Raw genomic sequence first — 70751 nt, 5'->3', positions numbered from 1 at the left:
CTTGAAATTTCACACGGGCAGCTTCATCGTCAAGATGGCTAAGGAAGTCAAGCAGTTACATGAGAAAGTAAGAGACTTTAAAGAGAACGTGCATATATCGCGGTCAAGCAAACAAGTATAGAAAACTTGCATCTTTTAAGGAAGGCGGTCATTCCTTTGAGGTAAAAATGATTTCCAACCCGTCGTCAAGCCAAGTTATCTCTCTCTTTTCTTTTCTTTTTTTTTTTTTTTTTTTTTTTTTTTTGTATGATCTCATCATATATCTATTTTACAAGCCACTTGTGTGCTATGTGTTGTGTGCAGGTTTTAAAACCTTGCTCCTACACTCAGTTTTCTCATTGAGTAAATCGTTCTTTTCAAGTTTTGGAACGCATTAATGATAATGCAAACGTCTCTGAGAATGTGGTGTTTCTGTTACCGTCAATGTAGTGGATCTATTATTATATCATGAAGAATCAAGAGCTTGATGAAGATAGCCTTGAGGACCACTCTTCTCTGACCGAGGAAGAATGAGACTAGAAACATATTGAATATTTATTTGAAGATTTTAATATTTTCTCTTCAAATAAATACTCTTTTATTATTAGAAAAAGCTTCTGGTTATTTTGAAGATTTTTTTTTCTAGAAAAAACAGTGATAGAAAATAAAAATAAAAAATGAAAAGAATAATAAAGGGTCCCAAGCAACCAAGTTGAAAACTCAAATTTCCTAGTTAATTGATTGCCCCTGTGCTTTACAATCAATGTATTAAATTATGCATAAGACACTCACTAACATGATCCAACTAAAAAACTAACGTTATAAGAAAAAACATATTTTTTTTATTGAAAACATTAAAATGATCACTTGCTATAATCAATCATCCCTTTCTTTCTCTATTTACTGGTCCACATTTGAAGAAAATAGTAAAAAAAAAAGTGAAAAATCGAAAAGTGAAAAAACCGAGTTTCCCGATTGGACAAGCATATGAGAAGGTCCTGCGTGGATTAGGTTCATGAAGGAAAGTAATCCATTGATCATGTAAGATTTTACATGATGGATTCGGATCCACATGGACCGATCCAGACAAGTATTTGCCCGGGCACATAAGACCATCCGGTTGTCCTTTAGACCTTGGTTCGCATGACAATGTGGCCCAATTAGGAGTGTCTAGAGGAGAAAGCTAGAGCAAGTGGGGCTAGAATCCATCCAATCTAGACATTCTTGGACTTTCTTGCTTGTATGCTAGCTAGGGTTTCGACGTCGACAATGACGAATTTCGCATATTCTCACTTGCTTTTTCTTCTTCTTCTTCTTCTTTTTCTTTTTTGGACCTTTATTGGATACATCAGTGTTGGGAATCATCATTACACGAGCGATGTGGATGAGGAGATGACAGTAATTTTGGTCAGTCAATTCGTTCCATCGACAGATGAAAGCATTCGCTTTCCTTTACATTTTATGTAAGAAAGTAATTTACATTGGTCGTGTACCTTATATAAATTCTTTTCTTTTTTCAATTAATTAGTGATGCATGAAAAACGAGTTGCTGAATTGCTAATGTGAGGTCGGTTCATCTCCTAGATAAGGACAGCAAGCAAAGTGGAATATTCGAAACTCATCATTGCTAAACGAGTGAATCGCCCAATTACAACAAACATAGTCATGCCATGAAAACTTGTAAAACGTTCAATTGGCATTGATTCGGATTATGTGCTCAAAATACTCGGATGACCTTACACTCACCTTTGAAGTGGTTAAAAATAGAGAAATGCTGCATTATTATTAAAATTAAGCTATAGAATCCATGTGCTAAATCATATGGCAGATTATTATTAGACAGTAAATATGACCCACTTGTTTAATTGACCGTTTTAATCTGTCGCATCATTTGACTACTTTAATATACGACATTTGTGATCCGATATTAACATACCTAGCATTTCTTTTGAAAAATATTCAGTGAAATCTTGCGACCTCTCAATCGACGAGAGGCTGAGCACAGGCCTCCGGTTTCGGACACTCGTCTCCGTTTTTGTCGCCACGCTGCTGGCTCTTGCCAAAATTCAGTGTAGACGTAGACAACTTGGTATGTGAAGGAGAGTTGTCCAAGCTGAAGGGCCCATCTGAATGGGCAATTGGCAGTGTCTAGGGGTGAAAGCTAGGGCAAGTGGGGCTAGAATCCATCTAACCTAGATATTCTTGGGCTTTCTTGCTTGTATAGAAGCTAGGGTTTCAAAGTCGACACTATGTTCCAAAAAAAAAGAGTCGACAATGACTAGTTTCGCATATTCTCACTTGCTTCTTCAATCTCTTTTTCTTGTTTTATGAATTACATTTGGTACGCGGTGTTGTAAATTGTCGTTATGGGTGCATGATGACACTAATTTTGGTCACCAAATTCATTCCATCAGTAGATAAAAATATACATTTTCACGACCTTATACATGAAAATATTTTACACAGACGAAGCACTTTATGCAAGGCCTTTTTTTTCTTCCAATGAATTAGGGATGCACGAAAAACAAGTCGCTAAATTGCTAATGTGAGGTGGATCAGTCTCCTAGATAAGAAAGGGAAGCAAAGTGGAATATTCCAAACTCATCATTGCTAAACCAGCGAACTGGCCAGCTACGGCAAACATAGTCGTACAGAAAAACCTTGCAAAATGTTCGATTGACCTCGTTTTCGGATGGCCTCACACTCACCTTTGAAGTGGCTACCAACGAGAAGCGCTATACCTATTAAAATAAATTCATAGAATCTATCCTAAAACCATATGGCGAATTGTTTTATGACCCAATTGTTTAATTGATCATTTTCAGTCTACTGTATGACAAATTTGTTTTAACATACAGCTTTTGTGAACTAATATTAGCATACCTAGCATTGCATTTGAAAAATATTCAGGGAAATCCTCCGACCTCTCAATCGACAAGAGGCCAAGCCCGGGCCTCCTGTTTCGGACACTCGTCTCAGATTTTGTCGCGACGCTGCCGCCTCTTGCCAAGCCACACTTGCAGACAATTTGGTATGAAGGTCTGTCCAAGCTGAAGGGGCCCATATGAATGGTCCAGGGCAGGCTCTCCTTGTTCCTTTAGTTATCTCCACAGTTCCTGTGCCGCCCTTCCAACCCCAGATCCAAGGCGACAGGGACTTCTTTGACAACGTTGTTTTCATTTCCTGGTCCCAAAAATGAGGATGTTTCGTCCCAATAGGAAAAATATCAGTGAGTAAAAACAAAAGACTTCTTGCCTCTTCCTTTGCCCTTTCCGTTTCCCATTTAGGCAAGGGCGGCGTTGCCCTTTAATCTTGGTAGGAAGAAATGGGATTTTTTAATGAGTTGTCAAGCGCTTGGTTTTGTGCAATAGTTCCCGTGTTCATGTCACATTGCTGCCTGCTCGTATTAAATTTGAAGGCTATGTCCATCCACCCCATTTGTTGAGCCTTACTCGATGCATGTTGACAGGGCGATTTGCATTTAACAATGGACATTAATTTAATTGCAAGATTCAGATATCTCACGTTACTAAAAAAATGATGGACGAGGGAAAATGCGGCCCTTATGAGAGTGCTAACTTGATCTCCAACCAATACGTGCTTCCAGATCACTTCATTGCAAGAAAAGAATGATGCTCAACCAAAGTATTCATAAATCTCCCATGATTATGCATGATATAATCGCTTTCGCAGTGAGTGAAGCATTGTCATAGTACACGGAGGTTGCGTCTTATACTCATGGCCGAAGATTAATCGGGCCGATGGCTCCAATACTCCATGTCATTGCCAAAGAAAAGAATGATTGGTGTGGAAAAAAACCAAAAGAACTTATAGGTCAGTTTCTGTAACAACCTCATCTCTTGTCTCACATCGCCTAGGGAGGGAGGTCTTGGTCAGCTTATAAGGTTTTGATCCCTCTAACCTGTGTAACGCGTTTTAAAGCCGTGAGGGAAAAGACCGTGGCTGGGATGGCGGTACGTCCGCGCCAGGGCCTCCCAACCGCGTGTGGGACCACAACTTAAATGTTATTCTGATGCTATTCTGTTAATTGTTCTGATGCCCGTGGGGCCATACCTCTCTTGTCCCACATCGCCTAGGGAGGAAGGTCTTGGTTAGCTTATAAGGCTTGGGTCATTCTAATCTGTATAACGCGTTTTAAAGCCGTGAGGGAAAAGACCGTGGCTGGGATGGCGATTCGTCCGCGCCAGGGCGGGTGATCCAAAGTGGACAATATTACACAGTGGGGCCCATATTACACAGTAGGGCCCGGGATGTTACAAATGGTATCAGAGCCAACTCCCGACCGCGTGTGGGACCACGGCAGAATGCTTTGTTCGACGCCCGTGGGGCCATAGAAGGACTCTATTCTGTTAAGAGGTGGAGAGTGTAACAACCTCCTCTCTTGTCCCACATCGCTTAGGGAGGGAGGTCTTGGTCAACTTATAAGGCTTTGATCCCTCTAACCTGTGTAACGCGTTTTAAAGCCGTGAGGAAAAAGACTGTGGCTGGGATGGCGGTACGTCTGCGCCAGGGCGGGTGACCCAAAGCGGACAATATTACACAGTGGGGCCCGGATGTTACAGTTTCCATATCAACAACGGGTCAAGGAAAACTAACGTGCACAGAAGCCTTGTACACTATTTCACGTAACTTGGCGTAGCCCACATGTTAAATGTGAAGTCAATTTTGAAGGAATAATTGGACCGCCGACAAGCCATTTATCATTACAATGGGTGTCATGTGGAAGTACAAGGATGTGTGCAGTCGAGCCATTGCGGATCTTTAGTTCTAGGGTTTCTTCGAATTTGAAAGTTGTCTCTTAGCAGATGCCACACCAAGACTCAATCCAATTAGTCTGCAACAACAACTAATTTCTTCATATCCCCTGTTATTTATGCTAAAATCTTGCATTCATTCAGACTTTGCTAATCGATAGGCCCATAGGCACCATCATATATACTGTAGAAATCACACTTGGAAAGGTTGAGGAGATGAAATTTCGCCTTATTTTAGATAGCTTGTTATTTTGGGATGCCATATATCATGTAACACCTAATCTCTCACACAAACTGGAAAGAAGATGATTGAATGATACACAATTAAGTCCTTACCCAAAAAAAATGATACACAATTAAGTAATAATTAACCCTCACGCAATCATGAGTATTCCTTTTAAAAAAAAATAACGGAAAAGGCCCATTATAAAGGGAGAATTACATCCCTCCTAAAATAAATAAATAAATAAAGATTATTGGAATTGTGGCAAATTTCCCCCTAACGTTTCAATTTTTGCAATTTACCCCTTAACAGCAATGTGAACCTAGCGTTGACTCCAGCCAAAAATTCTTTTTCACAAATCTAATTAGGTGACTATACGTGACTAAATATGGAAGGCAAATCAGTCATATATCATCTATATTAGTGAGAAACATTATTAGGTGACTGTACGTGACCATTAAGGATCATCTAAGGTTCAAGATTTTTGCTAATAAGTAAATTGAATCTTGAGGCTCGTCCAGACGTCACTATTCGAGATCAGCATTTACCTTTTCTACAGTCTGCATACTGAGAAAGAAGAAAGAAAAAAATAAGATTAAATTTACATTCAATTAGCCTTAATTTATCCCTCGACAAGACAGCGCCATTACTTTATTTGTATGATGAATAGACCACTAATTTGCTATAGGAGACCCATCAGTTTTCAATGTGCGCAATGTCCAGAGAAACAAATCCGATGACGTTACTCAAGAAAAAAGAAATCCATAGGCTAATTTGACTGCCAATTTTATAGGGTGGATATTGGTCCGACATTAACAAAAATGATATTCGAGTATATCATAAATAAAGAAAATAAATATCCAACACAGATAATATATAGATTACATTGGACGTAAGCACGTTGTCACCTTAAATTTATTATCATGACATCGTCGAATCCTTATGTGGTACTAGGATCACAATCTAATGCTACGATTGTTTGGATTTATGGGAGAGGTGGTCCATGTATTACTTATTAGATGTTTGATATTTTGATGCGGCCGTGGCTGTTACACTAGTTAATATCGAGTTCTTTTCTCCTACAGCATCCATAGTGTTAATAAATTAACTATTGATCGCGAGACTCGTCAAAAGAAGATTAGGATCTTCTAAGGCTCCATTTATTTTGTGAAGATTAAATGATTTGAAAAAATATTAATCAGTTGTATTGCATGTAAAAATAAACAAATAAAAAAAATTATTGTTCATAAAAATGTTTAGAAAAAATATTTAGACAAAATTTATTAATGATAATTAAAAAATTATTAACTAATTATTTTAAGCAATGCAAGTGATCATTTTTTGGAAAATATTTTTTAAATTATTCATTTTTAGCGAAATAATCGCACTCTAAGATTAGGAACTAATTGACCATGTATTCAGGTGTCCCTTTAGACATATGAAACAACATACCCCGTTGGATTAAGTCAAACAGGAGAAACGGACAATTGGTTAGTCGAGTATCAAATTATTCTCTAATTAGTTGGTTGAACATTTTCATGGAAAAGTTACCAAGCTATTGAATGCCTTTTATTTATTTTTGAATTTGGTTTAGGCAAACTAACTATCGAGCGTTGAAAATTACTTTTTTTAACAGGTAAGTAACTAGATTCTTCTAAAAAAAAATAAGTATATCACTTGAGGAAATTACTTAACTACAAATAAATGTGTGTTTCCTTTTTCTATATGAAAAATTATCAACCATGTAAGTAGGTATTCACGATAAAAAGTTACCACATGGAGAATTAGTAACACTGATAGGTTAAGATTTTCAATTGGCCAGAGAAACAATGAACAAGTTACTTTGCATAATTAATCGATACACTTACCTTTTTTTTTTCTATATCATCACTGACTATGTCTGGAGTCACTAGCTATTTCTTGATAGAATGTTTTGAAAAGTTACAAATCCATAGGAAGAGTTACAAATTAGGTGGAGTTGTTGCAATTTATAGATTTGGTGAAAGTTACCAGCACTTTTCATATAGTAAAATAAGTATCAACATGCCAATAGATTATTAAGTAATGCTTATCGTAGTACCTTTTCATATTGGAGAAGTATATTACTATCACTAGCTTGTAAGTTTTCCATGCTACTTGATTGCACTTACCAGCTACACCTGTCTTCAATTTTTAATTTAATTTACAAAATCTAGAAGAATTCTAAAAAAAAAAAAGTCATAGGAGTTCGGAAGAACTTTGAAAGCTCGTTTTCAAGACGATAAGTAACTTGCAAACGATATGTAATCAGTATTCCACATTGTTAGAAACTATTCATTGGATCGATACATTAAGTGATTACACTGGACAATTTTTTTACCTATTTAGTAGTATTTTGCATGGAAAATTTAAGCGTTATGGATTATGCAACCAGGTAATTTTTGGAGAAATTATCCAATCAGTCATACACGTGTTGTACGAATGTCAATTCAATTTTAAACTTTTCAATTTTGTCAATTTATTCCTAAATCTTTACCCTAAATTCTAATGTGATCCTTTCAGGGGATTTTTGCAAGAAATTGTTGACATAGTGATGTGTCACATAGAATAGTTGGCAATGATTAGACCACGTCAGCAATTCCTACGAAAATTAGTCAAAATAACTACATTGGAAGTTCAAATAAAAGTTTAGGACTAAATTAACAAAATTAAAAAGTATAAGACCAAAATGACATATGCATAATAAGTTTAAGATTGATTAAACAATTTTCTTGGTAATTTTCTTATGTGAATAGCCTTCCGCCTATATTTCTCCGTGCCATTATTAATTTATATAAAAGTAAAACTCTTCGCGTTTAGAAGGTAATGAAGTCACCAGTTTTACCGACCAAAAAAACAAAACAAAACAAAACAGAGGTCACCAGTTCCATATGATTAGGAACCGCTCATGAGAAAATATAACATTCGACCTCACTATATAGCTTAGTTGCTTCTTCGCATTAATTTTCATCTGGAAAAGTAAGCGGCCTAAATCTTGGCGAGGGACTGCATGCCCTCGATTGGTAGTGGCCCCTGGCCACTACTAGCCCATGAGAATTGGCCGAACCCCATGGCAATGGCGGCGAGCGGTGGCATTACCACCGCAGAGGGCCCTGCTAGTCCTCATGCATTTTTGAGTTTTATTTTCCTTGTTTTCTGCTCTTTTGAGATTTTTTCTGACGCCATGCCCACTTGGCACCAAATCAGTGTCATATGACCTCAAAAAATATTTAGAAAGTCATATCGGCGTTTTTGTCAATTAAATTAGACAAGGCTAATAGAATTAGTTGATTATATAAATTAAGAATTTTAAGGCTTGATTGCATTCTCATTACAAGTTTCAAAATTTTGATTGGACCTATCTCATTTCATGTATTGGTAGCCAGTAATTTCTCCATGGGGTGAGTTTATCTTATTATAGAAAAGTAAAAGTTGTATGTTGTTATTTAGTTATTCATGTGACTAGTAAGTTTTCCATATAAAAGTAAATACTAATTTATGGAGTATTTTAAGCACACAAATGTATAGTTTCTTTTTTTACATAATCCACATGCACCGCCATTGATTTAGATTACTAGTCAATCTTTCTAAACACAACCACCCCATGTCAACGGTGATGAAGTTGGGATGTGTGCTGTTGGTTATACGGGTTATATGCCATTGGGAAAACTCCTAATGCATTTTGAATAGCACAAGACATTATATGCGAACTAATATGTGTATTTGTGTGTGCAGACAAAATATTCTCTACATAAGCAAGTTCATATACAGATGAAGTTAAAAACAAGACATCTATCCTCGTGAAAGCTTGCTTAGTTTGTAAATGGAGAACGGGCAACTAAGTTGAAATTATTAGAATTGCACGGGTCTTTGGATTTTGGTGAACAAATGAGGGACGTTGGATCGAGAAGGTGCTTGGATGGACAAATAGAAGGGGAACAACTTGATTACAGATGTGCATTAACATGCTTGGAAGGACCTAAGTGTAGCAGGTGAGCAGATTGAGATTTAATAAAACCTTCAAGTATGGATGGAACATGTAATAGAGGAAGTTCATGATATAGTGTGTGGGGAAAATACTCCAAGCGCTTGGAAATGAAGATCCAGCACTCAATGGATATGATTCGAATTCAAGTTGGATCTTTGGAGCTATTTCAAGCCTTGAAATCCACAAAGAAACATTCTTGAGATCTCTAGATGGGGTTTACCATTTTTGGCTAAGTAGAGAAAGTGCCGTGGGAGTTAGCAAAAGCAATTTGGTCTATTCCGGATAAAGTTCATTAACTAGCTTCAGGTGAACATTAATAGCCTTTGAAATGGCTAATTTGACTTATTTGAAGGCTCCAACAGGTTGAGAAAACTAAGAGGGCTATTCAAATGCATCAAAGTGAGAGTTAAAGGTGACCAAAGGGATCATTTTTTGAGAAAACCCTTGTGATTGTGATCCTATTTATCAGAGAGGGTGTTGGTATTATCATTGTAAAGAGTGTATGAGCATAGAGTGAAGTGTATGATCATGCAAAGAGAGCTAAAGTCCCTCATGGAGATGCAACTTCATCTGTAAACGCTGTCAAACATTTTAAGGATTGCGCTAGTAGATTCCAACCTTATTATTGGACTGTTAGAGTTGGAAGAGCGGAGTAGGCCGAATGAAAAGGCCAAATCACTAGTCACTTATTTGTGTAAATTTCACTAAGAAAGTCCTTAGTATATTTATCATTAGTGATATTCAAATACAATTAGTAAATTTTTCCATGTCATTGACTCACGAAGTAACCATTGTTGACGACTTCCACGCAAGCGCAGCAACTTCTCTAACAGATCTAATAACTACAGGTCTCAGTCGATAATTCCGACGTGTGGCATGATTGACTTCTGGTGGAAGACTAGAAAAGGTAACTTGTGCTCTTTAAAGCGATGTTTTGTCTGTGATTCTTTACTGGTCGGGCAAGCGATCGCGAAACGGTAACAAGAGAGAGGTACTCATTCAATTCGACAAGATAACAAGCTTTTCAGATAGAGATCTCAGTTCTGCTTTTCACGAATGGTGTAGAGCCCACAAGTCCAATGTAAAGTCTGCCCGAACTCCCGCAATTAGATGGAACAGAGTTAAAGTTATGTAATAACATTAAAAAAAAACAACAACAACAACAACTTGTGACGTTTAAAAATGTGTCATCTTAAAGTTAAACACCACATTCACAATTGACGGTTGGCCAGTCCATCCGACAGATTGGCCGGTAAATTTTCTACCGCAAGACGTTGAGAATCGCATCAAAGTTTCTCTTTTGAAATGACTTGTTCCTAAAGATTTGTTCAATTTTTTTTGTTCGCTGAGCATCGTGCTTGTCGGTGTCAATCTCGTTGTGCCAAATTATCCTTGCCATCCGAATATGTCAGTCGTCATGTTTGTTACACTGTTCCTTATTCACAAGGTCCTATAATGATGCAAAATCTCTAACTTTAAGATGTTGAATTTCGCCTTGATTAAGTTGTGATTCTCAGATTTTGGCAGACTTTCAATTAGGTTATTCAGTTTGTCCTTGCTGCATGCATATAAACGAGAAATAAAAGAATATCATGTTATGAAATTATCGTCAAGGAAAAAGCACTGGCAGAAAAATGGGGTAGCGCTGTTTTCACGATGCCTTTTTATTCAAATGGACTCGATATTTCCGTCCAATTAACAAGCTAAAATCCGGATCTCCATCATGTAGTAGGAAAAACAATCAAATGATGTTGTATCCCCTTTCAATGTTCATTCTTTTATTACATTTACCCTTCAAAGAAAAGCATATCCTTTTTACCTTAACCGTCTTCTCTTTCCCATCAGTTATAGCTTTATCTAACCTCTTCATGACAAACTATGCCCAAAAAATCAAGGCTTACGTAATGATTGTAGTTCTCCCAATCAATCAATTCCTACTAAAAAAATCAACCGTCAAGTGGGGTGGTGGAACCGATGCAATGAAGGACAATAATAGTGAATTCGATATGTCTTTCGGTGGACGCGATTTGAGCTGAAAACATGTTGAAAACATGTCTATATCCAGTGGAGATCCATATCCCAATGGTGCCTCTCAAAATAAGAAGGAACATTCCAATCTATATTGAAAATCTTGAAAGAAACCCATCTCGATATAAACATTTTCGAAAAAAAATTATCTCACATTTATGTAAATTCAACTATATCACTGAATAAAGTCATTCACGTGGATCTACTAGGGTTTGAATAGCTTAATCTAGGGGAATCGAGTCAGTTCAAAGTAAGGGCTGCGTCTCAATCCCTTAGGATGCGGAAATAGCCAGTGGAGATCCATATTCCAAAGATGCCTCTTAAAATAAGGAGAAACATCCAAATCTTGTTTTGAAAATCTTGAAAGAAACCCATCTCGATATAAACATTTCCGAAAAGAAATTATCCCACATTTAAGTAAATTCAAGTATATCACCAAGGAAAGTCATTCGCGTGGATCCACTGGGTTTTGAATAGCTAAATCAAGGTTAATCGAGTCGGTTCAAATTAAGGGGTGTGCGTCGCCATCCATTAGGGTGCGAAAATAATATCCTACCTTAGAAAATTACCGTAAAAGAAAGTAACCAGAAGTCTAGGACAACGCCGGTCTGTTACCACCTCCATCAACTCACTTCTATCGTCATACGTTTGACCAACAACTTTGGAACTTATCTAATGGACCTTGTACATTACGTATGATGCAAATTTTTGATTGGTTCATTAGAGTTTTCTCCATTTTCGGTTTGCCGGACGGATTCTAATTTGTCAAAACCACGTGATTTCCTGCAATATACAATGAAATCTAAGCTACTTCTTCTCAGCACCAAAGCAGAACACAGCTTTCTAAGGACGAACAAGCTGAAAAGAATGCAAATAAATTCGATTTCTTCATATTCACTCCATCTATGTTCTGTCCTCATAAAAAAGGATAGATGGGAATTAGTTTCCACATCAATTTCCGACGGATGGCGACCTTAATCCACCTTTAAATCTCATCCCTTTGTTCTGACGATAAGGCTGGATGGACGGTGAGAAAGAACAATGAAACTATGTTCATTCATTTTTTTTTTTCCTTCCTTATTTGATTTCCATGGTTGCCATCTAAAACTAAAAATGAAAAGAACCCGACCCCAAGGCGGAGGAGATTTCGGAACAGAAAAAAGTGATTATTTTCCCTATACTGAAAAAGACAGTCTTTGTTTGCTCAATTTGAGTTTCATTTGAGCCTCAATCTCACACGCATTTACGCCTCATTTCAGGTCTTTTTAAGGAGTCTTAAGGTTTGCTTCTCGCACTCAGGAACGAAGGTTAGTAGGGTGGCAATCGTAAAGCTTGCTCATTTTACTTTCTCTACACTCCTCAACCTAAAGCGCCAATCTCGCTTTAGCCCACCATCAACCCAAGAAAAAGAGAGAAGGAAAGAAGGGAGGGCAAAAAAAAAAAAAACGCACAAAGCCCAGCTTAACAATCACCTTAATGGCCCCGCAAGTGCCCGTCGATGTGTTCGCCGGCAACGGGAAGGCGTGCTCAGTCGACGGAGGGTATGCAAGAAGGGGGTACGTGACTTTTTTGGCAGGGAACGGGGACTATGTGAAAGGGGTGGTGGGATTGGCGAAAGGGTTGCGCAAGGTGAAGAGCGCGTACCCGCTAGTGGTGGCGATGCTTCCCGATGTGCCGGAGGAGCACCGGGACATACTGAGGGCTCAAGGGTGTATCATCCGCGAGATAGAGCCGATTTACCCTCCTGAGAATCTCGTCCAGTTTGCCATGGCTTACTATGTGATCAACTACTCCAAGCTTCGCATATGGAACGTGAGTAAAAACCAAACTCATGAGTCTTGATAGTAGTAGTGAAATAATCTCACGTAGGGAAAAAAAAAAAAGTCAAATGAAAGCTTTTTCAACTTGAACTTTGCCTAGTGACTAAATTGCTTATTTTGCAGTCTTTAACATGCTAAACCACAACTGGATTTCGGAGTTAGTTCATGAGTTTCAAGTGATTTAATTTTATTATTCTTAATTAGATGATCTAAATAAAAGAATAGATGATCTAAATAAAACGATTATATCAAGATAAAACTCTTATCTGTGGTTGTCAATAATAGCCTTTCAAATTTGAGGATGCAAGATGTAATCATCAAGGTGGAATCTGACCCTTTTTTGTTAAGAATCTTTCAGATAAGTTCGATCTGAGTGCGAGGCATGAGTTCTATAAATCATATCATGTGACTGACTGCAAGCAACTATCTATGTTAGCATATGTAGCATTTTTCATATGATTTTTCTTTGATTGAGGTGGTTGGCTAGTTTGGGAAAAATCATGGACAATAAATCGTTTTTTCATACCGAAAATCCCCTCTCTTAGGCTATAGGATCGAGAGGTGGCTTGAAAATAGAAGAAGATCGGAATCGTATCCATCGTCAAAGGTTGCATCGCTGCACGTACGGTGGACGTGCATGCAACCTTTCCCGCATGCAGGACCTCTTGCTATTGAAATCTTATATCCCCTCAAAACGACGATGCGCCGGGCGATCCAATTCAGCGATTTTGATCCGTTTCGTCCGCATATCTGCAGTTCTTAGACTACAGCAAGATGGTGTACCTGGACGCGGATATTCAAGTGTTCGACAACATCGACCACCTGCTCGACGACACGGAAGACGGCTACTTCTATGCTGTCATGGACTGTTTCTGCGAGAAGACATGGAGCCACTCCCCACAGCACTCAATCGGGTACTGCCAGCAGTGCCCTGAGAAGGTCACGTGGCCTGCCGAGATGGGCTCGCCACCTGCCTTGTACTTCAACGCCGGCATGTTCGTGTTCGAGCCAAGCCGCTCAACCTACGAGAACCTTCTCCACACTCTCAGGATGACCCCTCCCACGCCCTTTGCTGAGCAGGTGATTAACTAGAGATAAGCATACTCTGAAGGTTTGTCGCCCTTCAATTTAGCAACGAATGCTTTCTCTTTTTCTCACTTCCTTTTTCCACGATTCTTCATGTACATGGCAGGACTTGTTGAACATGTTCTTCCAGAAAATTTACAAGCCCATCCCTATGGCATACAACTTGGTTCTGGCCATGCTATGGCGCCACCCGGAGAACGTGGGGGAGCTCGAAAAGGTCAAGGTGGTTCACTACTGCGCCGCCGTAAGTAAATCTTCCAGTTGCTTTCATTTCTTATCAAATTTCGATTGTCCAAAAGCATCTGAGTAATGAATCTTCTTTTTCTTCTTTTGTCATTTTAATGGCAACAGGGTTCAAAGCCGTGGAGGTACACGGGCAAGGAAGTTAACATGGACAGAGAGGACATCAAGATGCTGGTGTCCAAATGGTGGGATATCTACAACGACACGTCCTTGGATCTGAGTGCAGAAGACGCCATCGTTCAAGCTGAAGATCAGACCGTGTCGAGGTCGTCCATCATGGCTTCCATGCCTGACCCCGCTATCTCCTATGTTCCTGCACCCTCTGCCGCGTGAGAAGCTAAGACAAGTCTTTCAAAGAGAGTGTTTAAATTAGTCGGTAGTCGATCTGTCCAAGCTGCAGATCAGACGGTATCGAGGGTATCAGTCACGGCTTCCGTGCCTGACCACCGCTATTTTCCTATGTTCCTGCAGCCTCTGCCGCTTGAAGCTGGAGAGGTCTTTTGGAGTGTCTAAATTAGTTGGTGTATTCAATCCTTTTACACCTATTCCAGCTTTGACCTGGTAATTAGTGTTCTAAAATATCTTGGCCTTTCCTTGTTATCTAAAAAGTCATAACGATTACGTAGTGCTTATATAGACATGGTCTAGTTTTATATATGGGACTCTGTTGCGGAAGGATTGATCCCAACATACATTCGCGTTCCCAAACTTGCTTAATTGCTACGTGAGAATCCAGCAAAGATAACCTTCCCAGTGTGAATCGACTAACCACAAATGATCAAGCATTCAGTGGCGAATTCATGACCAACTTCATCTTTTTTTCGGGAATAATCTAACGCTTGAAAAGTATCTATCTACATCAACTATATCTAAACAAGTATTTCACGTTCCCAAACTTGCTTAATTGCTACGTGAGAATCCAGCAAAGATAACCTTCCCAGTGTGAATCGACTAACCACAAATGATCAAGCATTCAGTGGCGAATTCATGACCGACTTCATCTTTTTTTCGGGAATAATCTAACGCTTGAAAAGTATCTATCTACATCAACTATATCTAAACAAGTATTTCGCCTTCATTGCTTTGGCTTATAGCTCGCTATAATCACGTGGACGGAAGAGCTCAAGACATTGCAAGCTGTCGTAGAACCAGCCCCATCATGTGATTATTTAGTGTCGACGGACCTGTTTTAGACTGTAGCACTTGGAGAGAATATATAAATGGTCCCTCTATGATTAGAATTTATAGGCTCATATCTTCTCTACTTCCAGCCTCTATTTTGGGCTGAACCAGGATGGCAGCTAGTTACTAATTATAAAATGGGAAAAGACAAATCTTCTCCTTCAAATAGTCTACCTAAAATTTCAGACTATACAGGAAGCTCTATAAACGAACATGGAAGGAGCTGAATCTTAGGTACTAGGTGGGAAAAACTTCATTTGACCTTGTTACTAGTTATCAAAATGAGAAAAACCGAATCTTCTCCCTCAATAGTCTACCAAAAATTTCAGACTATATAGGAAGCTCCATAAAATTTCCGAAAGCATAACAACTTTCATTATCCAGAAATGGGCGCTGCTGCTTCAGCCGAGACGAGGTCATATTTAACTAATGAGCAAGTGTTTGCCTCCAAATAAATTGGCATGTATGCATCATAGCCTGTGTGGTCATCATCAAGAGGTAAAACCCAGCTAGGAGTCCACCCATTTGGCCCCAATATATGGAGTGTGATATTCTTGGTATTATATATCTAAAAAGTCATAAGAGTCCTCACCTTCTTCACATTCATCTTCGAAGTCCATTTCCTGAAGACAATCATCTTCGAAAAGAAAAGGAACAGGCTCTTTGCATCTCTCAGGTTTCCTGTCATTCAGCACTATGACCGCATCAATCTTGTCCAGGACACATTCTTCAACTATATCCGCCCCAACTCCCATCTGCAAACCAAGAAGAGAGAGACATTCTCCTTGGAATTCCATGTCATTGGAGGACAAAATAAGACCAGCAAGTGTTCTTGCAAGATCAGGGGCATGACTTTGTATCTGCAGATGCAACACCATAAATTGGTGCTCAGCACAACTGCAGTCTTCCTTGTGACAATGCTTAATTGTTCATCATGAATACATACATAGGCAGATACAAAATTTTAGATTGGCCATGTGATGAATAATACTGATTAGCTTGGTCAAGTGATGAATTATAACGAAAGTATTCAATTTTTGCACATTTCTTCTGTACTGAATCTTGTATCCGTCCATTAGCTGACTATATGAGCATTGAGTTGTTGGACTACTTCTGCAAAGCACTATAATAGAATATTTTCTTACAAAATTATGATGTTTCAAAGAACTCAACCATCTCAAGCACCTATCCAAGCAGAGCAGGCAAGTGCACGCCACACACACACACACAGAGATTTACCTTCAGGGCACGATCACTTAGAAGAATTCCCGAATGTTTCTCCTTCATGTCATCCAATGCTAGTTTGGCTGCTTTCTTCAGAAGAGATCTTTCAGACAAGACCTTTAGCTTCGAAGGAGGGAAGTTAACCTTACCAACGAGTCAAGGATTGTGACATAACATATGACGTAGCAAATTATGGTTTACTGAAGAAATAAATTACTTAATAGAATCGGATATTCTGCTTGATAGCAATGGAAGATAACATCAATATGAGCATGTGGTGGCAGGTTTTCCCATTCTAGATAGGCACCACCTCCTTGATCCATGACATTGCCTAGTGTCAAGCCATAACTTTTCCAGTCAATGCTCTTTAATGCAATAAGAGATGACTTGGAAATTGTGGAAGGTAAGAAATCCTTGAAATACAAAACCTGGAAGAAAAAGGCACACTTAACACTGGAAATCAGGTTCAACATTAGCAGGAAAAAAATGGAACATGACCAACATTAACCCCAGTCACTGTGTGATGGTTCCTTGTGAATCAATAAACCATAACTAATGCTCTTGTCTAGTAACAATCCAAACATAGTTTATTAGGAAAGTAAGCATGCCTAGTGTTGAGCTTACACGGCCATGCAATAATATTTCTGGTTCAGAACAACACTATGGAAAAAATATGCAGAGGTTCTATACTTATGGTTTGCGGAAAATGACAACAACCAATTAATTTCTCTCCCTATGCCATCAGAAAATCTCCGCTGATAATGTCAATATCGACAATGTTCAACTAAAGATGCGTGGTGCCAGTACCATTTCCATGCATAATACTCTAAAGTTGCCAGCATTTCTAGCTTAGACCAGGGAATTAAAGGAAGACAGTTTGATTATTTTAGTGTGCAAGCCCGAGGAATGACAGAACCAGCGGGGCATATCACAATACCAATGTTTCAGCACAAGAATCCTGAATCACATAGCCTTCTCTGAGAATGTGCATGAAAGAAGAATAGCAAACTGGCATTCCACCAAAAAACTGTTGGATCGATGATTAATACAGTAGAAGAAAATGCTTCTAAAAAACCTGTGTCTGGTGACCACACTCCATCGAACAAGGACTTGTTTGATCAGAAAACTCGCTTATGATGATTACTGCATCTACTGTTAATCCCGGATTTTGTCTTTCAGAAATTTTTGAGCTGCATATACTTCCCATTCCAGTCCTCAAATGCTCCCTTGAAGATGTAGACAAACATTAAAGAATTTTCGAAAAATGCTGAAACCGCTTGTTTATGACTTAAACAGTTGGATGCGGCTGCTAACTGGATTCAAATATCGTTACTTAGGCAGTGGATTAAGCAATCCAAGATACTTCAAAAACAGTGAATACCATTGATAAAAAGAACATGCATCCTCTTCTTATTTTCATCTACTACTCCACTGGATGCAATAGAAGGCCAGAAGATAACCTTTCAATTCCATGTGGGTAGAGCACCAAGCAAAATGTTTTTTAAGTGAGCCAGGTGGAAGTCCCATTAACAGTGGCATTCATTGACACAGCAATCTACAGAAAACATGCTGAATGAACTAATAATTTATTTCCACTAAATCTATCGGTCAAATGACCACATGATAACACAAAATTATGCCACTTCTAGATGTCTTATGACAGGCCTCAAATACAGCAATGCACTACAGAACCCAAATCCAGTGCTACCTTGCCTAAAAGAACATTAAAAAGACATGACAACAGATGATTTCCACTATAATTTGCAATTCACCATTAACATCAATTTTGCTAGCTGGAAACTTCAATAGGTGAAGCGACTATTTATTCCTGGCCATCAAAGCTGGCTACTGGAAACATCAGGAACCTGCATCATCTTTGCATGTAACTTACATGGCATTTGAAGATAGACCGAGGTTGTTATCTAGATTGTTGCGGCGCTTTAAAATATAATCCTCAAAGCCATACTTCAAACGTTCTACATTTGAAGCTGAAAATGGTGAAGGCATGCTTTCACTTGGCAGGAAAGTGTCCCCACAGCATGATTTATAAACATTCTCATGTTGGACCACCAGTTCAAATGCAATATTCTGCATAAGGATACCAGGATGGTAAGACCTAATGCTAAATATTGTAGAAAAAACCCAGTATAGATATGCCATCACAAGGTGAAGAATTTACAAATTATCATTAGAAACAAAAGACGATACTTCTCCTAGGACATATTGTTTCTTTAGAGTGGTCACTGCCAACATCAGTCAAGGGATGCAAGCTGCTCTGCTTTCAAACCCTAAAATTCCCAAATATGACTAAAGAAGAATCAATCAGAATTATTTTCATCCGTTTTTCTTAAAAAGAGAAGCAAAAACAATATTTAGGGAAGACTTTAAGAACTAGATACTCAAGAAATAGAGTATTTGGACTAACCGGGATGTTCAAAATCAGCACCTGCAAAAAACCAAGACAAAAAGGATTAGACAGAAAGAGGATATTTAAATAACCAGCTTTGAAAAGGAAGAGGCATAGAAGGAATGGATGTGAAGGAGTGAAGTAACAGAAGCTTACCTTGTACAAGATACAAATACTCTTGGTAATATCTTTTCATTACAAGATTGATAATGACAAAAAAACTAGGCAAGAGTAGTGCCAAGAAGCTGGTGAGTAACTTTGTCGTTCAGACATCATATCAGCACGAGTGGATCATCAAGATCCTATTTGATATATAGACCCGATAAGGTGAACTGTGATCCTCTCATGTTATTAATACATGCATGTGTGATTATATGATGCTTTCCTATAACAGCATCTCTAGTTATTTAGCCTTTTAAGTTTCAAAGAATCAGAACAATATGCGAATCTTTATTGCACAAGATGACTGAATCCACCTACGCCTTCAAGAAACAAAATACTTTTGGATAGACAAATTGCATGATCCACTAGTAAAAGAACTAGAACTTCTATGGAGCACAACACACCTTCTCAATGAATTGCTTGATCTCACCCAGAAGAACTTCAAATTTCTCAGAAACAGATAGACACACTTCAGTCCCACTGAGAAAGAAATACCAAAAAGAGTCTTAGCACTACAACTTTAATGGGCAAGAACACTAGATGCACTATAACACTACAATTGCGTATAGTATTGCATGCCTGAATCTCATGCCGTTTTTAGCAATTGAAGGGAGCCTAGTTAGCATATTATCCGTGCCACCTTCTTTTAGATTCAAGTTATAGTAATGTACCTCCTCATCAGAAGCACCTGCAGCATCCTCAGTTGTAAGTAAGAACGCCGATACTTCACAGTGATGGCCTTTTTGCAATGGTTAAGTAAATAACATAGAAATATTGACATTTCAATGGAAGAATGGCACACGTTTTTTTTGAAGGAGAAGGATTTTAATTGTCAAAATGCAAAAAGTTGACAAGGCAATGGATCCTCCACCACAAACCATTGTAAAAGAATGAAAAGAACCGAAACCAATACGCAAAATGACATCTGGGTCCTTTTTTCCTTTTTTAAATAAATTTCATGCGTGTACATAACTTCTGTGAATCATCCACACTTCTTATACAGGGGAAAGGACAATTTTCAGTAAGGACAAATTTCAGTACTTCAACTGAGACAGGAAATTACCAGTAGTTCTCACAGCAAGCGTTCCATCTGCATTGTCCAAAGACCGACTGTGACTAACATTGCACACCCAGTTAAAATCCTCGAATTCAAAACAGCATTCATTTAAGGAAGAAAGCAGGGGCAATGCTCATATCTTCAGCCGGAAGATGTTTCTTTCTCCCAATCGGCCGCATGAATCGGGAACATCGGCCTACTCCTTACCCCACTTTTCGGCGAAAATCCGTGGGTCCGCGACTCTCAAGTCCCGAAACTCTTCCAAGCAACAGGCGGCACCGGTGTCCGAAACTGATTCCAAGGTAAGGCCAATCGTCAAGCCGTTTATCTACCGGAAACCATCAAAACGACGTTTTCTATTTTCGCGCGTTGCGCGGCTATATCCAGGCTCAAAAAAACAACACGAAGACCGCAACGAAGCGCGGGACCAAAAAAGGAGGGACCGCGACGTACTGGAGATCCGGACGACGGGAGAGCCGGCGAGCTGCGAGGCCGCGAGAGCGACGGAGACGCGGCACAGGTCGTCGGAGGCGCGGCATCGCCGGAGAGCGAACGAGATCAGCTGCGACGGAGGAGGGAAGAGGAGGAGATTGCAGCGTGAACGCGGAGAAACCGAAAAAGGCGAGGGCGGAGGGGAGAGAGGAACGCCAGGCCCTCCGTCGGCGATCGCCGGAGAGACGGAGGCGGAGAGGGAGGGAGGGAGAGGAGCGGCGGGAACTTACGCGGCGGCAGAGGTCGGGAATCGTACGGACGGCGTCCATGCCGGCGCCGGAGAGATGGCGGTCCTTCCTCTTCGCGCGGAGGGAAGATGAAGAAGAAGACGAGCCCGAGAGCGTCAATTCTTTTTTTGAATTTATAACTAATACCGCGAAAAACTACACATTAATTTATTTCAAATTAATTTTTTGACCATACTAAATTTACTCTAAATTAATTTTTTTACCATAAACAGTTCCAAATTAATATATATCGGTAACAAATTTTACCATTCACTGTTTGTTTCCGTTAAATTAAAGTAATATCATAAAATACTAGAAACTTCAAATTGATATATCTATTAAATTCAAAGTGTTATCCAATTTATGAATTTAATGATAAAATATAATCAAAATTAATAGATGATAAATTTGTCATAAATATAACACTTTTAGAAACTTTTCTGTTTTTAATTTATTTAAGTATTTTCTTACTAGAAAACAGTATTTAGTTGTGCTTATCAATACATGTTTATAAATCATCCATTTTCATTAAATAATGTTCGTCACGTCTAACTATTAATTATACTTTTTATCTTTATTTTAGTTGAACAATTATACTTTTTATCTTATTTTATTGTAACACGATTCTTTTTCACTTATAAACTATGATAGTCTTGGTATGTCGCCTTCACTTAATTCTTGACAAAAACAAATAGGTTAATTCAATATATTGAATTCAAATTAGTTACTGTCTTCAACATGAATTGTAGTTTTGGGAGAAAAAACATTAACCACTCAAACAGCAACATCGGTTTATATAAATATAGAAAAGTGTAATGAGTTCACAATATAAGAGTAAAATCTTGTGAATTTTAGCACAACACATTAGAATCTAGATGGATTCATATAGTTTGGTAATTTCATAAATGTATCACTTAGAAAACGAGCTTTGAATTAAATTTTTTTTTTTTAAAAAGAGAGTGTTTTTCTTCTAAGTAATCTTGAAGATAGTTTCAACAAAATCACAATTAATTTGTTGCAAAGTGCAAAGGAGAAGAAAGAAACACAAGTTCTTGAATAGAGGAGATTTATGGTCTTTTTTTGCGCCAAAATTTGTCCTCCATTAATCTAAAAGTAGAGAAAGCATAGGCACATCTTCCATAAGGAAAAAAAAAAAAACTTCAAGATGATTATATATGTTGGTTTTTATACTTGGAATAACTGGTTATATTCAAACATCTAAACGTATATTAATGTGGAAAAAACTTTTTTTCCTTCGAAAAACAAAACAAACTTTATGTAAACTTAACCGAACAAACTCTTATTTTAATATTTAATTATATATTAGGTTTATCTTCTATATGCCGGAATGAATGAATTGATGTCCAAGCGCTCATTTTTTTTTTTTGTAACAATTGTAAAGTAAATTTAACGCCGGTTATATATATATATATATATTCAAATTAGGACAAAAAAAAAAAATAGGACAATTCCAAAATTGGGGAGATCAATTATAAAGGATAAAAATTGAAAGATCATTTTCTTTTTGGTGGTGTTGTTGGTGTAACAATTGAGAAGGTACCTTCGCAATTGATATCTCTCCCTACAAAACAATGAGATCTTTCGATTTGAAATAGAAAACGAAAGCATGCCAAAAGTGCGATTGCACGTTGGATCAATTTTAACCCACAAAGAACCATTAAAATTTGGATTAATACCACGAAAAATTTTAAATTCAAACATTTATTACAGATTTATCATAAGTTAATTTATTTACCACAAAACTCTAAACTAGTACATTTGTGACAAATTTGCTTATGTTCTGTCAAATTTGATTAATACCATAAAAAAAATTAATACACTCGTTAACTGTCACGTATTATCTAACTTATCAATTTGATGGTAAAATTTAACATAAATGAAAATAAATTTATCATAAGTGTACAATTTATTATAAGTATATTAGTTAGGGTTTTCGTGGTGTTGACTCTAAAAATTTTGATCCAGGAAATCTTTTTCTCCCCTTTCATTTAAAAATCAGTATGGTCCCTCGGGTGAAAGTGCAGTTGAGTATGATTGGAAAATGCGCTTCACCATGGTTTCAGAAATAACTTCATGAAATTTTTGTGAGGTAGTATGCTTCCTAATTTATAGAAATTTTTGTGAAGTAGTATGCTTCCTAATTTATAGAAAGATTGACTTACTTATGGTTAGGTGAGCTTGACAAATGTTACCATAAGTAAGATTTCTTTTCATCATTTGGATGCCGTAGGTGGATGATCGATACATTCTCATTTATTTTGGATTCACTAAAATAATATGTTCAAAATGAAGGAGACAAAGAATTGCCCAGCAAGCTCCTCGCACAACCATGTGATCAACGACCATGATAAATCAGGTTTATATGGCCTGATCTAGGTGAATTTCGGCCCGATTGAAGATGCATCAATGGCGCAACAAGGACATCAAATGTGGGAATTGCGGGTTTCATAGCCCGATCGAACCGGAGTGCCGACCTTTTCATTCCCGCAATCCGACCAAAGTACGAGTATTTCGAATGTGCCTTTCAACCATATAAGCAATTTCAGACAAAGTAGTCTACTCAACCTGATCCATATTAAACTGCGTACATGAGATATTCTACTAAAACAGTTCCAACGGTGTGAATGACCAGAGCATGGTGGAAAAGCAGAGTGAAGGGGTCGCCACTGAATAGCAAAGAAGATGGCGGTTGTTACGGGCCTATGGCCGCCGCCGATCGCACCTAACGCCGAGAAAATAAAACTTTCTTCTTCACTAAGTAACACCTCTATCATGGGACAAGTAAGAATAATAGTACATATGCACAAAATACCTCAATGGGCTTCAAGAATCCTTTGTTTCACGTACATCTAGCTTCACATGCCTGAGACCTCGTCATCAACTCACCATGAAGGTGTCTTCATAAGTAGCTGTCATCGTGTCTACGGTACTTCGTTACCGGAAACTTCATCACAATCCGGCGAGTTCCATAAGAACAGAGAATTAGAGTGTGACCTATTCCAGACTTCCGGAGGTGTGTGAGTGCACCGGCCTTTGAAAGGAAAGTTATGCAACCGTGACGCATTCGAGAAGGTTAAGTAGGGATGGTGTAGTCTGAGCAAAGAAGGCATTTAATACAGAAAATAGATTCCTGTCGACAGATGCAAAACTAATCACCTGAGCATCATTGCCCAGATAGCACCCTTCTATCTCTTTGCTTCATCAACCTCCTCCGCAGGGCCCATCGCTCTTTAATGTCACCCGTTTCCTCAAGTTGCTTATCGAGTGTGTTGTCAGACAGCTCATGATTATTACCTGATTTCACAGGATTAAGGCCACCCCTGACTCTTGCTGTTTCAGCAAGCAAATCAGTTATCAGCATCTCAGTGGTCCTGGTAGTGATTCCCCTTAAATACCAAGAAATGGGCGGAGGTGGGACTAGAGCTGGTTGGATCAGCTGGTCCAAGCTCACTTTTGATCCGATCCTTCCTTTTCCTCCAGTACATGAATTATAGTCTTCCCAAGTCTTGGGCTTAAGGGGGTAGCAGAGTTTCTCGTCGACAAACCAAGGTTCTACTCTCCAGCACCCTTCGAATCTTTTCATAAACCCCGTTTTCACTTGCTTGAACTTCATCTGACAAAATAGATAAATAGGAAGAGTTGCATAGTTAAGCCGAGATTATTGCAGGATTAACAAAAAGACCACCTTTCTCCTAGTATGAGGGAATGGAAAGGCACGGGAATTATACTAATGGCAACCAGGATAGAGAACAAGTACGTTTAATCTGCAACAAGAGCAACGTCTTACCGAGTGATCTGCTCTATTTTGATCCACCAAAACATGTACTGAAATGGTCCCTGACCACCAAAGGAATTTCCACAAGGCCGCTTGCTCCAATTCAACAACTTGTCTTAAACCTTCATCAACCAAAACCCTTCTGGATATGACTTCCTAAGAGAAAAGTTAAATTTCAAAAATCTCCCAACAAGTTCTCCTCTTTACATACAAGATTGCTAAAATGAACAAGAATAAGTTATGAGGGGGGAAAACGAAATCGCAGGAGATTAACCAGAAAATAACTTTTTGATGCTTTATGTGTCACTGGCTGAAATATAGAAGAAATGGTGGAAAAGGATAATACCTTAATATTCTTGAAAACCCTTTTATTATCAGGATCAGTAACAATGTTATACACAGCATCTGGAGGCAACCCCACATTGACATTTACATTGAGATTGCAAAGAGATCCTTTTGGCACGCTCACCTGCCAAGGCTAACATTAGACTCCAATCCTTTTGCAGTGTTCAAGTTATATGATGAGCAAGGCATTTAAAAGGCAACAAGTCACCAACAAAAGCATCTTCCTTTCATGAAATAAAACCAAGTTACCAGATTGCTGCTTTTCTTGATTTTGGTTGCACTAGAGCAACAGGACAGCAAGCAGAGAATGCCAATTACAATCTATGCATGTCATGCTACATTTCGTTGTTCTAACTTTACAAGCCCCAAATGGAAATTCATAAGGACTAGCATAAATACTTGGGATTTATCTTTATTTTAAGTAATTAAGATTATTTCACATGTCATGTATTCACCTTTATGTACACTCCCCTGATGTCAACAAGCATCAGTTAGGCGAGCTCCAAGTAACAAGGAAAGAGGCATACACAGTGGATCGTTCTATTGTAGCCCCACAAAGTAAGAGAGACACATGACAAAAAGCTTGAAATATGTCAAAAGATAACAGCAACAAACTTATTTATCTTCTCAAATTTTAATGACTAAATCACTTACAGAACCAAAACTCATATCAGAGTCCTAATTTAGGTCAGTTCATTCTGTTATATTGTAAAGATCTTTGGCATGCTTGAGCTAAAACAATCCAAATGTTAGCTTGTGACTAAACATGTCCATCGATCTTATTTCTCAACAAGTCCCTCACCTTTACTTCTGGAGCTTGATCCACCCACACTGGATTTTCATGCCATGCTTGCATTTGCTTCTCCAGATTGACCTCAAAATCAGTCAAGGTTTTACTCAAGTTCCTCAAAGAAGAGCTTCCGGAGTTTGCCCTTTCATTTTCCCTTTTAATCATTTTAAGTGGCAACTATCACAGAAACAGAAACAGAAAGGTCAATGAATTTTTACTTTGAGATCGATAACTTTGTCAGTGTCATGACGCATCAAGATGAAGTGAACTACCTTGAAGCCATTCCCGAGCTTCTGAGGAAGCTGCCCGAAGAATCTAGAGATAGCAGGATCAAGAACCTTCAGCCCACTATGTCTTCTGCTGCCATTTGAAGCTGTGCTTCCCGCATCTTTATCTGTCTCGCCCATTAGAACCTGGACAATTGACGTGCTGAATTTCATTATTCTAAACAAATGCCCATTGCTTGCACAGACCAACATGTGTATTCACACTAGTGGAACTTTCCTCTATTACATACTTCGATCTCTCCACTCTTCTCTTTTGAATGTACGAATCGATCAAAAGCTTCCTACAGATCCTAACACCAACCAGTCACTTTGCGCAGCAACATCCCCTCATCTCTATACAGCTAAGCACGGTAGGTTTGTCAATGACCCATTAACTGCCCCATCACAAGAACAACCAGTCACTTTGCACAGAAACATTCTCCCGATCACTATACAGCTAAATACGGTAGATTCGCCAATGACCCATCAACCGCCCCATCAAATAACGATGAGCTGATCGCAGAACAAGATAAATACGAAGCAACCAACAGGACCACAATGGACAGTAGCATGCCAAAAGAACACTAGAGTTCAAGAGCGATTTAGCAACACTTATGAAGTCAAGGACAAGAGACCGAAATCTATGTAAAACCCACAACTCGGAGTGATGCCGTGAAGCGAAACTTTTTCTTTTTCTCTCCTCCAAGGATGGAATCCAAGATTCAGAAAGAAGCAAGGAATGCAAGAGAGAGACAGAGACAGATCTACTACGGCACCTGACGACGAATTTCTAGCGAGTTTCTTCACTCGCGAGGGGACGGATTCATCTTCCGGAAGGCAGATCTCGGTCGACAAGTCACCCCACAACGCAGGCGAGAGGACTCTTCTCTCTTCCCCGAGAATTCGGAGTGGTCTTCTCTTCTTTCCCGCAAAGGGTCTGGCCTGGATGGGCGAGCCAAACACGTGGTTCGATCGGAAGCTCCTCTGGTCCTTGAGAAGTCCACGGGCCATGGTCGGAAGCGCTCGACGCTGGGCTTTTTCTTCCTCTTTTCTGGCCCGTGGGCGGACACTCAACTTTCATTCTCTTTCCTTTTTGTTCTTTTTTTTTTTTTTCCTTTTGTGGTTCCGTTTCTTACCCAATATGATTTTGGATACATTGGGAAAAATGCGGCATTTCTAACGAGCGAGAAAACTAATATACCATGCTTTCATCTAACAACTTAAATTTTTATTGAAATAATTAACCGTGATCCCAGAAAATCTTATATGGTGTCTGAGCGAGATGTCATGAGTTCAAATTTTACCAGATTTTGTTTGCCTCCCAGCCTAACTCGAAAGGTCTAATTTTACATTCAAACAACAATAAGAGTCTAAGGCAACAATCGAATCAAGATAGAAATTTTTTTCACATGCTTAAGGTTTTGTTTATTTCATAAAAAAAAATGAATGATTTTGAAAATACTTTTTCTAAAAATGATTACTTGCATCGCATTTTTTTGAAAAATATTTTCTAAATTATTCAATTTTCACGAAACAATGGAGCCTAATTGGAACTTGATGTACAGATCGAAAGCTAATAATAGACTTTGGAAAACATGAAGATACAAAACATTTTACATAAAAAGTAAATTTATGTAATTATAAGAAAAGGAAAGTTAGAAATCATAGGCTAAAGCTTGTTAGAGAAGGGGAAAAGGCTTGGAGCTCTCACTTCTCATCAATAGATTTGATAATATTAGCCGTACAAGTTTGATTCCCACACCACTGAGTACAAACATTTTCAGGGGTTTGCCTACCTAAGGTCCTAAGGTGGGTGCCTCAATCCTAGTTATAAAAAAAATATAAGAGTGATTACCTAGGAGGAGCGGGAAGAAGCTAGCACAAACTTTGACAGATCAGAATATCTGCTTGAGAATCCATGTTGTTTCAGTGAAATAGGATAGTTTTAGTTCATTGGAGCCTGTCTTCCTATCCTCCAGACAAGATTATTGTTTTAGCTTTGTGAGAGACGTGTTAATTCCGCAGATTTTCTGTCATTCATGAATTTCTGCAGTGTAATTCTTGCCATTAATCTTCTAGTTCCCCCATCAAAAAGTTCATGTGAGTTGAGTGAAGAAGAACACGAAATTTTTGAGGAAATGTCGCGGCCTCTCTCTCCTCTCTCTCATGTTTCTCGCTCTAAGCTATTGGGTGATTATCTAATGATTATCACAATTTGTGATGATGCGCGTTCGCGATGGATGGTCGAGTGGTCACTGATGAATACGATGAGTTTGAACGGGGCCGTCTTTGCCGGTATTCTATTTTGAGGAAATTCTGAGAATTGTAGTTCCAAGCAAAGAGCAAAGCATGTGAAAGTGAATGCTGTAAAGTTTGTTTGGTTAGCAGGATTCTCTTTTAAGAGATGTAACCAATTCTGTTGTAACTGAAAAGTTGGTTGATTTGATAGGAGAAAGAGATGACAAATAGAAAATGGACGGAGCTATTTTTTATGCCAGATTACCAATGTTTTCGGCTGATTAATTCTTTTTAAACTGAGTTTATCAGAATTTACACATGTTTGGACATACTACTAAAGACTCAGATTTCGTCAATTCTTGTCTTTGACTATCTCGCATGCTTTCAATTGGCACGAGTGCCTTGGATTTGAGCATCAGACAAAATGCAGGGTTGCTCTTTTTGTGGGCTGGCTAGGTCACTTCTTGCTTTCCTTAGTTTATAGGTGGTTGTTTTTTTTCTCGGTGGGACGAATCACTGATTGGCGAATAAGGGATGTGTGTTTTATTTTATAGTTTCCACGTGGAAGATGAACTTTTAGGGAGTCGAACTCGCACAATATGTCGGGATCTTGTTTCCGTTTAGCCATGTCTTGATCTTGCTTTTTTTAACATCGTGGTTTCTTCTTTTGGTAGGATTTGAAATGGTGTATTTATGAGAAATCTAGTTCTTTAGCATTCTTAATTCAAAGTTCTCTGTGGTTGGCATAGAAAGTATGTTGGATGAATTTTTGACAATTATTTTTCTAGCCATGCAAAATTTATACCTTTGAAATCTTGTCACGGTTTGGCTGCAGGATGAGATGTTAAGATAGAGATTAATGGTTTATAATGGAGTTAGTTCAATTGATACATCAGTAATAGCTACTGAGTACATGCCTGCGTGTAAATGGCTTCAGCATAGACTCCAAGCTCATGAAGTGATGATGCTGAGCACTGAGATTGAAGATGGGATCAGTTTAGATGACCGAGAAGTGAAGAACAAAGTTCCTTGTATAGCATTAGGTTGAGTAAAATTTTGGAGTTTTCCTTTGTGTATTTCGTCCTTTACTTCTTCAAGAAAAGTTAGATTGTATGCAGAGAAAAACGGAAAGGGAAAATCAAATCGTAGGTCTTTGAAGTCTTTCTCGATCTTTACTAGTTATGAGCGAACTAAAATCCTTTCTTGAGCCATCTGTTAAACTCGATACAATTGGTGAAGTTTGTTTACTGCAGTTTACTAGCAAGATGTGAAATGTGCACGTTTAGAAAAATTTTGCAAAACAGGTTCCAATATAAACATGGTTAACCCTGTTCCTGGATCGGAAAAATAGGGTGGGTCGAGAACAGGGTCCAATGCAAACAGGGTAGGGAACATGGTCCAAAAAAAGAGAACCGATTATAACAGGGTTGGGAACAGAGTCCAGGTCTATACCCTACCCACCCTGGACCCGATCACCCCTAATTGTCATCAGCATAATTTGCATCTGGGCAACCCCTCAACTAAGGCTATCTATTTTGATAACACAAGTATAACCTAAAAGTGGCTCTAAAATACCTTAAAATCCATTGCAGCAGCCTAATACTTTGTACTTGGATTTGAAAGAAATCTGCTCACAACACCAAATGCATGTGCAATATCTAATCTTGTATCCATCGTGTCATACATCAAACTACCCAAACTGATGTAGAATGAATTTTCATCATCTCTTCAATCTCCTCACTTGAAGGAAATTCTTTACTACTCAACTTGAAGTGGCCAGCAAGTGAAGTTCAACTAGTTTGCATTTATTCATGTTGAATCTCTCTGGCACTTTTTCAATGTACTAATCTTGAGATAGTCAAAGTTTCATATTCCTTCCCATCACGAGTAATTGTCATGTCCTAGATCTTTCATTGCAAAAGCTTTATTTGACTCATTTTTCTAGTTTTTAATTTTTTGAGCATCATGACCAACTATTAACATGTCATCCACCTATAGTAGATGGATATAAAATTATTACTAAGATTTTTTTTCATAAAAACGCAATAATTAGAGTTTGTTTTATTATATCATTGATTTTTCATGAATGATTGAAACTTTATGTACCATTGCCTTAGCACTTGCTTAAGGCCGTATAAGCTTTTCTTTAACCTGCATACAGGATGCTCATTGCCTTCAACTTTAAAACCTTTCGGCTACCTTATATATTTCTTCTTAAGAGGAATTTCATGACTCACTGTCTCGGAGCTATCTTCTTTGGTTGTGAAGTTTACTTTTCTTGGAGTTGTTGGGAGCACACAGTAAAAGTCCAATAACTTCATCCGAGGAGATTGTCACAAGGGAGCTCAAGTCCGACTTCGTCAACATATGCAATTGAACTCACCTTAACTCAAAAGCTTAAGCCATTAAGTTATGGACTAACTATAATATATATTAACTGCTCCGCACCACACCAATCTCTAATATGGGATTTCTCTAACATTATCATATGTACATTCTAACAATCTCCTTAGGTCCACTACCCCTTAACCCAAGGATCTTCTGCATCAAGATATCTCATCTTGAATCTCCATCAACCCTCAACATCATCTCAAAGTCTGCCATTGGGCCCGCGTTGCTACATTATAACGCTTACTGCCCAAAAACCACATTGGTCACTAATCATTGGCTTTAATACCATTTATTGGAAGCATGCAATAAAGTCATCCTAGGAGATGGCTAAGAGGGAGCCCAAGTCTAAGCCCCTCAATATATCCAATTGGACCCACATTCACTCAAAAGCTTAAAACATTAAGTTATGAGCAACTAGGATATATATTAACCGCTCCACACCACATCAATTCGCCTATATAAGTTTTATCTTACACAACCCACACATGCATCCTAACAGAACTTTGTTAGTTGACTAGGGAGTGATGTGATTCTACTTGATTTCCTTGCACAGAAATGTCTTCAAAATTCTTCATTGAAAGAATATCATATCTATTACTCATTTCGAATAAACTCATAGCATGCTTTATTAATTGTTTTTGTAAAGATATCAACTAATTTATGCTTTGAATTAACAGAATGAATGCAAACATCTCCATTGTTAACATGATCGTGCATAAAATGTATGACCATGTTTTATCTCTAAAATGAATAAAAGATTTTGGTTTAACATAGTTGCACTAGTATTGTCACCCCATAATGGGAAAAATTGTGTTTTCTTCTCCAAAGTCTTTCAACTGTTATCTCACCCATAGAACCATGCATAGCAATTGCCCGTTGCTATATCTCAACTTCTTTAGTAAAAAAGCAACAAAATTTTGCCTTTTCAAGAACCATGACACAAGCAAGCATCTCATCATTTGATTGTTAGCAATTAAACCATATTTTGGCTATAATTTAGTAAGTTGAAGTTGTCATGCGAACAGGTTATCGATGCAGCAAACAAATTATCAATTTTAATGATTGTCAATCAGCTACCTGGTTGTCAATTTAATGTTGATGTCAGTTCAGCTCTCAAGACTAATGCATAAGTTTAAAAGTTTTTATGGTAATGTCATTTTCAAGAGTTTGTTTGTATCTCCTTGGAATGCTAGATATATTTATGAGTCATTAAGAGTAAGTGTAACAAGCCTATAAAAAGGTAAGTCTTCTTATCATTTTGTATAAGGTAAAAAAAGGTGAATTAATAAATTCTAGATCTACAACAATCTTCCTTGAATTGACAATTCACCTTCAAATTATCCTATCAAATAGGTATTAGAGCTTACAGTTTGTGGTCATGGCCTCAACAAACACTCAACTTCCTCATCATTACCCTCATCTTACCAAAGAAAATTATGGTAACTAGGTTGTTAGAATGAAAGCTCTACTTAGTGCCTATGGTGTATAGGAACTTGTCAACAACGACCATAATAAGCCAGAGGATGAAACCACCTTGAGTCAAAATCAAAAGACTACCTCGGAGAAGGTTTAAGCAACTTATCGATATGCTCTGTCGATCATCTATCAAGCTTTATATGCTTTTATGTTCGAGAAGGTTTCAAACGCTACTACTTCTAAGGAGGCATGGGATATCCTTCTCATCACACATCAAGGAGTACCAAAAAAATTAAGAAGATTTACCTTCAAGCTTTGAGAGGTGAATTCAAGGCAATCCATTTGAACGAATCTGAATTGATTGCTAATTATTTCACAAGAGTCTTGCAATTGTCAGAGAGATGAAAAAAAATGGTGAAGATGTTCCAAATGTTTGAGTTTTTTTTATAAGATTCAATCCCTAGACAAGAATTACAGTCACATTGGTGTTGTAATCAAAGAGTCCAAAGACCTGGATACCATGACGATCGATGAGCTTCTGGGATCATTGCAAGCCCATGAAGAAATCTTTTAAAGAAACAAGCATGAGCTTGTGGGGGAAGTACTCCAAACTCAATTAACGATTTCAAGATGAGGAGGAGCAAAGTAGAGATCCCGTGCAAATTCGAGGGACTAATCAAGATTGTGGTCAAGGTCGCTTTCAAGGTAGAGGTCTTGGACAAAGAAGAGGAGATATTGCTCAAAATGATGGTAGATACAAGAATCAAAGAGATGTTTGTGGAAGAGGAAAGAAATCGAGGTCAATGGTATGATAACTCTAAAATTCAATGTTATCATCTCAATAAACTTGGCCTTTGTGTTTCTAATTGTTGGTATAAAGAAAGTGATGGAGCTGACGAAAAAGGAAATTTAGTGAATGATGTAGAGCAAGGTTTTTTTTATTTATTTATTGGCATTTAAAGAAGATAAAGGTTGACAAAAAGAGACATGGTACTTGGACACCAGTGTGAGCAATCACATCTGCGGCCAAAAGGAGATGTTTGCCTAGTTAGATGAAACAATCAAGGTGGAAGTCTCGTTCGTTGATAATTCCAAAATTCTTGTTGAAGGCAAAGTTATTATATCATGTCCTGATCTTGTCTTCACGGATATGCAGCACAAGATTGAAACTATTATTTTATGTTTGATCTATAGGGCCTTTGTGAAGCTTCTCCTCTAATCACAAGCTTCCCACTCTACCCTTTGTGCTCACAAATTCTTGATTTTCAGCTCAATCCTCATGATCCTATTCAAGAAGGTCATAAAATTCAAAATTATTCTGCAAATGGGACTAGGGAGATGGGTGCACCAAATGAGCCCAAGAAACATGTTTTGCTACTCCATAACAGTGACCAAGAAAATAGACACAGTGAGGTGGGTGGTAGCGACAGGAGACGCTTGATAGATAAGAGTGATAGCCACGACAATAGCGGATTATTATCGAGGGAGCAAATATTGTAGTACTTTTACATGCCAATAACTTATGTAGTATAGGAGCTCAACATTGAAATGAGCTATTGAAGAAATGGTGTAGAGAGTTAGGCATCCATATCCGTCAATGGTGTAATATCCTCAATTTCAACCTTTCTTTTCATCCCAATTAGAAGACTAAGCTAGATAGGCCAATCTTCTTTAAGAACAAGAGTCAAATGCATTAAATGGGGGTGATGAGTATGGAGGCTTAGGTGTCTTAAGTAATTAAGATTACTCATAAGCTTAGGTGTATAGTTATCATGACAAGCTACTAATGAATGGGGTGAACCACATGTCCATGTGTTCCTATTAGATTAGGGTCATCATTTCCTCTACTTTGAGATTTCGAAGACAAGTTATTTCCAACTTTAAATGCTTGATAAATCACTGGCCAAGTAATTAATGAAGGATGGTCTTGGAAGACCATTAGGGGCACCACCTCTTCTCCATAGACTTGTCACTTTGAGTTTCATAGGTTTTGACTTCCCAGTTTTTCGAAACCGCTAGACCTTTCCTGCTTTCCAATTTTATAGAGCTCTTTGTGCTTCGAATTTGGAGAAACTTCATTCATGAAAGTTGTTCAAAACATCTTAAAATATAACATATTTAAATTTCAAATTTTTTGGAGGTGAAATGATTGGGACAAAGGCCTAACCAATTACCATACAGGTCTTGCCCAATCAATTACCCTACTTAACCAAGTTAATTTCTCGAATTCTTATAAAATCTTCCCTTTCAAATTTGAACATGCTTTCTTCACAAAAGTTTTAAATGAAAGTTTTGGTATCAAAGCGAGGTTATTATCTGGAGTGATCAGGTGTGCTGGGATATTGGATAGTTAGCTAGGAAAACACCTCGTGTATATGATTGCTTGATTGATTTTTTTATGGTAGTTCATGCTTACTAACTTGTTATTGTGATACAGAAAAGTTCTCTTAGAACTCCTATAGTTGTTCTATAGGTTTGTCACATGAGTACTCAGGACTAGGTGACCACGAGAGAAAACAATAGATCTAGCGGTGTTGACTATGTGCCATTATGAAGAATAATAATCAGAGTGCACAACAGAAAGACAAAGGAAAACTAAGCCCAAGGTACGTAGAACATTTGAAATTCTTGAAAAAATAGGAAATTCAGCCTACTAGCTGGCTTTATTGTTGAGACTTGCTTTAGTACACGATGTGTTCCACGTATCGATGCTAAGAAAGTATGAGCCCAATCCGGCACATGTGCGGAACTTCGAAGATATTGAAGTAGACGATAGAGTGTCGTATGTTAAGGAGCTAGTGCAGATCGTGGACAGGAAAGAGCAAGTCTTGTGAAATAAGGCAATTCCCTTAGTTAAGGTCCTATGGTGACACCATAGAATGAAAGATGCAATATAGGAAAGTAAGGAAAGCATGAAGCACCAGTACCCACATCATTTTGGATGACTAGGTATGCATTTAAATTTTGAGGAAGAAATCTTTTTAGGGGGGGGAGAGTTGTAACATCCTCGATTTCGACCTTTCTTTTGATTCCATAAGCTAGATAGGCCAATCTTCTTGAAGAACAAGAGTCAAATGCATTAAATGGGGGTGATGAGTATGGAGGCTTAGGTGTCTTAATTAATTAAGATAACTCATAAGTTTAGGTGTATAGTCATCATGACAAGCTACTAATGAATGGAGTGAATCACATGTTCATGTGTCCCTATTAAATTAGGGACTTTGAAGACAAGTTATTTCCAACTTTAAATGTTTGATGAATCATCGGCCAAATAATTAATGACGGATGGTCTTGGAAGACCATTAGGGGCACCATCTCTCTTCCATAGACTTGTTACTTTGAGTTTCATAGGTTTTGACTTCTCAGTTTTTCAAAACTGTTGGACCTTTCCTGCTTTCCAATTTTATATAGCTTTTTTTGCTTTGAAGTTGGAAAAAATTCCTTCATAAAAGTTGTTCAAAATATTTTATTCTATAATATACAGAAATTTCATATTTTTCTGAAATTAAATGATTGGGACAAAGGCCCAATCAATCACCATACAGAACCTGCCCAGTATAGTGAAAACGGTAACCAAGTTGCTTTCTCAAATTCTTATAAAATCTTCCCTTTCGAATTTGAATATTCTTCCTTCACAAAAGTTTTAAATGACATCCATATATACAACATATTAAAATTTCAAATATTTTTGTGAAGATTTGGATTTTAAAATGAATCTCTTTCTCTGACTGTTAAATCTGCTTGACGGATGAATTTTTGGGTTGTGTTCAATGAATTTCTACTCTTTCCATAGAAAAAATTTGGCTAAGTTTTCTTCACAAAAACTGTTTCTTAAGATCTTCTCGACAACATATTAAAATTTTATAATTTTTTCAGTCAGTTTGAAAAGGTAATGACACTCATTTCAAAAATTGCTCAAAATTGTTCTTCAACTTAGAATGGGAGGTTACACACCAAACTTAGAGAGGAAGGGGCTGCATGCCCAACTTGAGGAGCAAGTCATCTAGAGTCTTCTTGAATTGGGATAAAGATGCATTAAATGTTCTTAGATCATAGTGCATTAATGCTAGGTTGAGTCATAAGGCTTAGGTGTCCCCTAATTAATATAGTCATCATTACAAAGATGCCTCAACCCCAAAACGGCCAAATAAGAAAAGGAACAAGTGTGTCCCTAGGGATTAAGCTAGCCACATCTTCCTCCTTAGCTTTGCTACCTTACCAACCTAGGCTTGCCACCCAAAGAAATCCTATTGGTCCATTTGGAAGAGTAATGATGAGAGATTTATCTATAAATAGAGGCATTCCCTCCAATACCACACACACCACCCCATATCTTCTCTCTCATTTGCTCTCTCTCTCTTTCTCTCATGCCTTGCTTGGCTATTGCCTCATCGGATTGCCCTCTATTGGTAAAACTACCTATAGTCCATCAAGGTTCATCAAAGGTAAGTAGAATCTCTAACTTTTGGCTAAGGCGATAGCCTACATCGTCAAGTTTAGTGGAGTGCTCACTCATGTAAGCCCTGTGTATGTCGTAATGTTCTTTTGTGTGTTTGCTCATGTTTGTATGCTTGAGTGTGCCCGGGATGAGGTCAAGGTTCGCTCGGCTTGGAATTGACGTCAATTCGCAATGGTCTAAGCATGCAACTCAAGCCACAAACCAATAATCGTTCCCGACATGTTTTGTAATATGATGTTGAGGGTCATGGCACACTCACTTGAATGAGCATGCCATCGGGCCTTGCATACGTTGACTAAGATAAAAGATGAAAAATTAGCTTGTGTGAAACACTTGTGTGTGCACTTAAAGAAGAAAAAGCGCATGTCGTCACATAGCGTTGGCAGCGATGCCTCATTCATTAAATGGTATGCTGTGGTTAAGCCAGAATGTCTGGATTTGAGCTCGGATGCCTCGGGTAAGTTAGCCCCGGAATGCACTAGTTGAGCTAGGATGTCGGATTGAGCCCGGATGCCTTGGTGAGCTAGCACTAGAATGCCTCGGTTGAGTCGGGATGCCCTGGTTGAGCCAGGATTTTAGTTTGAAACTGGATGCCTCGGTTGAGTCAATATACCCTGGTTGAACTAGGATGCCTAGTTTGAAGCTGAATGCCTCGGTTGAGCTGGGAGAGCTTGGTTGAGCCATGATAATGATAAATGAATTTGCATGAGTGTCGGTATATGCATAAACATGATATGTTGATATGTTTATTGATATGTTGAAGGTAAGCATGCATTGGAGTATGCGGTAATGTACATCTGCATGTAGTCGAGGATAGCAATAAGTTTGCTATTAATCTACCATCAACATTGCATTGCAAGTGTTGTACCGACTAGATTTTGATGATGAGATGTCCTCCTAGTAGAGAATTAGAGGTTTTACTTACTGACTCCATGACTCACCCTATTGTTTTTTTAGAATTGTAGGCATGGAAAAGTAGCAATCTCACTAGAGAAGTTAAGGTTTACCCCAGCCTTTTAAGCATATAAGATGTAGTGGTTGTAAATATAACGGCCGTGATAAAAAGGGGTTGCAAATGTAATTGATGTAATTGTATGTTTGTAAATGATTGTTTTCCTGGTTGCTAGTTGTTGTTTGGGTGTTTTTTGTAACGCTTCTGCATGTGCTTAATGAAAAGATAAAAATGAATGAGACAGCAACGCGTCTGGGATATTACAAAAATAATTCCCGTTGCTCGTGACCCTAAAGATGGAGTTGGGGTCATAACAAACGGCCCCACCAGAAGTTGATGAGCCTCCAAACTCTCATTAAGAATGTCTAGAAAATAGAAGGAGATTCACATAACAAGGAGCAGCTCATAAAGGTGGTGAATTTGCTTGAGCTAGAGAAGAAGCTAATAAATAATTTCCCTGATATACAGCTAGAGGATACAAGAAAGAGGTTGAGACAAGCTTGTTTTAAAGCAAAATACGAGAAGAGGAAGAAAATTTGGTTGAAGGGGGAGTGCTAATACTTTAACCAAATTTTGGCTATAATTTAATAAGTTGAAGTTGTTGATGATGTGGAGAGGTTATCGATGCAGTGAACAAGTTATCGATTTTAATGATTGTTGATTGGCTACCTGGTTGTTGATTTAATGTCAATGTCAATTCAGCTCTCAAGACTGGTTTAGAAATTTAAGAACCTTTATTGTAGTGTCATTTTCAAGAGTCTATTCATATCGTAATTTCTAGTTTAATGTTTTGAAAATTCCCAGGAATCTCTCTTTTGAATGCTACATATATTTATGAGTCCTTAGAGTAAGAGTCATGTAATAAGATATAAAAGGGCAAGTCTTGTGATCATTTCTTATAAGGTGAAATTATAATTTTTGGGTCGACAACTCTCTTCCCTAAATCGACAATTCACCTTAAATTTATCCTTTCACTAATGAGTACAAGATGTGTTGTTTCTATCTATCCTACAACCGGCAAAGTCAGCATCTGAGTACCCTAATTAAAGAAAATCTGAATGTTTAGGGTATGACAAACCAAGTTAGGGAAAACTTGAAATACATTAGATGATGCACTTAACTGCCCTGAGGTGTGATTCTTTAAGGTTTGATTGAAATTGTGCACACATACTAACTGCAATATAGAATGTCCAATTTAGAAGCAGTAAGATATAAAAGTGATCATTTCATGCTTCTATAGAGTTTTGAGTCTACCTCCTTCCCTTTCACCTATTTCAAGTTTTGTAGAATGAGCCACGGGTTTTTTTACCTTCTTGTAATTCCCCGTTCTTAACTTCGTGATTAATGTTTCATCTGGTTTTCTTTGATTAATGACTACGATGACAATATGCATTATGCTCTATAAGATGTCGCTTGGTGGTGAAATGATGCATGCAAATGGTATATCCCAGGTATATAATCTACCTTCTCGTGCTGTGGTTAGGTCATGTAACATGCTCTGTGCAGCACACAGCTCGTCTAGTATAGATATTTTATTATGGCAGCAAAGTGCTAAGAGTCATAATACAAACCAAAGTCATAATACGCACCATACATCGCATATACAAACCTTTCGCAGATCAAGGTCGGACACATCCACTCACAGAAAAAGGAGAAGACTGCTTCACACGAGTCATGCAAAACACACAGCTAAAAAGTAACTGTTAGTCTTTATTACAGACTTCACCATCACGGACCCATCCTTCTCTGGCGTCTACTCCTTCCTTTCCTCCTCCCCAGCCACTTCATCGTCTACATGTTCACAAGACTCGCGTTATTTGCTTTCCTCAAACGTCTTGAGATGTTCGGCAGTAAAAGGATGTGCATCAGCCCCGTGCTCCATTATGAGATTCCTTGCTTTGTTAGTCAGCGTCCGGCCCGTTGGGCCAATGGCTATGAGCGTGGGAATCCCACGGACCTTGAATTTGCGACTCAGAGATTTCTTCCTCTCGTCACCAAAGGGAAGCGCCAGCCATGGCATCTCGGCAAAATAATTGTCAAAGGCAGTTTGGTCCTTGTCGCTGGAGAGGAAGATCACCTCAAAGGCATTGTCTTTGGCCTTGATCTTTTCATATGACTCGATAAGCACTGGCAGAAATGCACGGCAGGGAGGGCACCAGTGTGCCGAGAAGTAAAGGAGGACAGTCTTCCCTACCAAGTCCGATACAGGAATCTGCAATCGAAGTCAAGAAACAACCTGTTAGATGAACCACCAATGGAAGGAAAAGGCATGTGAGCTGCATATTAGGAAAGGATTTTCCTATTTATAGTCCTGGTTTCAATCCTTTCCTCAGCTCATGTAACCCAAGGGATAATGATATTTAGGATCTCATTGTAGACATTAAAAACAAATTTACCTTGGCGCCTTCCTTTCCAATAACGAAATCCAGGTCCCCTGAAACCAAGAGTGACTCCAAGGTCTGAGATTCTTCCCTTTTCTTCTCTATCTCTGCAAGCTCTGCAAACTTTTCTGGCGTGAATGGGTAAGCTGCAACGCCATGCTCTTCAACAGTTTCAGCAACATTGGAATGCATAGTCTTCCCATCAGGACCAATTATAACCAGAGTGGGTACAGTCGAGAGCTCAAAGTATGTAACCAACTTCTCACATTTCTTGTCTTTTAATGGTAATGAAAGCCATGGCAAGCTTTCAAAGGTCTGGTTGAATGATGCTTCATCATCGCCAAGAGGTATCTGCACGATCTCAAAACTCTCTCCTTTGGCCTTCAATTTCTCATAAACCTCCAGTAACTTTGGCATGAAATCAACGCATGATTTGTTCTTGGATAACGAGAAATATAGACCCACGGTTTTCCCTTCAAGCTCAGCAACTGGAACCTGGTTTAGCCACATGATTAGATTAGTAGAACGAAAAATGGAAAACTAAATCATAAGCACACGTGGCCATCAGTTTCAAATGCATTGATGATCCTTTTAGGTTTACCTTATTCCCAGCAGACGAAACTACGAAGTCACGAGATCCATGGACCAAAAGAGAGGTCAATGATTGATTTTTCCTGGCAGCTTCGTCCTGGTCTTTCAATTCTTTGATGCGTTCAGGAGTGAAAGGGTAACCTTCCACTCCATACTCACGGACGATCTTGTCACCTTCATCTGTTAAGACTGTACCGTTGCCATCGAGAATGACAAGGTGGGGTATTCCCCTCACCTTAAACAATTCATCCAAGCCATTGCGCTTGTCCGAGTCAGAAAATGGGATTGCAAGCCACGGCATCTTGGAAAAGTATCCACTGAAGGACCCTTCATCCTTATCTGCAGAGATAAAAATGATCTCCAGATCACCTTTTGGGGAAAGTTCAGTGTACACCTCCGCCAGAATCAGGGTGAACCGGTGGCACGGACCACACCAGGACGCGGAGAAGTACAAGCCAATCTTCTTGCCCTTCAAGCTATCGACTTTAACCTGATTTAGACCAAGAGTTACTAATTTGAGTTCTTTCATACAGTAATCAGCAAGCAAGGCAGGCCAAATAAAATTGACCCCCACGCAAAATCCTAAGAATTCTCAAGGTACACCCCACTGACAACCGGAGAAGCACCTCATTAATTTTCTCACGAATCAGCAGTCTCATCAACCAAAACAAGTAAACAACATTAAGGTGTGAGCATTTAAACTAAAGGGCGTTGCAGTATAACAGGGTCGTATCCTTACACAGTGTCCGCATGACTCTTAAGTATATTTGTTTCTTTGAGTAGTAGTAACACATCATTTACCAATCATCCAGTTTATGAATGAAACAAATGGACGATACTCAAAGATGATAATCAAAGATCAGAACAAATTAGCTTATCGAGAACTAAATTCGCCAGCTTAGCCATCACAAACCGATGGCTTCGTGATCACAAACTCCCAGCAAAGAACAACCGAAGGAACATCGGAATTTAAAACACAAAAGGAGCAAGAACCACATCTTCCAATCCAACAAGAGGACCACCAACGAAGAATCAGATCAATATTATTTTCAGCCATCCCCATAATTTGAAATTTAAGAACCGATTATCAGAACAAGAATCGTCTGCGCGAACTGTGTAGTTAGTCAAACAACTCACGCGAAGACCACAAGAACTTCAACCCACAATCTTTTTTCCTTACAAAAAGCTAAAGTAGAGAGAGTCGAGTTTACCTGATCGCCGTTGTTCCGGATGAGGAAGTCCCTGTCCGGAGAAGACAAGAGGGACTGAACATCGTGAGAAGAAGCCCCGCCCTCGACAACATCCGCCATATTCGTCGCTTCACTCGTGTTTTGGTGGAGAGTGCTTGCTGGTTCCAAGAATTACCCCATCTATACCAGACTGCATTTTAAGAATTTCGAACGGGGAAGACCACGAAGAGAGTCTAAGTCAACTCTTCGCGTATTAATCAATGCCGACGGTTCCGACCTCGTGCGGTTCGTCCAATGAACATTCGCTCTCACACGGACGTTTCGAGGAAAAATGGACATGATCATGATCATCGTTCGTTTCTTGCATTGTGGGGGTCCACCCAATGCTACCGGTTTCTATTTTCTGTTTTTTCGTAAAATTTATTTTGGATTTGCTTTAAAACATACATCGTAAAGTGGGCAGCGAGATAAGGAGTTTCAGGGCCTTACTTTGGCCCACTGCAGCAGAGAAGCTAACAGCAAAAGCCCGCCGTTTTAATTATCTTCCCTCTAATTGGTTTTCTAATCCCCGACTGCTCTATTTGACTTATTATGCACCGATGCTTTTAATGTATTTCCTCTAAACTTGGCTAAGTAAATTAATAGCAATGGCATTTTCGTTCAAAAAATAAAAAAAAGTGGGCAGCGAGATTACCAACCAAAAAAATTTCCGCCCCTTGCATGACTAAACGTGCCCCATTTTCAATAAAAAGACAAAGTTTCCCTTAATTATTCAATTACAATTTAAAGTAATAACCCCCAATTTATGTACTTTCCTTCTTTTGTTAGTTTTCCATTTATATGTAACATCTAGTTAACATAATTAAGAATATCATGTGTTTCGTTCTTGCTTATTATGAGTATCCCATATATATTAAATGCATTATGTTTTCTCTTTATTTTAAGATTTTACTTTCATTCAAATATAGTTTTGTCGAAAAGAGAAATTTCAAAGAAACTTAGTTATTTTCTACATTATCAAGCAAATTTATTTATTAATTGTCCCGTAAAACCTAGAAAAGATTTAACATAGATTACTTTTCAACACAGTGTTTATAAAATTTTACTATTTTGTTGGGCATATCACCACCAAATCTTTTTTATCGGTTGTCTTTTTATATACATATATATTTTATGGGATGATTGGATGAGACACACACACACACAAAAAACTCTTTAAAGCTTTTTCCTAAATAAATCATAATTACTGTGTGTATATATATAACAAAATATGTGAAAGTAGGTCGATATGGTAATGATTGGGTCAGTCTACTTTTAAATTTCATTAGGGTATCTAGTGATGAGGTCCATTTTGAAGGATGGATTATCTGGCATATGGTGGCTGTTGAATATGTAATAATTTTTGGGTTGTGTGTATCTGGAAAATGTTTGAATTTCATGGATCCTGTTTCAATCAAAATTTGTTCATAATAAGTAATGTGTTTGTGCTTATCATGAGGTGTGAAATATCAATTTTCATAATAAGCAATGGTGCAATTCCAGCTCCAAGAGCCCATCGTGCACAAAAAAGGTGCAATTCCATTGTAACAAACACCGTCGGCAGATGTCTCTTGAGCTGTCGTTAAAGACCTCTTGGGCTTACGCCAACAAAACTTTGACTTACACTAACACGAAGGTGAGACGTGTGGAAAGGCTTCGTCATCAATTCGAGATGATAAGGATGCGTGCCTACAAGAGGAAGTGCACATCTTCGTCTACTGGATGCCTTTACATAATACGAAAGGATCATTTACTTTTGGTTATGTTCAAACTACAGTCTACTTTCTATAAGTCCTTATTTAAATGAACCTAGCTTACTCATCAATTTGAGATGACAGGGACGCGTGCTTACCCGTGAAGTGCACATCTACATCCACTGGATGCATACAAAAGGATCATTTACTTTTGGTTATGTTCAAACTACAATCTACTTTTTCTTTTTCTTGGTCAAACTACAGTCTCCTTAATTCAGACATTTCTTACTTAATAATTCATTGACGAGCAGCCGAGGTGGACATGCTTATGGAAGCTGTGGATCTTTAACGCATAAGAGAATCTTATGGTGTATTTGTTTCACGGAAAATAAATAATTTGAAAAATATTTTCCTAAAAACGGTTATTTGTATCATTCACAAAAATAAATGAACGAGTGCATAAATTATTGTCGATAATAAAAACATTTGTCATTAACTAATTATTTCATGAAACAAACGGAGCTTCAAGGCTATACCTGCTAAGGAAGAAAGAGCTCCAAGAAATTTCAATTTAAAACACGAGGAATGAGAACAACTAAAAAATTGAAGTAAATGATAAAGCGATCTTCTGGTAAACTCAAATGTGAAATATCTTCAGGGATAACATAATACTTATTTTTGTGGTTGTTGAAATATCCCATGTTCCCGCATATATGTCTTACATGCATTGGTATGTTGATGGTGAGAGGCTTAGTTTGAACTAGACATGAGCGGTTTCAAGTTCTATATAAGTTCCACCGAGAATATAAAACCTACCAATTAGAATAGGTTCCTCATTTTTTGAAATCCGGAACCTAACCTGCATACCTTAGAACCTAGAGTCTATCCTATCGCAAGTTCCAAGGTCGATTATAGGGTCTATCCAGGTTCTACCTATATCATTATTTGAATGATTACAATTCACTAATCATAACTTATATTTAGACACACGAAAAATATGAATATTAATAAAGTAAAAATCTTAATCATAAAATGAAAACTCAGACTAGTGCTTCCAGATTATACACTCATCATCATCGAATGATATGGAATATCAGAGAATTGCATAGAGACATGGGCTAAGAAAAACATTAAAACTTGTTCCAAATTCCAAGTTCCTTCAACTAAAAATTGGAAATCTATCCATTAAAACAGGTTTCTTAATTTTTGGAACTTGAAACCTAGAACCTACTTTAGATAACTTAGAACCTAGAACATACAAGTTCCCACCGAACGGGTTCCAAGGTCTACTTTCAAACAATTCTCACCCCGATAGTTATGTTCCCATCAATGAAACTTCAAAAGATGGAATCTAAATATACTAGAGCTTTGTGTAAAATAAGATTTTTTTGCAAAACACCATGGAAATTTCATTGTTTTTTATTGATAAAAATGAATATCATTCACGGAGCATTTACAAACAATATCAAAATGCATCATTGTGCATAACTATATCATGTTAATGTTTTTAGTGTTGTTTTAAACACTCCTATAATGTCTTACATGTTTCGTGTCAAAGCATCTCATCAATAGTAATTAAGAAATAAATAAATAAATAAGAAAAATCTTTGATATAGTAAATATAAAGACTTGATGTATATTTTAGACTAACGAAATTAAAAAATAAAAAAGTCACCAAGAAAGTAAGCTTTGAGAGATGAGTTTTTTATAAGAGCAGTGATGTAGAAGAGACTACTTTTATTTTCTAAATATCTATAAGTTCAAGTTTGACGAAAAACCATAAACAAAAACAAGCATGTGACATTCTTAATTATGACTATTAGATCTTACACATAATAATACAAACTAAAAAAAGGAAGGAAAGTAAATAAATTTGGAGCTATCACTTTAGATTGCAAATGAAATTGAGGATGATATTGTCTTTTTAGTGAAAATAGGGGTGGGTTTAGTTATACAATGAGTAAAAATAGCGCCGCCCTTTAATATTATGATATCTTGTTACTCGTATTGAAAAAACAAGGGCCTTTTTTTGGATCCTTGGTGTTCGGTTAAGACAACCTCACCAAAGGAAGGGAGCTTTTGCTTCTACAATGGCCTCCACAGCCTATCTATTTGATATATGGGACGACAGGCTCTACGGATGTGGTCTTTATTTTTAACGTGTCAATGTCCATACATCTTATGCCCCTAATTCCCCTTGGATCATTTTCTTCTCTACCAAGAAGGAACACCTTCTAGTTGCTTTATATTCAAGTGATCTTGAAATCTAGATGAAAACCAAGAGGAAGCTTTTTAAGAATTTGCTTAGGTCTGGACTTTTTAATATTGCTATTTCTTGTTACCTATATTTTGCAGTTCTTTTCATTTGGATTTTTTTTTTTTGAGAGAGTTTTCTGTTTTTTTTTTGTCGAAATATTTGGAGAGAGTTCAAAAGGTGCTTTTTGTTTGACTTTTTCCCCCCTAAAACGAACCTTCCATTCCATCAAAGCAGTCCCAATATTACGAGGAATTAGAACCATTAAGATAATAAAATAAAGAAAACTTCACTAATACTATATTTTTAAGTATAGAGGGGAGATCATTTAAAAAGAAGAAAGAAAAAAAGAAGAATATGAGAGTTCAAGACAAAAGGATGAATACACTAAGGGCAAAGCTCTTTTGTTAAATAACATCAATTAATACTTTGCAATTACTTTTGAAAACGCTTTATGGATGTCGAGGAACTAAGGGCGCGTTTGGCAACGATTCTATTCTCGGGAACTGATTCTGACAAGAAATGATTATTTTTTATTCTGTTCCCGAAAACTGATTATGAGTAAAAGAACGTGTTTTGTAACTGTCTAAAATTTCTGATTCTAGAATAGAATTGCGTTTGATAACGTGTTCATTGATTATGTTCCAAATTATTTTTTTTATTTTTAAATAATTTTTGTACTTTTGTACTTTTTTTTCTTCTTTTTTTTTTTTATACCTTTTTCCTTTTCTTTTTCTTTTTTCTTTTCTTTTTTCCTTTTTCTCCTATTTTTCTTCTTCTTCTTGTGGCCGGTCGCCGGACCGACGACCGACCGTACGAGGGCCGGCGACCTCACCCAGTGTTGCCGACCCTCGACGAAGCCGGCCCGCGTCGGCCGAGCCTCGCCGACAGTGGGCGAGGCTCGCCCAACCCCGCCGAGCGTCGCCGGTGGACGGGCGGGCCTCGCCGGGCCGGGCTAGGCGAGGCTTGCCCAGCCATCCCGGTCGGGCTAGGTGAGCCCAGCCGGTGGACAGGCGGGCCTCACCGGGGTTGGGCGAGGCCCGCCTGGCCACCGATTAGGCTAGGCGAGCCCGGCCGGTGGCTAGGCGGGCCTCACCTCGCCGGTGGACAGGCGAGCCTCGCCCCGCCCCGGCGAGGCTCGCCAGTGGCTGGGCGAGCTCGCTAGACCGGCGGCCGGTGACCGACGGCGGGTTGTGGTGGGCGGCGGCGGACGGCGGCGGGCGGGCGGCGGGCGGCGGCGGTAGGCGACGCCGTCGCGGGATGGCGGAAGGAAAGAAGAAGAGTTTTATTGTTTGATTCTTTTTTTTATTCTCAGACGCAGAATCAACTTTTTTTTTATTCTCAAATCTACTCCCAAACTGATTCTAGGAACAAAAATTTTACCAAACGCGATTCTCGTCCCAAACTGATTCTAGGAACAAAAAATCAGAATCAGTCACTGTTTGGCATGTTGCCAAACAGGGCCTAAGTAGCTTTCCGTGCAAGAAGAGGAGATGCAGCTTCCACTTTCATTGGCCAGTTCCATCTTCCTCGTCTTGTTCATGCTTCAACGACTGAACCTCATCTAATCATGTAATTATACCTATGGCCCCTTTTTTATCCTTCCATGCGCCATCTATACTAAACTTCAAACCTTAGTTTGGAAAGGAATACAAGAGTTTGTCCTTACTCCAATAAAATCTGATTCTTGATTTAATTCATATCTAATCTCCTTCCTAAACATATTCAAATATTTCATGAAATCTTATATTGGGAATGAACTAGAATAATATGATCATATAACTTTGCATTCTAATAATGCCATGTTCTAGTGCAAAGAATTGTAAAGGGTGAAGAGCTTGCACTCCAATCTCATTCTCTATGATGTTTTTCCTAGATCAAGAAAGCGTCTCATTGTCTCTTCTTGAGACCTAAAGTTCCAAGCAAATGAGATAATACCCAATGGGCTCTATCTCTACAAAATTTGGGCAAAAGGACATGTTAACAAATGTAGCAAATTTTCCTCCAAGGCTTCACGCAACAAGAAAGAAGGGTCTAAGATATGGAGCAATTGAAACAAGTTAACTTAAGAAGGTAAGACATTAGCTGTTATCCTGTACTACAACACTTTTTGCTGCTCATAAACTCTACCTTTCCATACCATTCTAGAATGTCAGAACCTGGCTATGATTCTGAATTAATATTGTCTAGCTGCTGGACAAGAGATTAATTTAAACAAATCAGGCATATTTTTCAGCAAGGGCTGCCCTCAAACATTGAAAAATAATATGGCAAGGGAATTGAGAGTTCCTATTATTTTTAAACTAGCAAATATCTAGGTATTCCCTCGGATTGGGGAGAGTCGAAAAAACAAATATTTGCATGGGTCCTTAGGAGAATCAGTTCAAAATTAGAAAGCTGGAAGGAGAAGCTGCTCTCTAAAGCTGGAAAAGAAGTCTTGTTGAAAACAATGATTCAAGCACTACCTCAATATGCTATGTCTGTATTTAAAATCCCAGTATCTATTTGCAAGGCCATTGAACAGAAAATTGCTTCATTTTGGTGGAAGACTAATGAAAAAAAAGAAGGCATTCATTGGAAGAGATTAGGGGTGAGCATGGTTCCCGGGTAGAACCGAGAACCGGGGAACCGAACCAGAGGGTTAGGTTCGGTTCCCGGTTCCTAAGACACCGGTTCCGGTTCCCGGTTCCCTTTTTCTGGGGAACCGGCGTTCCCGGTTCCGGTTCCCATAAGAATCGGAACCGGAACCGGTCACAATTCTAAAAAAAAAAAACCATAGCTTCCCCCGCATGATTTCCCCCTCTGCGATTCTTCCCCCTTCCTCTTTCTTTCTCTCTCTCTCTTTCTTTTCTCCACTTTTCACTCCTCGAGTCCTCACGTCACTTCCCGCCCCCAACTTTTTCTTTTCTTCTCTCTCTCCTCTTTCCCCCCTCTCGGCCGAGACCCCACCTCTTCTTCTTCTTCTTCTTCTTCTTCTTCTTCCTCCTCCTCTTCTTGCTGGTCGCTTCACCCACCACCACACCGCCGCCCCACTCCCTACTCACCACCATCTCTTGGCCACCGAACCACCACCACCCACCATTTGTCCGATGAGCCGTCTCGCCGTTGAGGCCGACGAGCTGTCGCGCCGTCTGCGTTACCCCTCGCCGCCGTGAGCCGCCGCCGCCGTCTCCAAGCCACCATCACCACCTCTTGCCACCGCTCGCTCGGCTGTCCAGGCCGTTGTTGCTTCGAACCGCCATCGCCTCCGCCAGAACCGAGCTCTTCCCCCCTTGGCCGTGGGTTGAGCCGCGACCGCCGCCGTCTTCGCCGCGCCGTCCGTGCCGCCGTTGGTGCCGTGAGACTCGTGTGTTCGTCGCCGTCGCCGTCACCGCGTGCTCACCGTGGCCGGACCTCCCTCGAAGATCGATCTGGCCACGAACGATTCGATGGGGAACTGCCGGTGGCCGGGCTTTGCGAACCTCGCTTGCGGCTCGATGAATCGGATGGCCTCATCGAGGTTCCAGTTCGCCGCCTCCATCTTGTGAGCCATGGCTTTCGCAAAGTGCCTCACGGATCGTAAGGTGTAGTGGAGGACTTGGGCGAAGTGGGTCGGGCTCAACGACGTGAGCTTGAAGCCGTCGAACAGGGGCGAGACGCCGCTCGCGTTGAGCTTCTTCTCCGACGACCAGTTCTCGGAGACGAGCTCGTCGAGCTTCCTTCTCAGCGCGGAGATCTCCGACTCCTTGCGCTCCGCCTCGGCCTCCATCTTCTTCATCGTGATCTCGTACGTCCTCATGAGGCTCTGCTGCTCCTAAATCTCTGCCAACATCAGCGTCACCTGTGGGGAGAGGTCAAGCTCCTTCCTGAGGAACTTGATTACGTTAATTCCAGACAGTGGAAGAGATGAATTTAACATCATGCGTAAGGCTATTTCTCCAAAAGAATTTAATATCATGCATAAGGCTAACGTAGATACCCCTAACAATAATGAAAGGGGAAGAAAATGGGGAGAAATATCTGCTTCTCTCTTTTATATCAGTTCATTCTTTCATTAATTTTTCAAAAATTTTAGATATGGCTATTGGTAAATGCTGTGTCCTAACTCGCATGCCGACTTAAATTGACCTAACTCCATATTCTCTGTTATTTCATTTCTTTCTTTCTTTTTCACTTTTGTTCAGCTATTGTTTTCGATGCTCCAACAACCGTCAACACCTTTAAAGTTTCGCGACGTTGAATTACCAAATTATATATTAGAGAATGAAGAACTATAAATTTAGTTGTCTATTCAAATGTAAAAGATTCACATTGCTATGTATTGGCAGGTACCGAAAATGGAGGGCCAACTATTGAATTATTTCGGCTTTCGGATATTCACGCTCACTACGAAAATGAAAAAAAAAAAGAAAAAAAAAAAAGAACCCGTTGGAACTGGAACCGACCCCGGAACTGTGACGGGGTAGGTTCCGAGGTTCTCGGTTTTGAACGGGTAGGTTCCGGTTCCAAAATTGAGGAACCTATACCCAGGGTAGGTTCCGGTTCCGGACGGAACCGAACCGGAACCGGGAACCGCTCACCCCTAGAAGAGATGGGATTTATTGAAAATCAAAAAAGATAGAGGTGGTATGGGTTTTAGAAATTTTCTCTCTTTTAATAGAGCAATGTTAGGGAAGCAAGTATGGCGACTGGTACAACAACCATCTTCTCTTTGGGGCAGATTATTCAAGGGGTTATACTATCCATACATGGATTTTTGGCATGCAATAAATGACATTCGACCTTCATGGGGATGGAGAAGCCTGGTCCTATGGAGGGATTCTATAGTACCCAAAATCATGTGGAAAGTAGGAGATGGATCTAAGATTAAAATCAGGGATGATAAATGTCTGCACAGAGGTACTATTGAGGGTCCAATGCATGTCAATGAACCTTCTTTAGTCTCAGAAATTATAGACAAAGAGCAAGGGAGATGGGATGAAATTAAAATAGCAGCACACTTTGATGAACAGTTAGCTAAAGAAATTATGACTATCCCTATTAAGCTCCAAACAGAAACGGATCAACTTGTATGGACTAGCACGCAGGCAAGCAAATATACAGTGAAAAGTGCGTATAACTACATCAAGGAGGACAAAGCACAAGCTCAGGAAAATCAGGCTACAACTTCTTTTCAACCTCCCCCCTCACTCTAGAAAGACATTTGGAATTTGCACACCCCACCCAAGATAAAAAAAAAAAATTATGTGGAATTTATGCAACATGCTCTCCCAACAAAAGATAACCTGTTTGGAAGGAAAATATTACCTGACCCCATGTGCCCATTATGCAATTTTGACAGGGAAACGGTTGAACATCTATTCTTCTTTGTGTCCATGGACAAGACAAATTTGGGACACTGAGCTGAACATTAAAATTTCACGTCAGGCTTGACAAGGATAGAAGAATGGTTTTGTCAACTCAAAAAGAAGACAACGAACCCTCCAAACCTACACATGGTGGCTGTAATGTTGTGGAATATGTGGAAGGCCCGAAATCAGGCAGTCTTTCGGGGTAGAAAACTAGAGGCGTCGGCTATCATCGATTCAGCACAAGCGGTCCTCAAAAGCTATCACAAGTGGAATCCAAGGAAGGGTGGATCCAAAGATAATGGAGAAGCCGAACCTGAAAATAGAGAAATCAGCACGGAAATTAACGAGACTAATGCAGAGTTGAGACAGGGAAACAGAGAATCGGGTGAGGAGCAACAACCTATGACTCGTATGCAAGAACACAGAGCAGATGATGGTTTGCGAAACAGGGTAGATGAGTGGAGAGGAAACATGAGATCAAGGTTGTGTGGTGAGCTGAGCCTAGGTAGTAGAGTGGCGTCGGAACAGGAGTGGAAGGCAGTAGAGCACGACGGCGAGACGAGCACTCTTGGCCTAGCACCTCTAACCCTCAACTTACTGGTGAAGTCAGGTACAAAGCAAGGGAATCAAGGACCAGGAGGCAGAACGGTGAGTTGCGAACCTGAACCCGACAGGAGGAAGCCAAAGAGAACAAGCGATCCCTTCACAAATCTGAAACCCAAGAAGCTGCATGTTGGAGGACCCACGAAGTTGGCGGATCTGAATCTTGAGAAATCGACCCCTCTCAACTCAGCAATGATAACCATCAAATTATTGGTGAAGCCGAGAGCGAAGTAGACGGATCAATGACCAGTGGGCCGAACGGCGACCAGCGAACACGAACCTGACCAGAGGAAGTCGAAAAGGACGGTCGATTCGAAAGGAAAGCAAGTGAGAAGAATGGAGAGCGGCGCCCTAGATTGAGAGATGAGCCGAGACAGAGCCATAGAGTGCCGAAAATGGAAGGATGTGCTGGTGCAGAGGGCAAAGTAAGAAGATCTGAAACCTCAGAAGCTACTCATAGGAAATCCCTCGAAGTCGACAGATCTGCAACTTGAGCAACAAAACCCTCTCAAACATGGATTCCACCGCTAGGAGGAGCCTTGAAGATAAACATAGATGGAACATTCTTACCTGGTTCGTTGGAGAATTCTATTGCCTGCATATGCCATGATTCGGAGGGGAGGATGGTGGGGGAAGAGGCTAAAGCAATCAAAGCCTCCTCCCCCTTGATGGCCGAAACCCTAGCACTTTGGGAAGCCCTCAACTTTTTTTACCCTAAAAGACACGAAGTACTTCTCTTTGAGTTAGACAGTTCGCAACTTATTAAAGTAATGACCAGTTCACAGCAGTTAAGTTGGGAAGTTCAACCTATTTCTGCAAATGCAAGGAAAAAATGCAGGCCTTTTCACATGTTCAGATATCCCATTGCTCTAGAGAGGTCAATCGTTCTGCAGATTGGGTAGCTAAAGCCCATAAGAACAACTACTTATTTCTGAATTGAGTTTTATCACCTCCACAAATTTTATGGGACCTTTTGTGTAATGATGCCCCTTTATCGGGCCTCTCATCTTTGATTACTTAATGAAATGCTTTAGCTTCTGACCCAAAAAAAAAAAAAAAAAACTCTAGCTTTCCAAATTTTGCTCGAAATCTTAGAGTTGTTGCCATTTTCAATTCACAACTTGATGAGTTTGTATTTAACAAAATATATTCCATCGCAATTGATTTGCCCACCCATATGGAATTCGGCCCATGGATCTAAAGAATGGCTTGGATAACTTTGTTTTCCCTTCGAATCTAGTACAAGTAATTTGGTCATAGACAAAAGAAATTATTAAAGCTTCATTTATGATAACTTGACATTAAGTGAATCATGCATGTCTCCAATTTTAGTTAGATGGAATCCTCCACCTACCCTGTAGATTGAACCATATACTTATGAGGCCTTTAAAGGCAATCTAGGACTTGATGGTGCAAAGGGTTTATTTAGAAACAAAGGGGCACCGAATTAGTGGTTTTTTGCATTTGTATAAATATGTTCATCAACACGAGCAGAACTTTGGGCTTTGTAATTGAGAATCAACTTCACAAAACAACTTGGATTTTATAAGATTATAATTGAGATCGACTCTGAAAGCCATTGCTAATCTTCTTAATTCGGAGTTGATGATTGATAATGCCAATCCTATTTTGCTTAAAGATATCAAAAGGCTATAGGGCCCTTTCACTTTGAGTTTAAAGTGCAACATAACTCTCGAGAAGAAAATCCATAAGCGCTTAGTTACTAGCTTCTTTTCATTACCTCCTATATAAAGTTACTTCATGTTTTATCAGCAGATAAAATAGGGATAACTAGAGCTGCGACGTTAAATTTTTGTATTAGGCTTCTGCCCTTTTTCGTACCAAAAAAAAATTTAAAAAAAAAAATTCCAAATATTTTGTCATCCAAAAGTCACCCAATTCCAAACCATTGGTCCAGACTCCAGAAGGCATCTCCCCGAGAGGAGAAAAGACCTATAAAATCGACCAGAAACCAGATCGAGAATCTTCATCCCGAACCTCCTCCTTCGATCTCTCAGCAATCTCTCTCTCTCTCTTTCTCTCTCTCGAGCGGTCTCTCTCCTTCCTCCTTCAAGCCTCAAGGTAATCCGCCGATCCTCCTTCGCTGTGTCGACTACAATCTCCGTCTGCCTTCTGGGTACACAGGATTTCTTTGCGACTCTCGGATTGGTCGAGGTTTCGTCTGTTTTCGCCTCGATTTTGCGAATCGTAGCGTGCGTTTTGCCTCCGATAGATGTCCGCCGGATCGTGAGATGATCCGCGTGCGGATCGTCTGATTTCTCGCGCCGGGGGCTTAGGTCGTCGGTTTCCCTCGCGATCGGTTTTCGCTTGTGCTGGTTGTTTGCTAATTTCTGTCTTTTGATAGCTTCAGTTGATTGTGTGCGTTGTCGGATCTTATCTGTGAGTTGTGCAGACGTTTGTTTGTTTGGAGTGATGAGGATGGAAGATAATTTTTTTTTTTTTTTTTTTTTTTTTGGGTCATTCCTGTGGATTGATTCCCCATTTTTCAGAGCTCTTGGCTGTCTAGTTTCTATACGATTTATAATGTCCATGATTTGTTTAATCCCAATGCTTGACCACTACTCCTGTGATTGCTAACGGTACCTGAAGTTTTGTTGTGCGAAGGGTATTCTGTGTTTTTGATTAATTGATTTGGTGCCTAAAATTTAATTTAGAGTTTCCGCAGCCTTGGTTGGTGCCCGCAAACATGTGTTGATTGTTGTGTCGTTTCTCGATTTGGGTTACAGAAGAATCTAGTGAAACGTTCTTGTTGTCTCTCTCCCTCTTTCTTAAGTATGCAAATCAAGAATTGAATTGCAATGACTGACATAAGCCACGAAGACGTCAAAGAGTGTGGAGCGGAATCTAATCTGGCTGGTTTACTCGATATTTCTTGCATTTGAGGAGTTGCAATTTTGCAAATATGGTTTGTTTTTGCTATGTATACTTGTTCTAGTTTCATGTCACCTAATTTCTTCCCTTTTTTTTCTGTTTGAATCTCTTAGATGCAAATTTTCGTGAAAACCCTTACTGGCAAGACCATCACCCTCGAGGTCGAAAGCTCAGACACAATCGACAATGTGAAAGCCAAGATCCAAGACAAGGAGGGAATCCCCCCTGACCAGCAGAGGCTTATCTTTGCTGGGAAGCAGCTTGAGGATGGACGCACTTTGGCTGATTATAACATTCAGAAGGAATCCACCCTTCACTTGGTTCTCCGTCTCAGGGGTGGCATGCAGATATTTGTGAAGACCCTCACTGGCAAGACGATTACCCTAGAGGTTGAAAGTTCGGACACCATCGATAATGTAAAGGCGAAAATCCAGGACAAGGAAGGAATTCCCCCAGATCAGCAGAGGTTGATTTTCGCGGGCAAGCAACTTGAGGATGGCCGAACTCTGGCGGACTACAACATCCAGAAGGAATCAACACTCCACTTGGTGCTTCGTCTCAGAGGTGGCATGCAAATCTTTGTGAAGACCCTCACTGGCAAGACCATAACCCTTGAGGTTGAAAGTTCGGACACTATCGATAACGTGAAGGCGAAAATCCAGGACAAGGAGGGAATCCCCCCAGACCAGCAGAGGTTGATTTTCGCTGGCAAGCAACTTGAGGATGGCAGGACGCTTGCAGACTACAACATTCAAAAGGAATCCACCCTTCACTTGGTGCTCCGTCTGAGGGGAGGAATGCAAATCTTTGTCAAGACCCTAACTGGGAAGACGATCACTTTGGAAGTTGAGAGCTCCGACACCATTGACAATGTCAAAGCCAAAATTCAGGACAAGGAAGGCATTCCCCCAGATCAGCAAAGGCTTATCTTTGCTGGGAAACAACTTGAGGATGGTAGGACTTTGGCGGATTACAACATCCAGAAGGAGTCCACTCTTCACTTGGTGCTGCGACTGAGGGGAGGCATGCAGATTTTTGTCAAGACCCTTACTGGGAAGACCATAACTTTGGAAGTTGAGAGCTCGGATACCATTGATAATGTCAAAGCTAAGATACAGGACAAAGAAGGCATTCCCCCAGATCAGCAGAGGTTGATTTTCGCCGGGAAGCAACTTGAGGATGGCCGGACACTGGCGGATTACAACATTCAGAAGGAGTCAACTCTACATCTTGTGCTTCGCCTCCGCGGTGGAATGCAGATTTTTGTCAAGACTCTGACCGGTAAGACCATCACTCTTGAGGTGGAAAGTTCAGACACCATCGACAATGTGAAGGCGAAGATCCAGGATAAGGAGGGCATCCCTCCGGACCAGCAGAGGCTGATTTTTGCCGGGAAGCAACTGGAAGATGGGAGGACACTGGCCGATTATAACATTCAGAAAGAGTCGACTCTGCACTTAGTCCTTCGTCTGCGCGGCGGCTTTTAAGTCTCTTGCGAAAGTTTTCATCGAGTCAAGCTCTGTGTTTATCTAAGTTTGGTCGGTTCTAATGTTTGGCTTTATGTTTGGGTAATAATGTCTGCTGATGGATGGAATTGGTATGGATAATATGTCAACTTCTTTGGTTTGGTCATCAGTTTGATGGACATGAATTGATCTAGTATTCTCTTATTTGAGGGTTGTGGCTTTTGAGCGTTGTTTCACTAGTTGAACTCGTATATTCCAGTTGTTAGTTTCTCTGTTGCTTACATATGTATGAATATGGCGAACCAATCGCTTGCATATGGCGAAGCTATGCTTCGAAAACCCTGCTGAGCGACTTTTAGTTGCTTTTGGGAAGGAAAAGCAATATAAATCAGGCTGCATTATCTCTCTAAGACGAAAGATGAAATATATTGGCATAATACAGGAAGTAAACATGTGATTCATGTCTTAAATTAGCAGGTTTACCGTAGGATGCCTTACTTTTTTCTCTAATCGCAGTTTAACTTATGTTGCAGCTTCTGGTTTTGCTTTTTCGATCAATCGTCAGAAAACCTAGCATCGAGCCAGACTTGGGAGACTTCATCCATTATCACTAATTAAATCAATTTTGATCTGGATCTAGAGTCACCATCCACTGATATAACATGTTCTATAACGTGCAAATCTCAAAGCTGCATCTTCTGAAGGAGAGCCGGAGCTGCTTGGTACAATCAATGCCAATCACAGATTATTGTAGCCTACTGCTCTGCTTGGCACAGGGCTCGTATAAGATAAAGATTTTATTACGACTGCGAATTGTCAAAGTCACATAATAACACACCCAAAGTATGAATAATGTACATCCCTTATGCGAACCCTCCGCATATGAAGCTCGAAACACGTCCACTCACATAAAAAAAAAGAAAACTGCTTCAAACGAGTAACAGAAGACAGAACAACTAAGAAGTAACTTTTAGGCTTTGTAGCAGACTTCACCATCACAGACCCATCCTTCACCGGCTTCTCCTCCTTCCTTTGCCTCCTCCCCAGCTGCTTTATCGTCTTCTTCGTCTTCTTCTTCATCCAGCTCGATCTTAGTCGACTTCTCCAACTTCTTCAGATGTTCGGTGGTAAAAGGATAAGCATCGGCCCCATGCTCCGATATAAGATTTCTTGCTTCTTTAGTCAGTGTCCGGCCCGTCGGCCAATGGCTATGAGCGTGGGGATCCCGTCAACCTTGAATTTGCGATTCAGGGATTTCTTCCTCTCGTCGCCAAAGGGAAGCGCCAGCCACGGCATCTGAGCATAGTAATTGTCGAAGGCAGCTTGGTCCTTATCGCTGGAGATGAAGATCAGCTCAAAGGCATTGTTTTTGGCCTTGATCTTTTCATATGCCTCCGTGAGCACTGGCAGGAAATCACGGCAAGGAGGGCACCAGTGTGCCGAGAAGTAAAGGAGGACAGTCTTCCCTACCAAGTCCAATACTGGAATCTGCAATCCAAGTCAAGAAACGACCTTGAGTCGATTAGAAAAGGCACGTGAAAATGCATACACGGACATGATTTTCCAGTTACAAACCGGGTTTCACCTTGTATCACCTCGAGTAACACGAGGGATGACGAAATTAAGGACTATAAAAATTTCCAAGTCACTAGCTTCTTGGAGGATAAACAAATTTACCTTGGTTCCTTCCTTTCCAATGACGAAATCTCGATCCCCTGAAACCAAGATTGACTCCAAGGTCTGAGATTCTTCCTTTTTCCTCTGTATCTCTGCAAGCTCTGCAAACTTTTCTGGAGTGAAAGGGTAAGCTTCAACCCCATGCTCTTCGACAGTTTCAGCAACATTGGAATGGAGAGTCTTCCCATCAGGACCGATTATGACAAGAGTGGGTAGGGTAGAAAGCTCAAAGTACCTAACCAATTTCTCACATTTTTTGTCTTTCAATGGTAATGAAAGCCACGGCATGCTTCAAAGGCTTGGTTGAATGATTCTTCATCATCATCTAGAGGTATCTGAACGATCTCAAATCTCTCTCCTTTGGCCTTCAGCTTCTCATGAACATCCAGTAAAATTGGCGTGAAATCAATGCATGATTTGTAAATGGACAATGAAAAATATAGACCCACGGTTTTCCCTTCAAGCTCAGCAACAGGAACCTAGTTTGACCACATGACTAGATTAGTAAAAGAGGATGGAAAACCGAATCATGAGCAAACGCGACCATCAGTTTCAACTGCATCAAAGATCTTTTTAGCTTACCTTCTTCCCATCAGATGAAACTACGAAGTCACGAGACCCATCGACCAAAATAGAGGTCACTGATTGGTTTCTCTTAGCAGCTTCTTCCTGGTCTTTCAATTCTTTGATGCGTTCTGCAGTGAAAGGGTGACCTTCCACTCCATACTCGCGAACAATCTCCACCCCACTATCCGTCAAGACTGTACCAGTGCCATCCAGAAACACAAGGTGGGGTATTCCCCTCACCTCAAACAATTCATCCAAGCTATCACGCTTCTCCGAGTCGGAGAACGGAATTGCAAGCCACGGCATCTTGGAAAAGTATCCACTGAAGGACTCTTCATCCTCATCTGCAGAGATGAAAATGATCTCCAGATCACCTTTTGGGGAAAGTTCATTGTACACCTCCGCCAGAGTCGGGGTGAACCGCTGGCACGGACCACACCACGACGCGGAGAAGTATAAGCCGATCTTCTTCCCCTTCAAGCTATCAACTTTAACCTGATACAGGACAAAAAGATTCCTAATTTGAGTTCTTTCATAACGGTAATCAGCAAGCAAGGCACACTAATGTTAATTGGCCACCTCACAAAATCCTTAAATGGCTCATGATACACCCAAATAACCAGAGAAGCACTTCAGTTAAGCGCTCCTCATTAATTCAATCGCAATTTCGTAGTCTCGTCGACCAAAATAACTAAACCACACTGAAGACGCAAGCATTCATACTAAATCGAATCCATATATACTGCGTCCACGTGACTCTATGTATAAATCTTTCTTCAAAAAATCATAAATCAATTACCAATGATCCAGTTTCTGAAGAAAACAAATGGATAGAAGTAATCTTGAACTAAACTCGCTTATCTTGAACCAAACTCGCCAGCTTGGCCATCCCAAACCAACGGCTTCGGAATCCCGAACTCCCGGCAAAGAACAACCAGAAAGAACTTCGGAATTCGAAGTCCATAGGCGCAAGAACCCGCATCTTCCCAATCCGACAAGAAGATAACCGCCCAAAAAGAATCAGATCAACAATTTCTCAACCTCCAGCTAACTTCGTCTCTTCAAACAAACCCATCACCACCAGAACAAGAACCTCTCGCGCGAAAATGGGCACCTCGCAAAACGACCCCCGCGCCCCAAAGAACACGACCAGCTTCAACAAGGACGCCGACCCACGATTCTTTTTTCCCTCCTTTTTCCCCCGAAAGAGCAGAAGCAAGCAAAAAGGAAAAGAACCGAGCCTCACCCGATCGCCGTTGTTCCGGACGAGGAAGTCCCTGTCCGGAGAAGACAGCAGGGACTGCACATCGTGCGAAGCCACCGCGCCGCCTTCGACAACATCCGCCATCCTCGTCGCTCGAGCTCCTCTGCGTTCCGGGCGTCTGCTTGCTGAACTTTGTTCTCCTGAGAATCCCCTCCAATGGCGGGCGCCTGCTCCTCAGTATTTATACGCGACATGAAGAAGCTTCTCCGGCACGCAGATAATTTTCTTGATTTTTTTCTTTTTATTATTAATGACCATTGACTCCTTAGTGTTTTTTTTTTTCAACCTTTTTTTATTTAGATTTTTCTTTTTCGGATGCTTCCTGGGACTTTCCGAACCGCAAGCAAGGCATCTCGGGAAGTGGGGTCCATACGTGGGAATGTCGCGGGGATGGATGCCTTCGCCACGTCAGCAGATCGATGCCTTCGTTTTTTCTTATTTTTGATTTTTTTCTTTCGCCATTCCTTACTTCCTTTCTAAGAGTCCACGTGTCCAGCATCCAAGGTCGAAGTTTCCCCAGAATTTTTCTTCTCGCCCGGTCGATTCCATAATAATGGCATAAGTATATAGAAAGTCATAAAATTTATCATGTGAATATAATCTAGTCTTGAAATTTTCGAAAAGTACAATTAAGCTTTCGTCGGAAAGTGTATTTGAATTATAAAATTTTCAAAAAGCACAATCAGATTGGTCCAATCAAATCTTTCCGACAATTGTATTTTTTAAAAAGTTTTATGACTAAATTAAACTTTCGTGATAAATTTTAAGATTTGATAACACTTTGTGGAAGTTTTATTACTTGATTGTACTCTCGTAATGAATTTTAGGATTTCATTACACTTTTTAAAAAATTTAGAATTTAATTATATTTTCCTAACAAATTTTAGAATTTCCAATATTTTTATCCCTATAATAAAAGTTGAAACTTTAAGTAATTTGAAATGTTTTGTTTTATTTCACAAATTTGCGTTTTGCCTTTTCCGTTAGCACGTGGCCGTCAATTGAAAAACGAAAGCGTGCAATTGCTCAACTCAGTAGATAAGCCTGAGAGTGTCAATTCGCTTTTGCCTTGCTTAGAGAACATTAAAAAAATTTGGTGAAAAGTCGTCAAAAGATAATGTTATTTATTTATTTTCACTAATTTTTTTTTTTTTCTGGGCGATATTGAAAAGTATTATGCAAAAACTGGCCAAGAATGTGGTCGGAAAGTCAAAATGGGACAAATAAGAAAAGCACAAAAAGAAAGGTTGGAGAACGTCGGTTGTCTAGGCGAGGACGAAACGGATGACGTCGTCAAAGGTCGGATGGTGACGTGTGACGCGATTGCTCCTCGTTGAGACGCGGCACGTACAAAAGGTATGGAGAATATTCCATAGTTGATGCTTCTTTTTTCTTGGGGTGTGAGTAAAATACATTAATGCAATTGCTTACAAGCACAGTTCTCTAACCTTGACAAAAGAAATGGTAATATAAATTTAGGATCTGACTAAATTTTTAAAAATTTACATTTTAAAAAGAAAAAAACCTTAAAAAATGCTTGAAAACTCTTCATTATAAAAATTTAAAATTCATATGTCTACTTTTCATTTAAGCATTTTTCTCACAACAGCATCAATTGTGAAAATGAGTTATGCAACTCTCATAAAAAAATAAGTAAATATATCACAATCATAGTTATTTGCAACTTACTATAACTTTTTAATAAGTTGCTTCACTTGATATTAAGATCTATAGTTTTACAAAAAGAATCAGTGCCACAAAAAATTTTAAATTAGTAATATATTCATGATTTATTATCTCAAAATAATTTTCAGACTACCAAAGAAAAGGGTAATGCTTTTTTTACTCCTCTTTGGGTTGGACACTTTTTTTTTTTTTATTGTTTGACTATACTATTCGTTGTGAAGCCCACCACTTCTTTACAAAAGTATTACATTATTATTACAAAAGTGATTATTATTATTATTATTATTTGGTAATGCTTTGTATTTTGTTTCTTCTTTTTTTTTTTTTTTCTGGGCAAGTCCCACTTTCCTCATTCTTCTTTCTTTCTTTCTTTCCATACCTTTAACGTCTTAGTTCTCTATTCTTGCAAATCGTCTTTCTATTTTCTCTTTTGTAGGCCATTGTCTTCTTTCAACGCCTCTAATTCCTTCTTTATCTTCTCTCAAAAATCTCTCATGCAATTGCAATCTCCAAAAAAAACTACTTACTTCAATACCCAGACAGATATTGAAAACTGAATCAAATTAAATTATTAATTCAAATCTCAATTCTTATTACCTAAAAGAACACAACTCACCTATTGCCCTCAATTTTATGCCTACATATGGTGGAGACACTATAATTCAAATCTCAATTTTCTTTCTTGACGCCTTTTCTTTCTCTAGACACTAACATGTACAAAAAGAAGAGAAAAATATACAAAAAAAGGAAAAGAGAGAAGCAATTCTTTTCAATATTACCTTTCATGGTGCAATAAGATCGTGTGTACGGTGGAGAAAAAGAGCTTGTTGGAGTGGTCATTGGTGAACCCAATGTCGGCGCTAGTGAAAGTGTAAAGGACAACGAGCTTGTCATCATAGATTGAAAAACAGAGGACGATGGGGTTCATGCAAGAAGACAAAGAAGGAACAGCGGGAGGCGTAAAAAGAAAAAAATGACCAACGAGAGAGGAAACAAAGAGACGATTTATAAAAGCGGATACTGAGATGTCAAATGCATGAAGAAAAGAAGAAGAAGGAAAATGAGACTTGCAAGAAAAAAAGAAGAAGAAACAAAACTAAAAATATTTACCAAATAATAGAAAAAGATCGCTATTATAAAGTTGTACTAGAACTAATTCTCATAAGGGATGGTATGGTCAAAACACACACAAAAATGAAGTGTTTAAACTAAAAGAAGAGTGGAAAAAGCATGGCCTCAGAAAAAATTCACATCACTAAAATCTCACCTCGTAAAACATGCTAAAATTTGTTAATTTTACACAAAAGATCCCTTATGTTTCAAAAATATGTCAAAATCCTTAATTTTTCCTTGAGCCTTTGGCAATTTAAGATGGAAGGAGGGAGGAGGATCATATTTCGTTCCTAATTTCTACTCTCAATTCATTTTCTTTCGATCACACTTCCCCAAAATAATATCATTGAAAAAACTCATTTATATTAAATCATCAAGTTAGATTCATATTGTATCCCGATCATCTTAATTATTTATTATGCGTGTTTCAACGTCAGCAATTTAATGGGAATATTAAACAGAAGTTAACGGATGATAAATTTGTCACGATTACATTAATTTCAAATTTTTCATAATGTGAAAATCAAATTTAAGAACAGTAATATGGACAGGAAATTTTTAATGGTATTGATCCGCACGACATATCACATCATGCCACCTCAACATTCGGTTCCAAACTGGCTTTTCAAAAATTTCGAAAAGACCGAGAAAGTCTAGGCCAAAGTCTTCGCGAATTAATAATTGCCGACAGTGCTGATCCAGGGCAGGTCGTCCTGGGAAGATCAGAATATGAAACCTCAGTAGTGCACAGACATTGAGAAAAAAACCAAGAATATAATCATCATTGTCTTTTTCTTGCGTTTGTTCGGATTCCCCACTCCAAAGCCACGTGTCCTTTATTTTATTTTTTCTTTTTTCCTATTTTTTTCTTTGCATTTGCTTCGAATATCACTTTGATATGAATGTCGCCTTTAACTTTTTCTCTTTGCTCGTTAAATCTAAGTACAAAATAATTGCTATTTATAGTCACCTGCAACTTTTTAAAATTTTTCTCATTCGAATTTTCTTTTTTAATTCAAAGAGTGTTCAAGAAGAGCTTTTTGCTTCACTTAAATCCATCGACGAAGTGGAATAAATTCATTTATAGTCCGATAAGCCCTCAGTATATCTAAACTTTACCCAATTTTCTAATGAATTTTTAAAAACTCAGTTTCCTTAAAAATCATAAACATTAAGGGTATGTTTGTTCATGATAAAGGAAAATATTTTCTATAAAAAAACTTTCAATTTTTATTTGTTTAGTGCTTTATAAAAATTGATTTTTCTCTTGTTAGAATAAGAGGCCGTTTTTCTTCCAATCCAAGCATGGTGATGCTTTTGATAAATTAATTAGTTTTCTGTTATCCAAATACCACAAAGTCTGATAATAATATTTATAAAAAAATGATTTTTTTTCAAGCAAACAATCTAAGTTCTATCCCAATTCTACTCCGAATCTTTTTTTTTTCAAAGAAAAATTATCAACTTTCACTTAAGTCCCCAATTAACCCTCTGTCCAAATGTCACTCATTTTTTCTTTAAAATCATCAACATCATGAGGCTACTATTATTTTATATGAAAGTGAGGGTGTTGATAAAGATGTAGATTTTGATAATGAAGATTGAAATGACCTTGATGTTGATAATATCAAAGAAACTAGTAGCAATTATTTTATGTCTAGGTAGATTTAGGACTAAAGTGAAAGTTAGTAAAATATCTTTAGACAAAGGAAGTTCGAGACAAAATTGAGATTAAATCTAAAGTTTGAGAGTTTTTAAGGGTATTAGGACAATATCTGGAGGGTCAGCTCACTGATTTTTTAAGTCCCATAATCACTTACCCCGCCACATCTCGTCAAACTACATTTTGGAGAAGCTCGAATTGCAAAATAACTAAAAGGCCCAACTATCAAACAAAGCAAATTAGGTTTCAACATCTTGTTTTGTTTATTGAACTGGGGCTATTGTTAGCTAATTTATTGTGTCATGAAACAATTTTTTTAATCCTTTTCCCTTTAATGGAATTAAGCACCGTAATCAATGAATAGACGGAGCAACCTTCTTAAACTTAAAAACACATAAAATAAGGATCACAAGGGGACATAAATAATTTATGTTATATATTCCCACTTCTAAAAAGATGATCTCAAACAAATGAAATGACATGTCAATAGTTGTATGTGTTAAAATATTTATATATCAAATCACGTTTTCATCGAATAATTTAATTTTCTAAAATTATTGGTACAAAACCTATTCATGATATCAAAGTAGAAGGTCTTGTATTTAAATATTTACTTGGTCCAAAATCCCACCGTGCGCTTATTATCCTTCTTCAGCTTTGCTGATTTTTATTTATTTTTAACAATTTAACCATGACTTTCTAATTTACATAGATCAATATATTTTTATTTGAAATTTCTTATATAATTGTTTCAACCCTAACAACAAATTTTCTTGTCTAAAATCAATATAAATATAGCGTTAATAAGGTTATAATATTTTACCCCAAAAAAAAAAAAGTAAACACACTAGAAGTCCTAAAATTTATTGCAAAAGCGCAATTGAATTCTAAAATTTTTAGTGCAATCAAGTCCCTTGGTTAATTTTGTCTAACTTAGCTAATGGAAAATGTTAGCATAGCATTTTTACTATTTTTTTCTCTCCTACATGGAGCTAACGTAGTCAAAACAAAAATGATAAAGCTAAAAGGTGTTATTTTTATCCAAATTTGATTTCTTAATTTAAATGTTATTTAAGATTTCAAGTGCACTTACCGTACAAAGAAAAGTAAAACCTTACGCATGACAATTTTTAAAATTGTGATGGAGCTATGTCTTCAAAAGGATAAACTTCAACCACTGGTTCATTTTCTTGATTATGATTCCGCCACAGTAAATCGCATGGGACTCCAAACATTTCTCGACATTCTAGACTCGATCAAAATCTATAGATTTAGGTTTAGTCTTGAATCGCAGTTAATGCCGACATTTCTTTGTCCTTACCAAAGAAAGAGAAAAGAAGTGTGGAAATGTTGAAATTGAAGTCTTTGAATGTACCAAGTTCCATTTTCTGCTAAAGAAGGAAGGAACATTCGAAGTCAAATGTACTGGTTCAATCTGCAAATTTTACCTCTTCGACGAAGTGGAAGATATATGAACATCAAGTCTCATGCTCTTGACATTTACATTTGAGTTTGATATAAGGGGAAGTTGAATTAATCCATCTTCTTTCCCCAAGAACTAGACATTGCTCACAGGTGCTATTTCGTGAACGAGAGCTGCACAATTCGGCCTAGAAAAGCCGACAGTTCTTGCAAACCGAACTGCTTCTATAAGCATGTAGTATCACTATTGAGTATCAGCAAGGAACTACTTTTGCAGCACTTCTTCTGTCTTGTTTCTTACGATCGCTCTTCCTTAAGAAGACTAGCAATATGCATTCCGGGAGCATGGGATCATCAAGCAAGACTTTGGAGAATTAATGCGGGATGATTAACTTTTCATTGCCACAAATTATATCAGCATATCCAGATGTAGAGTCACCATCTGCTGATGTAACGGAGGACCTATTACCATAACCATAAACTGAACAAGAACTAACCACTAGGACTTGAGGAAAGATCCATACAAAGTGTATTGATTAAACATGTTCTGTCAAGTCCAGTGTGCATGCAAATCTCGAAGCTGCATCATCAAAAGGAGAGACGGAGACACTTGCATGACAAACGGACAATTCAAGCCTACCACTCTGTTTGGCACACGGCTAGTCGACGATGAACATTATATCACGACAGCAAATTGTCAAAGTCATAATACACGCCATATATCTCACATACAAACCCTTTGCAGATCAAGCTCGGAAACATCCACCCAGAAAAAAGAAGAAAAAAGAACTGCTTCAAAGAAGTCATATATAAAGAAACTACAAGACAGTAACTTCTAGGCCTTATAACAGACCTCACCATCACAGATTCATCCCTCTTTGGCATCTCCTCCTTCCTCTGCTTCCTCCCCAGCTGCTTCAGCATCTTCATCTAACTCGTTTTTAGTCGTTTTCTCTTCTTTAACAGCGCATTTTGGGTGGAGATCAAAGTCACACTCCTCGCAATAATACGACCACCCCTCCCCTGCCTTACCGCAGCCATCACAATTGTACCTTCTCCTCTGAGCAGGAACGAGCTCGTGCTTTTCATGCAAAGGATGCTTCAACTTCTCTGGCCAGCCTTTTATACTTTCCTTGAACTTTTCCTCAAACTTCTTGAGATGTTCGGCAGTAAAAGGATAAGCATCAGCCCCGTGGTCCATTATAAGATCCCTTGCTTTTTTACTCACCGTCCGGCCCGTTGGGCCTATGGCTACAAGCATGGGGATCCCCTTGACCTTGAATCTGCGACTCAGGAATTTCTTCCTCTCATCACCAAAGGGAAGCGCCAGCCATGGCATCTGAGCAAAATAATCGTCGAAGGCAGTTTGGTCCTTGTCGCTGGAGATGAAGATCACCTCAAAGGCATCGTCTGTGGCCTTGATCTTTTCGTATGCCTCCGAAAGCACCGGCAGGAATGCTCGGCAAGGAGGGCACCAGTGTGCCGAGAAGTAAAGGAGGATAGTCTTCCCTACCAAGTCCGATACTGGAATCTGCAATCAAAGTTAAGAAACGACCTTTTAGACGAACCACCAATCAATGGAGAAGGCATGTGAAAACTGCATACATGGAAAGAATTTTCCTAGTTATGGACCTGGTTTCAATCCTTTCCTCAGATCAAGTAACCGAGGGACAACAATATTTAGGACCTCATTGTAGACATTAAAAATTTCCCCAGTCATTAGCTTCTAGGGGAAAAAACAAATTTACCTTGGTTCCATCCTTTCCAATGACGAAATCCAGATCCCCTGAAACCAAGATCGACTCCAAGGTCTGAGATTCTTCCCTTTGCTTCTCTATCTCTGCAAGCTCTGCAAACTTTTCTGGAGTGAAGGGGTAAGTTGCGATGCCATGCTCTTCGACAGTTTCAGCAACGTTGGCATGGACAGTCTTCCCATCCTGACCGATAATGACCAGAGTGGGTAGGGTCGACAGCTCAAAGTACCTGACCAACTTCTTGCATTTCTTGTCTTTGAAAGGTAATGAAAGCCATGGCATGCTTCCAAAGGATTGGTTGAATGACGCTTCATCATCATCAAGAGGTATCTGAACGATCTCAAAACTCTCTCCTCTGGCCTTCAATTTCTCATAAACCTCCAGTAACTTAGGCGTGAAATCGACGCATGCCCTGTGCACGGACAACGAGAAGTACAGACCCACTGTTTTCCCTTCAAGCTCAGTAACAGGAACCTACTTTGGCCACAAAACTATTAGTAAAAGGAGGATGGAAAACCGAATCATAAGCACATGCGACCATCAGTTTCAAATGCATCGAAGATCTTTTTTAGGTTTACCTGATTCCGATTGGACGAAACTACGAAGTTACGAGATCCATGGACCAAAAGAGAGGTCAATGATTGATTTATCCTGGCAGCTTCTTCCTGGTCTTTCAACTCTTTGATACGTTCTGGAGTGAAAGGGTGACCTTCCACTCCATACTCACGGACAATCGCAACTCCGCTATCTGTTAAGACCGTACCTGTGCCATCGAGAATGACAAGGTGGGGTATCCCCCTCACCTTAAACAATTCATCCAAGCTATTGCGCTTGTCCAAGTCGGAAAACGGGATTGCAAGCCACGGCATCTTGGAAAAGTATCCACTGAAGGACCCTTCATCCTTATCTGCAGAGATAAAAATGATCTCCAGATCACCTTTTGGGGAAAGTTCATCGTACACCTCCGCCAGAATCGGGGTGAACCGGTGGCACGGACCGCACCACGATGCAGAGAAGTACAAGCCAAGCTTCTTCCCCTTCAAGCTATCGACCTTAACCTGATATAGAACAAAAAGATTCCTAATTTTAGTTCTTTCATACGGTAATCAGCGAGCAAGGCACACTAGATCACTTGACCACCACACAAAAATCCTGAAAGTGCTCAAGATACACATCCAAATGCCAACTGCAGAAGCACTTCCCTTAAGCACTGCTCATTAAATAGTTAGCAAATCAGCAGTCTTCTCCACCAAAACAAGTATACCACACAGAAGGTGTGAGCATTTACACTAAAGAGCATTACTTCATAGCAATATCGGATCCATATACACTGCTCCCACCTGATCCAACTCCAAGTAACATGTCTTTCTCTAAAAAGTAATGCATCAACTACCAGTCATCCAGTTTCTGAAGGAAACAAATGGACAGCACTCGAAAAATGATGATCCTAGATCAGACCAACTTTAGCTTCTCTTGAACTAAATTTAAAAACCGATCAGCGAAACAACCCCACACGAAGACGATGGCCACGAGAACTTCGACAAGGACGCCCACCCATAATTCTTTTTCTTTCACCTCATCCAGCGAAAGAGCAAGAGTGAAAGAAGAGAACTGAGTTTCACCTGATCGCCGTTGTTCCGGATGAGGAAGTCCCTGTCCGGAGAAGACAGGAGGGACTGAACATCGTGAGAAGAAGCCCCGCCTTCGACAACGTCCGCCATCCTGGTCGCGTTCGTTCCTTGTGTCCTGTTCTCGTGTCTCTGCAGAGAGTCTGCCTGAGAATCCTCCTATGGCGGGCTCCTGCTGCTCTGTTTATATACATAAAGAAAATCCCGTGCAAGCACATATATTATTTATTTTTATTAATATTATTATTACGACTATTAGCTCTTTAATTTTTCCTTTTTCTATATGTATAAATATATATATATATATATTATATATTTTCTTTTCGGTTTCTGGATGCTTCCTTGGACTTTTGGGGACGGCGAGGACGTCAAGGACGGTAGGAAACACGTGGACACGCATGATAAATCTCAGTCTCCATTTTCTTATTTTGTATATATGTTTTAATTTACTACCTTTTACCTTTCCTTGCTTCCTACGCTTCCGGTAAGCGGTGTGTTTGGTAATCATTCTGTTTTGAGTAATACTTTTTTTATGAGAAATGATTTTTTTTCTATTTCTGTTATTGGGAATAATTTTTGAACAAAAAAATGTATTTAGTAACTTACCAAATATTATATTCTCGGGATAAAAATACGTTTGGTAAAATTCTTAGATTTTTTTATTTCTTTTATTTTTTAATTATTTTACTATTTATTCTTATTTTTCCTTTTTCTTTTTTCTTTTTCTCTTTGGTTGGTCACTGGTGACTCGCCGTGGTCGGCGACGTCCGGCGTGCTTGCCAAAGTCTCGCTAGGCCAAGGTGAGGCTCGACGAGGCTCGGCCTCACCTAGGCGGTGCAAGGGTTGGCCTCGTGTCGACAAGGGAGGCTGAGCCTCGTCGTGGCTTGGCGTCTTCGAGAGTTAGCGACGCTCCCAAGGTCATCGGCCCTCGTCGGCCGGTTAGGGCCGACGGCAAAAGGAAAATGAAGAAGAAGAAGAAAATAAAGAGAAGAAGAAAATAGAAGAAAAAAGAAGAGAGAAAAAAATTGATTCTAGAAATTGTTTTGAAAAAGTAAATCACTTGAAAAATATTTTCTTAAAAATAATCACTTGTATCGCTTACAATAATGAATAAGTGAAAAATATCTTTATTGTCCATGAAATTGTTTATTTATAAATTATTATCGATTTAACTAATAATTTTAAGAGATATAAGTGATGATTTTTAGGAACATATTTTCTAAATCATTTATTTTTAGCAAAATAAACTGAATTTTAGATTGCATCTTATTAGTTATAGAATTTAACTCATGACCCAAAATAAAAGAAAACTCATGAATAATCCTATTTCATACGGTTTAATATTCATCATGCATGCCGTCTAGCGCTTAGGGACGCGCAGGAAAGTTTGGGATGGCTGGGACACGTCAGCAAGTCGGCTTTATCTTCTCATTTTATTTGTTATTTGACCCCTTGACCGTTGCTTGCTTCCTCCACAAGAAGTTCATCTCGAAAAATTAAAACTTGACAAAATTTCGTTTTTTTTACCCTCTCAAATTTTTATATAAGTTAGATTTTAAAAGCTTGACAAAATTTCCTCTTTTTACCCTCTCAATTTTTATATAATTAGATTTTAAATTCTTTTGAGAGCTAAATTGCATTTTTGCCTTTTATTCGCGCATGGGTTGGCGTTATGTGAGAAATTAAAGGTATGATTGCTCAGGTCAATTTTTAATTATAATTTAGATTTTTAAGTTTTGAAGAATTTCTTTCTTAATTTTTTAAGAATTTCAGATTTACCCTTAAATTTTTGTTGGTTGCCAAACAAAAAATAAAGTTGATGGGCCTAATAATAAAATAGGGTATAAAATGGTAAATCTATCGCTACGAATCTATCTAATGAAGAACTAATTCCCTATAAAAAAAAAAAAAATTCTCAACTTTAGGTCTAGTTCCAATTCTCTCTTAATTTTTTATCTAAAAAAATCTAAAAC

The 70751-nt window shown here is 39.0% G+C and overlaps 6 protein-coding genes across 10 annotated transcripts; 2 read left to right on the top strand and 4 right to left on the bottom strand.

The window, feature by feature from the left end:
* Positions 1-12289: 12289 nt before the first annotated feature.
* On the top strand, positions 12290-14725 carry LOC104414203 (galactinol synthase 1). Its single transcript, XM_010025243.3, has 4 exons — positions 12290-12823; positions 13588-13911; positions 14024-14161; positions 14269-14725. The coding sequence occupies exons 1-4, from the start codon at positions 12488-12490 to the stop codon at positions 14491-14493; spliced, it is 1023 nt and encodes a 340-aa protein (XP_010023545.1). The 5' UTR covers positions 12290-12487; the 3' UTR covers positions 14494-14725.
* Positions 14726-15369: 644 nt separating this feature from the next.
* Positions 15370-21015, bottom strand: LOC104414204 (type 2 DNA topoisomerase 6 subunit B-like). 2 transcript variants are annotated; one of them, XM_039305768.1, is made up of 12 exons: positions 20915-21015; positions 20646-20754; positions 20400-20483; positions 20199-20225; positions 19715-19823; positions 19540-19615; positions 18992-19012; positions 18458-18654; positions 17642-17792; positions 16801-16994; positions 16582-16711; positions 15370-16097 (listed from the first exon to the last, which is right to left on the bottom strand). In XM_039305768.1, exons 1-12 carry the CDS (start codon positions 20951-20953, stop codon positions 15903-15905), a joined length of 1332 nt encoding a protein of 443 aa, XP_039161702.1. In that variant the 5' UTR covers positions 20954-21015; the 3' UTR covers positions 15370-15902. The 2 variants fall into 2 exon arrangements, with proteins under 2 accessions (XP_039161702.1, XP_010023546.2); XM_010025244.3 differs by having other exon boundaries at positions 15374-16202.
* A 2422-nt stretch (positions 21016-23437) lies between these two features.
* Positions 23438-27050, bottom strand: LOC104414205. Of its 2 annotated transcripts, XR_001980812.2 has the most exons (7): positions 26885-27050; positions 26115-26255; positions 25855-26019; positions 25054-25176; positions 24720-24863; positions 23745-24545; positions 23438-23654 (listed from the first exon to the last, which is right to left on the bottom strand). XR_001980812.2 is itself a non-coding variant. In XM_010025245.3 (6 exons), exons 2-6 carry the CDS (start codon positions 26247-26249, stop codon positions 24096-24098), a joined length of 1017 nt encoding a protein of 338 aa, XP_010023547.2. In that variant the 5' UTR covers positions 26250-26255; positions 26885-27050; the 3' UTR covers positions 23440-24095. The 2 variants fall into 2 exon arrangements, 1 of the variants encoding a protein (XP_010023547.2); XM_010025245.3 differs by having other exon boundaries at positions 23440-24545.
* Positions 27051-39081: 12031 nt separating this feature from the next.
* Positions 39082-68962, bottom strand: LOC108953836 (probable nucleoredoxin 1). 3 transcript variants are annotated; one of them, XM_039304790.1, is made up of 4 exons: positions 68773-68962; positions 40547-41026; positions 39961-40440; positions 39082-39776 (listed from the first exon to the last, which is right to left on the bottom strand). In XM_039304790.1, exons 1-4 carry the CDS (start codon positions 68869-68871, stop codon positions 39378-39380), a joined length of 1458 nt encoding a protein of 485 aa, XP_039160724.1. In that variant the 5' UTR covers positions 68872-68962; the 3' UTR covers positions 39082-39377. The 3 variants fall into 3 exon arrangements, with proteins under 3 accessions (XP_039160724.1, XP_010023554.2, XP_039160723.1); XM_010025252.3 differs by lacking the exon at positions 68773-68962 and adding an exon at positions 41748-42019; XM_039304789.1 differs by lacking the exons at positions 39082-39776; positions 39961-40440; positions 40547-41026 and adding exons at positions 65903-66927; positions 67145-67624; positions 67729-68208 and having other exon boundaries at positions 68773-68960.
* LOC104414208 (polyubiquitin) lies at positions 53565-56273 on the top strand. Its single transcript, XM_010025253.3, has 2 exons — positions 53565-53728; positions 54652-56273. Exon 2 carries the CDS (start codon positions 54652-54654, stop codon positions 56023-56025), a length of 1374 nt encoding a protein of 457 aa, XP_010023555.1. The 5' UTR covers positions 53565-53728; the 3' UTR covers positions 56026-56273.
* LOC104414207 (probable nucleoredoxin 1) lies at positions 56784-59715 on the bottom strand. The gene is given in 6 exon segments (XM_010025247.3): positions 56784-57207; positions 57210-57492; positions 57682-57968; positions 57971-58160; positions 58264-58743; positions 59495-59715. Coding segments are annotated over 6 exon segments (1575 nt in total). The 5' UTR covers positions 59597-59715; the 3' UTR covers positions 56784-56974.
* Positions 68963-70751: the final 1789 nt, after the last annotated feature.

This window comes from Eucalyptus grandis, chromosome 11 (genome assembly GCF_016545825.1).
Source record: "Eucalyptus grandis isolate ANBG69807.140 chromosome 11, ASM1654582v1, whole genome shotgun sequence".
NCBI lineage: Eukaryota > Viridiplantae > Streptophyta > Magnoliopsida > Myrtales > Myrtaceae > Eucalyptus > Eucalyptus grandis.
This window is presented reverse-complemented; position numbering and strand designations above follow the sequence as displayed.

Bases quoted from the DNA above. Each gene is read 5' to 3' on its own strand.
- LOC104414203 (XM_010025243.3), top strand. From the start codon at position 12,488: ATGGCCCCGCAAGTGCCCGTCGATGTGTTCGCCGGCAACGGGAAGGCG. The intron at 12,824-13,587 runs GTGAGTAAAAAC...GCATATCTGCAG, and splicing joins CCAAGCTTCGCATATGGAAC to TTCTTAGACTACAGCAAGAT. The intron at 13,912-14,023 runs GTGATTAACTAG...TGTACATGGCAG, and splicing joins CCACGCCCTTTGCTGAGCAG to GACTTGTTGAACATGTTCTT.
- LOC104414204 (XM_010025244.3), bottom strand. From the start codon at position 20,953: ATGGACGCCGTCCGTACGATTCCCGACCTCTGCCGCCGC. The intron at 20,484-20,645 runs GTACGTCGCGGT...CCTTGGAATCAG, and splicing joins TCCCGTCGTCCGGATCTCCA to TTTCGGACACCGGTGCCGCC. The intron at 19,616-19,714 runs GCATGCAATACT...TTTCTTTCTCAG, and splicing joins AAAAACGGCATGAGATTCAG to TGGGACTGAAGTGTGTCTAT.
- LOC104414205 (XM_010025245.3), bottom strand. From the start codon at position 26,249: ATGGGCGAGACAGATAAAGATGCGGGAAGCACAGCTTCAAATGGCAGC. The intron at 25,177-25,854 runs GTGAGGGACTTG...TAGCCTTGGCAG, and splicing joins ATCAAGCTCCAGAAGTAAAG to GTGAGCGTGCCAAAAGGATC. The intron at 24,864-25,053 runs GTATTATCCTTT...CTTTTCTCTTAG, and splicing joins GGGTTTTCAAGAATATTAAG to GAAGTCATATCCAGAAGGGT.
- LOC104414208 (XM_010025253.3), top strand. From the start codon at position 54,652: ATGCAAATTTTCGTGAAAACCCTTACTGGCAAGACCATCACCCTCGAG.
- LOC108953836 (XM_039304789.1), bottom strand. From the start codon at position 68,871: ATGGCGGACGTTGTCGAAGGCGGGGCTTCTTCTCACGATGTTCAGTCC. The intron at 68,209-68,772 runs GTGAAACTCAGT...GTTCTATATCAG, and splicing joins TCCGGAACAACGGCGATCAG to GTTAAGGTCGATAGCTTGAA. The intron at 66,928-67,144 runs GTAAATTTGTTT...CTTTGATTGCAG, and splicing joins TTGGAAAGGATGGAACCAAG to ATTCCAGTATCGGACTTGGT.